Here is a 72,089-nt window from a genome sequence, read left to right on the forward strand (position 1 = left end):
TGCCATTGGCCTAGCTAGACAGTCTCCTCCCCCTCAACGGTGTGACAAAATGGCGGCTTAAGCAACAGAATCGCCATGATAATAAAATTAACTTTTGGTACAAAATAAGAACCAAGAAAACAAATGTGAAAGATAATAAAACAAATATGTAAATGGAAAAACTATTGACTAATGTATGCTTACATGTTTATGATAAAACTAAATTCGTAGTGTTGTACTGGTTGAAATGAATCTGGTCATTTAAACTATACTGGGGATTTTCCTTAATTACTCTTGTTATTTCTAAAGCCTCTAGAATATTCAAAGATCTGCCTTTGTTATTGACATGCAGAAACTCAACATTCTCCTTAACTGTGAACTTGTGATTATTTGTTATCAAATGTTCTGCAAAGTTAGATTCCCCATTTTGTTTATTCCAATCTCTGATGTGTTCTTTAATTCTACTTTTGAAACTTCTACCAGTCTGACCCACGTAACAAGCATTACAATCATCACATTTAAGTTTGTACACCCCGCTTTTATCCCAAATATCAATTTTGTCTTTACTCCAGCTAAATAGACTATTTAAAATCGGTTTGGTCTTGAAAGCAACATGAAATCCATTCCTCTTCAATTCCCTACCTATCTTATCAGATACAAGGCCTAAATATGGGATTGTTATCCAAGTCTTCTCCTCACAGTTTGAGCCTACAAAGCTAGAATTGATTGAAATTTGTCTATTAATTTTACTCAATAATCTGTCCACCATACTTCCTTCATACCCATTTGTGACAGCTATCTGTTTAATTTTAGTGATCTCAATATCAAAATCATGATTGCTCATTGGTATTGTTAGTGCTCTATAGACCATGCTATTGAAAGCAGCAACTTTGTGAGAAATAGGATGACAAGAATGAAGAGGAATGATAACATCAGTATGGGTTGGTTTTCTGAAAATAGAAAACTTGTGAAAACCAGTGCTATAATCTATTCTTAAATCTAGAAAATTCAATACACAATCCTGTTCTACCTCTACAGTGACTTTTATACTCTGATGTAATCCATTCAGATAGGAAAGAAAATTGTCTAGTTGTCTGTTACTTCCTTTCCATAAGCAAATAATATCATCAACATATCGAAACCAGTAAACAATTTTATCTTTGTAGTACAACACTACGAATTTAGTTTTATCATAAACATGTAAGCATACATTAGTCAATAGTTTTTCCATTTAAATATTTGTTTTATTATCTTTCACATTTGTTTTCTTGGTTCTTATTTTGTACCAAAAGTTAATTTTATTATCATGGCGATTCTGTTGCTTAAGACGCCATTTTGTCACACCGTTGAGGGGGAGGAGACTGTCTAGCTAGGCCAATGGCAGGCGTTCATGCCCTCGACCAATAGCAGTCCTCGCCTACTAGTATAAGTTCTGCTGCTCTTGTATTTAGTTTTAGTTTATCAGAGATTGACAATGGTGTAATAACCGAAACCGGTCTTTCTAATTATTATTAAATCAGTGGTTTTTTGACAATTTCTTAGTCTTTTTCATTCAATAACTCATATACTTGGACCTCTGCTAATATGTAGTTTGCTCGAGTCTACGATTCAACACCATACAACAGTAGTGAGTACACATAGCATTCCAGTGATCATCTTCGCGTGCAAGGTGAAGTCATAGTTTTTAATACTGACCCCATGGTTATGATAGCACTTTTGGCCTTTGCAACCTGACATCGGATCACCTAGGAATCATACCATGACTCATTAATCACAGTTCCAAGATTGTGCTACCCTCTAAATACTTGCCTGATCTATGTACAGCTCTGCTCCTCGTATATCCTCCTCACTAATGATCATAAGCTTTTTTTGGCTAAGTTTATATCAAGTCCATCGGTTTTACTCGTTTCTGCAATCTCATACATCATTTTTTGCAGGCCCTCCATGGAATCAGAGAAGACAATGTAATCATGAGCATAAAGTAAATGGTTTAGCTTCTCTCCATCTATTGAGACACCTTCATTCATATCTTCAAGTGCTTCTCTAAAAATGTGATCTGGATATAAATATCGGACTGTAGGTATGTGTATCATGAGCTGTTGAACACTTACTAAAGACTTGAGAACGCTGTCCGCTTCAGCACCGTAACATCGCCGCCACTGTACCTATTCCTACTTTAATCTGCACCGCATATCACTTAAAGTAGTTTTTAATTGACTATAGATGTACTGGCCAAAAGAACTCAATATATTAATGTGCTGCCTTTTTCATAAGTACTGTTCCTTGAAAGGGTGATTGCGGGACAGATATTGACAGAAATCTCTCAAGAACACAATAAAAATAATATGAATAGTCTATATTATAGACAGCCTATGCTTGAGAGGTTCATATTTCACGAAACCTTTTCTTCCAATCTACTGAATTCAACAGAACGGAACTGTTAAGATACGTAGGAGATAGGTGAAATAATCCAATGGTAGATGGAAAAATTTAGATCTATTTACATACTTGAAAAATCATTGGAGGAGAAGTTCTTTGCTTTTGCATTTATGATTTCTTTCATGATAGATTCTTATTTGATAAATCATTCCATATAGGATTATGAATTCAAACATAGATCTGCTTTCAAATTCACTACATTGGGGAGTATTAAACCTCCTTCAATATATTTTAAAGCATTCCTTCTCAGTTCAGAAGCTCAAGCAGTTTTTTGCATCTCCGTTTCTATAATCTAGGTGGATGTGGAACTAATGCGAAAAGTTTATTACTCAGCTTCTGGAATCTCCTATTACCATTTCATTGAATGAGAATTTGTGAAGTGAAATATCGATTTCTCTTAAAAGTTTTCCAAAAGTCTTTTTCAAGTTATCGATAATGTAGTAGCTATAGTTCAAACTAATCAGGAGAAAGTTGTACGATTCATTGTGTACTTCAAATTCTATCACGAGTAATCAATTCCTTTCGTTCACTACCAATTCAAAATTTTATCAATTTCAAATACATTTCCTATGGAAGGTATTCTTGAGAGAAGAGAAGGATGTAGAAGAAGATGGAAAATGATGAACATATGAAGAGTTTATTACCCCAATAATATGGAATATGAAATTGTCAAAACCATAGAGTTAACAAGAGATTGATAATGTTGTAACAACCGAAACCGGTAATTCTAGTTTTAATAAAATCCGTGGTTTTGACAATTTTCTAGTATTTTATTTAATATGGAAAAGGAATGTAATATTCATGATTGATGGATTATCAAAGTGCTCACGTGAAAATTATATCTTTATCTTGAAATAATTCAAATCTATAAGCCTTCGTACTTACAGTGATTGTCTTGCTCTGTATCAGATCTGAAACAATGGAAAAGTTGACATTAGATACAATCAGAATACATGAAAACATTTTTAAATTTTATCTTAATTACTATCTGCTAATATTGACAAATTTCAAAACATAAATTTTTTGCGATTCATTGAATTATTTAATTACATCCATGGATATCATTCTTATTACTTGATATAATACTTTCATATTTGTTGTATAATGTAAATGTTGCTCTAATTTGTCAGGTATCTCTGAGGCAGACACAATTAACACTCACAAAGCATTTGTAATTGAGCTTCTTTCTCTTGTATACGACACATGAATAACTTTCAGCCTCTGGGAGAGACAGACTCAATTGAGATCTGTAAAGCATCAAAAACAACAGAGCTCAGGTGGAATTACGTTTAAACGTGGGTGGATTGTAGCTCCCAAAGGTTGACGTCACTAATTGCCGGCGGTAAATAATTACAGACCTGTAAAGTGAACTACCAGACCTTAGTGATGGGCCCGAATGACTGGATAATAATAGCATTCATCATGCTCTGTGGCATGGTATTGTGTTCTTATCATTCACCCTCCGGTGATTGAGATCCACCTGATGGAAATTCGAGAAAGGATAGAGCTTCCCTGGAATAATTGTTCTGTTGGCAATGATCTTGAATACGATACAGGAAGATCTTAGCTAATTTTAATATCAATTTCAACAGAGGATTCAAGTAGTATCATCTAGTTGCTCCATCACAATCACAAAAGAGTAGATTGATACCACTAAAAGTTTCAGGTTCACATACGTAGATTTGCAGATGTTTTTCAAAAGTTAGGTCGGAGTTTTTCACATGATGGAAACAATCGGAGTAAATAGATCGATGAAAATTGATAAGAGAATGAATATTGATTAAATTGTGATAATGTTTGATCAGAGAGTGAAGATTGTGCTTCAAGTCAGAGAGTTAAAAAAGGGCTGATGAAAAGACAAGGATATAATACTTTATCCAGGTCATTTGAAATAACTAATAACATTTTCACAGGAATGTTTCTAGTGCAAAAATGTATGAAGACATCTACATCTTGTGTCATTATTCTAGCTCGAGTGAGATGAACTCCATATCATCAATGATGAATGCATAGGCAAAATAATATAGAGTGAGCTTACAAAGAAGATTCAGAAAATCTTTGAAAAACGTACATTGGGCTCTCTATAAGTCAAACTTTACAGTTGTTCCAATTATATGCTCTTGTAGGATATCATAGAATAGGCGTACATGAGGTCTAATTTTTCAATTAGAAACCAAACTGAGCTCTGAGAAAAGAAAATTGAGAATTATGTCAAGAGCTCCAAAACATGAGAAATGTTGTTAGTTATTTCTCCTTTCCTCTTAAATAGATAAAATATCCAAATAATTCACTCATTCCTGGTTCAATGTCTAAGCATCATCACCGGCTGAAAGGAATTTTAAAAAGTTGAGTCCATCTCATTTTCACTGTGAAATTCAGCCCTAATTACCGTTCCTTTGAAAGCGTCGTGGTGTTTTCATTCATGAAAAGAAAACAATGGAATTCTCCACCTCTTCTATAGAAAATACAAGGCTCAGCAACGCTCCTAAGCTCTGCTTTCATGAGTATGATGATAGAGGAGTTTTAATTTTAATCCTCTTCTATTGTTTGTGAAAATGGATTCAGTACAATTCTCAACAAGAAGCTTATTGTTTTATAATTTATCGCACTCTTTAACCTCTGCAACTTGTAATTAGGGTACTTTTGGACTCTGGTTAGTTCTGGGAACACTTTGAAAAAATCAACTCTGCAAAGAAAGTATACATTTCCATACATTTCAAAATTAAGAAATCCTCATATTGAGTCATGAAAGAAATGTTTTGATGAGGAGAATTATTGCCAATTGTTGGTAGTTGAGATGCATGTAATTTAACATCAAGTTAGAATCTCATCAACTGGAATTAATGAAGACACTTGGTTGAAAATTATTCTGTGGAATTGACAAGCATGAAAATTGTCCTCAATTCATTCCTGAATATGACGCAGTCTACCGGATAATGTAGCTGGGCTAAGATTTTGGGTCAATCTGTAAAGTTTGGAGGCATACTGAGATTTTCTACTTCGGTGTTCGCAGGTCAGTTTTCAACTACAGTTTGCTCGCAAATTGCCCAGAATCTGCAAACAAAGCACCTAACAATCTTGATTCCCGGGAATCAGCCTTTGGGTTCCGAGCTTTCCTAGAGCTTTCCAGCATAGAGCTTTCCTGGTAGCAAAACTTGAAACTATCATTGATTGCTCCCACGTGCAACGGAACCATGCCCAAACATCAGACATCATCTCATCTATGAAACACCAGGTCAGACCAAACCATCTTAGTCCATCTGAGACTTGAAGGCTCTTGTCACAGTCTTGTTAACCACCCCATACTTCATCACTTCAAATAATGTAATTGACTTAGAGGAAAGAACATAATCCAATATCATATAAATTCCGTCCTTATAAATTCTATTAGATCAAGCAAATGATGTCAAACAGACAATGTTCGTCAAGTTACTTTTAGGGCCGTTTGCACTGTATAGATTGCTAAACTCGATTAAGTTAATCTGAAAGTATAAACTTGAATCAGTTTTCTCAGTGCACTTACTAATCCAGTTTAAGTTAAACTAGTTTAGGGTTATGTTGGTAATAGAATGTCATCGTTTATAATGTCAGGAAGGCTGACTTTTACAGGAAATTTGTTATTTGTTTACAAACCATCAGTAAATTGAGGTACTATTTCCTTGTTCAAAATCCACAGAGCTATAAGCTGTACGGTAATAAAAGTGAAAAGCGATCAAGAAATTCTTCAAAAAATGATGAAATGCTATATTACTATTAGATACAAACTTATAATAATTAGTAGGCACCAAAAAATATATTTTAGAATGTTTTTAAAAAAGCGACTTTGTTACGCTTAAATCTACTACGGTCTTCCTCGTTTATTAGAAATCTCTCGAAAGCAAAATATCTCAGATATGAGTTATTAAAAATATGTTTCCTAATCAAAGACCACTGTTAAAAATTGTCTTATTTTCTGTCAAGTGGTTCATTTAATCAAATACTGGATTGACAGTTGCTTTACTCAAGCAAAACCGTTAAGAAGATTCTCTATCATCCCAGAAATTTAAATTATTCGTTTTTGCCCAATTTTTCTTAGTTTTAAAATTTCTTCGCAGTCATCTTTATCAATCGCATTAAAAACTTCTATCAATTCTATCAATAATGATTCACTATAACCTAAATAATTATTATCGTCTACAGAAGCATTAAAAACAACCGTCGACAAATAATTTACTGTTAGCAGTTTTCCCCATCAAATCTTACAGATGTCCAGTTAATCCAAATTATTTGGTTTGAACCTCCTGCTTGGAGGCTTAAACTTTCCCAGAGTTTTAAACACGATACAGAGTTTAAACTGATACTGTGCAAACGGAATTTTAGTTTAAACCAAAAAAATCCAGATTTGGTTTAAGCTTTAGCTTAAACTTACACTGTGCATACGGCCCTCAATCTGTTAGAATTCATAGATACGGAAAAAATTTATCATGAGATTATAAAGCATAGAAAAGCTGATAAGTCTCATGTCTCATTATTTTCAATTGAAGTTAAGTTAATTATTTATTGTGAATCATTTAATAATGATTGATCCTGTTTCCAAACAATCTATATCAGTCACATGTATTTTACCATTGATAAAAAAAGGAATAATTGACTTGAAAGGAGATACAGGAATGAAGCACTATCACTTCTGAACTAATGAGCTTATCAACATGAATTTCACATAGAGATTGTGAATTTACCTACGATGGACATCGGCTTATTTTCATGTTATCAATCGATTACACATGATTCAACAATTGAAAAATTCAATTTAATTCGTGATTCAAAGTTAACGCAACTATAAAAGCCCAACCAAGCAAAGTTTTCTATAAGCGAATCCGTGCGGGTTCGAGACTAATTTAGGATTTTTCTGTTGAAGATTATCAACTCCGATGAAGATTATATATGTAATCTTGACAAAATAATAATATGATAACTATTCTATTTATCATGTTTCCTGGACATAAGGAGATTGCATTCTACAACACAATATTTCGATCTGTGCAAAGCACGAGTTATCTGCTATTGAATGATGAAATAATAAAAAAGCTAATAAGTCTTAGTATTTAAAATAATTGAAGTTCAATTTGATGATTTATTCTGTATGATGAATCATGCTATCATCATTAATCCTGTTTAGCAACAAACAATTTGTGGAATGGATAAAACCAATATCAGTGGAAATATTTATAATGTATTTGAGCTTTCGCTTCCACTTAGATTTTCAAACAAGCAGCAAATTTTTGTGCGTCGGAAGTCTGATGGCAATTGAATGGTGATCGCCGGCGGGGTGGCCGGGTTACAATTTTCATTTCCAGTTTGAACTCACGTTACTCTTTCAACATGCCGTTTTCATTTGCAGCTGAGGAATTAATTGCCAAATGCTGATATGTTTGCACCCACATGTATCTTGTTTCGGTAGCGATACTACGCACAAACACATGATCACTCGGGGCGTTAATCCGGAAAATTCGATTCCAAGTGGAGGTCATGACGTCAATGTTCAACGTTAACGAAACATCAATTTGTCCAATCGAATTAACATTGCTCTGATTGAAATAAATAGTATTCATCGAGAATGGGGAAAGTATTGATCAGTAACAAATTCTCGCTCAAGTAACTAGTAAAATGAGCTGAATAATCGTGATATTTAGTCACTTCATGGGATGAATCACCTTCTAAAAGAAGCTAATTTGATGAAAAATTGGAATTAATAATATAATATATTGAAGCAATACAACTATTGATTATTATCTATTCATGATGTATGATGAATAATATGTAATGGATATGATTGAATAAAAACACAAATATGTTGTCAAATTCTACACTGTTTTATTTGGGTGGTTTCGTGTCCTCACCGGTCACATTTCCAAGTTGACTAAAGCTAAAAGGTTGAGGTAAACATTGAACATGAAAATTGGTACTTTTTAGCCAACATAACTTAATACATTTGGTAAAGAGAAATAGTGGAAGTTTAGATTGATTAAGATAAGTTTATAGATCAATTTCATAGATTATATTATATTCAATTAATTTATATATTTATACATTCTTTGTAATATATTCAGACAACAGTGAATTAGACGTTTCCAATTACTATTTCTCTTTACCAAATGTATCAAGTTAAGTTGGCTAACATGTACCAATTTTCATGTTCAATGTTTACCTCAACCTTTTAGCTTTAGTCAACTTGGAAATGTGACCGGTGTGGTCACGAAACCATGGTCGTGTACCATATAAAACAGTGTAGAATTTGACAACATATTTGTGTTTTTATTCAATTATGGAACGGTTCTACAATATTGACACTGACTCAGTCGAATAATTTCTAATAAATATGATTTCAAATTTTCAGGGCTCCTACAGAAAAATCTCTATTGAATGATATTTGAAGATAGCCAAGTTTATATCGGTTGACATGATTGTATCTCTACGTTGAAGAAATTCACAGACAGTTTCGTATGTGAGGTGGTCAAGCCTACATTATATTCGAAAATAATACTTTGGTGTAGATTATTTCAATGTAAATGCATTCTTCACTGGAATCTTGAGACCTCTGAATTCCAGACAGCATGCTTCATCAATGATAAGGTAAGCATTCTGATGGATAATTCAGTCACGTGGTCGGCTGTTATCAGATCATCATAACTGAATCAACTAAGTCATTCAATTTTACGATAGTTAATGAATAGTTAACAGCGATAGTTGATTGATAATTAATTCAAATAAGCCCAAAAAGTAGTAAAAAATAACAAGCGGATGATGATACAGTTCATCCATTTTTGACGATTTTTGACGGCAAACAAAAAAAATCGGAAATATGTTGATACAAATATCTTTCTGCTATTGTGTAAGAGAATTTTTTGGATGGATTTTAGCCATTGGTTGATGGTCAAAAAATGTGACCATGAAAGTCATCTGATTCAAGTTCTGGTCAGTCAGGATGAATACACTACAAATTTCAATTACAGTGATTTGAAGGAAGCACCGAGATACTTAGCTAAAGTGGAAAAGGAAATAACAATAATGTTGATAGGTACAGAACAGAAATCGGCAATTTGTGTTTGCCTAAATTATAACTTGCGTCGAATCATTGTTGCTCATTCTATCCAACGCGAATTCGGTCGAAAATCAACGTTCCGTTGCGAAATAGAGAAGAATGGAGAATAAATCAATGGCACTGATAATTTTCCAGTACAATGGAGCTGCAAATGAAGGACGAAGATGACATAATAATGACCAGAAATCTGAGAATTGCTAGCTGATTGCCTCTTGAATTTGACAGATGAAGATGAATAATTGTGGCATCTGGCAAGTGATTTTTTAGTAATGATTCTTCTTTTTACTTACTTTCCACAAAATTCTCCGACTCAAGAGCTGGATCAGGATTATGACTGTTCGAATACTTTTCAAACACTCATCTTTTTAACAGCTAACTATATTTCATGAGTTTGATAGAAGAGAGATAAAATTATCAAATTTCAGATTGAAAATTTTATCTTGCTTTGAACGGCAGTCCTAAATATCCGACAGATCGTTATTGAGTGTGGTGGAGAAAAAAGCTATGGAATTGAAATACTTCCTCATATATGGAAAAAATACTGAAATTTTAATATCATAATATGTATGCTCATCCTTCAAAGATAAAAATTTGTAGTTTCTTTACTCTGGGCATACAATTTGAAGCATCTTTTTGGAAGTGGAATGTAGATTACCTATATTTTTGAAAATACTGTAATTGTTTATAAAATTTGAATGAAGAGCAGTTTCGCCTCATGATAAATCTCTCCCATGTCCTTGATTAATCATTCACTTCGTAAAGTGTAATAATTACTATTTTTTATCATGTCATCATCAATCTGCCTTTATGGTAGAAAATAATAGACCTATCACAATAAATGAACTACGATCAGAATCAGAGAGATCAGACCAACTGAAAAACTCATCGGAACAAAAAAAAACAGTGGAGGTTCTATTGGTTATTTATATTGATCACATAGGCCGAAGATCCAGAAAAAACGGACAAAAAATCTCAATGAAACTCAGCCAAGATTTCAGTGTGTTAGTAAGTGACCATGCCTTTCGTCCGTAATTTGATTTGAAAATAACCACCACGTGGTTCTTTGAACAGCCGCATTCAGGTAGAAGCCAACTTGTACGCATGCGCAGTCTATAACTCTCTCCGTCAAGCAATCAGTCCTTCTCTCTCAATCATTCATCGTTCATCGCCTGAGGCCCAACTAGAGCATAATAGTGGTGAAGGCAGTGCGGCTACAAGTACATAGACTAGACCCAGTCAGTCCGGTTTCGCACAGTCTCAAGACACGTTGAGAACTTACTAGGTTAGGTTAGGTTAGTTCAGTAGGACACCGAATCAATCAATCCAAGAATCAAGCTGTTCTATCAGAAAAGTGATTTTGCGACGACAGTGCGTTCGGTCTATGCATAATAAACCATGAACGTCAATTCAACGAATAGCTTTAATAAAACTAAAAGGATTACCGTACCATAGTCAACAATAATAAGGTATAGTGATTTAGTAAAGTGATTAGCCCACCGAAATCTGAGAGCAGTGATTTAGTTCATCTTAATCTACCGTACTTGTAAAAGTGTTGTTTAATCGAGCAGAACATTTTTAGAAGTGGTTCATACTTGAAAAGTGAGTGCTGGTATTAGAATAAGGAAAAATAGTATCAAACATTATTTCTTGAAATATTCACGTTTCCATTCCTGAAACTCAGATTTTTTTACCCCGTGAAAGTTTATTTTTATATTTTAATCTCGACTATATATACAATAGTTGTTAGTGGAGGTAACTTACCTGATAGTAGGCCTACTAGTGATAGGCCTATTGGATGTGCTCCTTAAAGGTGAGTTCAGAAAAAAATATTTACACCGTAAAGCTGTTCATCTTTTTGGAACTGCTTGCATGATTGTTTATTAATATTTATTTTCTCATCATTCCCATTTATGAGTATATTTCTAGGAAGTTCATGCCTATGGCCACACACCATATAGGCTAAATGTATCTTTCATCTTATTATATGGGCTATATTGTGTACATTTTCCAAATTCAATTTATATATATTTCTGAAAATATTTGTTCTCGTTAGTACAACAATATCCTATACCGGTACTGTTTAAGCTCGTAGCTAACAAGTCACCTTGGGAAATATTTTTTATGATCAAACTTATGTAATTTAACACATAATAGTGATAATCAATTCGTATAAGATATCAACCAGATTCTAGATTATATAAGTTGATGATAAGTTGATGATTGTATAAGTTAATTATAATTAATAGGGTGCCCAGCCATCCACCATACCGAGCACGCACCACACCTAAGCCCCTCGCCCCCCACCGCAAAAAATCATCCTCGCAAAAAAGTCGTCAGTCGTTATATTAAACACTAATCACTTTTTTGACCCCCTAAAGATTTGATTTTGAGACTTCCGCCCCAAAAATATAATTTCAAGGCCTATAGTCTGTGTCCAAACAACCCCCTCCCCCACCGTACGCCTGGCTCATACTAATAGGACCTGAGAGAATTCTTCATTTGTGCTCATACTCATGCAAACATGATTGTTTTTCATTTGAGAGCGTGCTGTAATGCATGCAATCATTAAAAGGAAAGAATATCACAATACACGACGTCAAATCTTGGATAAAAATTTATTCAATAAACGTGATGTCAATGAAATGCCTAATGTCAATCAGGGAACCATGAAACAAGTTCAGAACTGAGCTTGTGATGTGATTTTTCATTTGTGAATTGACCTTCAAATCTCTTTTCTTCCTTATTGTAATCATCATGATTATGCTTTTTATAGACTCATCTTCTGCCAGAGCAGGTAGAACCATTCCAATAAATTACTATTGTAGAGGAAGAGGAATGTTTAAGGAAGTTTGATTTTTTTATATATCAGAAGTTGAATCAGAGGATGACTCTTTATGAATCATTCTACTAGTAGGTAATCAATTATAATAGCTTGAGACAATGATTATGTTGATAATATTATAATTGTTACCGAGAAAGAGTGCAGTGTTTCAGGAATGAACTGGATTGCGCACTTCGAATAGATCATAAAAACTTTCATAAAATGATGTATAAGTAATGCGGTGTCAAGTTCACCAATAAAGGTCTTCTGCAGACCTTGATCCGGTGTAGTCGTCGATAGAGTAGAGGGAGAATGAAATGAATATTACGATCTTCAAAAAACAAAATCAAGAAAATAGTCTCAAATCAATTCTTAATGCTATCTGTTTAAGAGCTTCGAACCCTTTTAAACAGTTTATCGAAGACCCACCACTCTGACACTGTATAATTATGAAATTATGAGATTAAGAAATGAGATTTGTCTACTACAAATTAGTTTGGGATTTTGTTTAGCATTATGAGATTAATATGATTTGCTATAATGTTGATATGATAATTGAATAAATTAGTTTTGTGCTCTATTTATTCTTATTTGATAGACGTTTGAATATGAATCAGTTACTTGTCGAGATTATTCATTTATTCCTTTATAATTCAAAACTTTCTCAAACAAAACAGGAATCCTTCTAGGTACAGTAGCCCTAGGCTATGTAAACTAGCACTTGAAGGTCTATACTCTCAAACATAATGAATAAAAAAGTTAAATAATGTTATTTACAAATTTTATTTTCAACTTTATTCAAAAATCATTATTTTTATAGCTGACCAAGAGGATTCACAACATTGGAAGCTTTGAAGGAAAAACCTGATTTACACACAGACTCATAATATATCCATATTCACCTGATTATCGTAAAATGGGAGGCTAGTCTGGATACCGTACAAAAACGAGTTTGTAGTTGATGTGCTGAATTTATGCCTCAAAAGGGTCGTGGAAGAGTGGAGAAATCTTTTGTTGTATACTGGCTTTGCCTGACAGAATGCAGTAGACAGTGAATTTTGAAGTGCATAGAGGAAGCATTTCCAGTTCTAATGAGAGAGAACGTGGTTCATTGTTGTTGTGTACGAATACGTTGAATGGAGGTCTGACAATAATCATTCAAAACTAATAAAAGAGAGAAGGGGCAAAGAAGTTCCGAACTCCGATTCCCAGTAGTGCAACTATGGAAGGAGCTACTGATTATTCCAAATCACTCAGATTTTCCCCTCGCCGCATTAAGTTACTTGTGAATGGAAGAGTGAATTTTTCCTATTATTAAATCTAGTTTGAATATTCACTCTGAAATTTTTCGAGAAGAATATCTCTACAAAACTAGATTCAACATAGCCTAATTTATTACTATCCAATCTAATTCACATCTAATTATCCAATAACAGTAGCCTACTTTTCTTGTGAAACTGAAATCCACTTGCAATAAAAAAATCACTTTCGTTTTTTTATTCAAACATGGAAACTGTTACATGAAAAATTTAGTTTGAAATTGGGGATTCTGGTATCTAAGATATAATCCAGTGCGGTTTTTCCGATTCTGATCATCAATTGGGCGACTAGGGTACTTCAATACAAAAACGAGGACTTTAACTAATCTCATTCAAGCATGCAGTAATATTAAGATGATAGGAATTGTGTTGTCACTAGGCAAATATGATACATACTAGATAATTTTGAAAACATCTCAATGGATAAATAATCTCAGCCTATATTTACAATGCGATGCGCTGAGAGAGTGAGAGAGAGTTGGACTGAATGTTTTTGTTGTTTCCATTTCAATTGGAATCAATCCATCCAAGGTACCTCTAGGTACATTGAATTCAACCAAATAATTTTGATTACCGATGAAATTTATTTGAATTAGAATCAATCTTGAATTGGGGTCAAATCCGAATTATTTACTAGTTATTATTTCTGTTTATAAGTTTGATTCCCTGGAATTGGATAATCGAAACAGCTTACATAAGATCCTGATTGGAAGGATAATATTGAGTAATTCAATTAACAAATTTTTAAATTATAGCATTTTGTATCTGTTCAAATCGTGAATTCAGTACAATATTCTCCAAAAACGCAGAGGATAATAGACCTACCTATTCATCAGTCTACAAGTAATTGAGATTTAGAAAATGTGGAGTAAACTCAATATTATAATAATGCGGAATAATCATTTCGACTGTTATTTTCTAACAGAGATCAAATAACTGAGTTTCGGAATGTGAATACTCACATTTTAATCTGATGTTCATCAATTATTGAAAACTCATTTATTAAACTGCATTGGGCTGAGATTATTTCATCTTGATTAGCACATTTTGAAACGACGATTAACTGCTGTAGCTGAAATATATTTTATTCAAAAAGAACTAATGGTTTTGGAATGGTTAAAGTAGTACGTTGTAACCGTACAAATTTCGGACTCCCAGAATTTGAGGATGAAATTAATGGTTCTTTGAGAATCGGTAGTGAGTAGGATCGAATTGTAAAAGCAGATCAATTATAATAATAGAATAGCATTTCGTTCTTGAAGTGAGGGTCTTGTTAAACCTGGTCCACATTAATTTTCAATTCAAAATAAAATAATTTATTTATTGAGAGAATAGATGATTTATTATCCGTTATCTAATTAAGCTACCTTTTTAATTATTTTAATTATATATTCATATTGTATTCTGAGCAAGTGTAATAAAATTCATTTTTTTATTTTTTTTTTTATAATTTTATTCTACTTTATTTGAAAAAAGTACTAAACTTACCTAGGCTAGATCATTCAATCAGAAAATTCAAAATTTTTGGAAGAAATAACTGTGATTGAATTTGTAGGTTTATATATTCCAATTCTATCTCAAATAAATTGGGAGTTAGCTCAAAATAAAATATGTTTCTATCAGAAGTATTGAGTAATAATTATTTTTGTGTCAGCTCAGTGGATTGAATAAACAATGAGGATTATGGAAATAACTCCACTACAGTAGAAATTTATTAAGCTTACGGGTTGACGGTACGAGCTTTATCACAAGCAATTTATCATGCGACGTCAATATTCTCAAATTATAAACCTTATTATTTCGAAGTGAAGACTGTCTATCCACTGAATTAATAACGTATTCTTATCAGGTGAATTTTGACAAGAAAGTAATTTATACCTTATCAGTATGGAAATAAAAAAAAACCAGGTACATTCCCTTGAGGCAATTTAACAAAATTATATTCGAATTGAAAAGTTTAGTTTTCTATAGAAATCTGGTTGATTTGTGGAAACAATGAAGCTGATCAGTTAGTGTGAATAATCAGTATGACTAATTTCAAACTAGCGGAAATAATTCGTCGATCAAGCTATTTTACTTCTAGATCTCATAAGAAACGAAACTTGTTTTCCACTTACTCTACTTCTATATCTCATGAAAAATGGAACTTGTTTTCACATTCATAAAACCGTAGAGTAAAACCTTTTTCATCTAAGTCTTATATCATGAATTTTATGGAAAATGATCTCTATAAAGGTTCACAACTGAATCTTGAACAGAGAGCTTGATGCCTCCAGGGAAGGTCAAATAAAAATCCTTCTCTTGTGGAATATTTTGGGCTTCACCTGTTGATTCTCTCCTAATCATCAATTTGATGTAATTGTGGAATAAAATAAAAAAATATGGAATTTGATGACTTGAGAATGGAAGATGACGAATCCCACAACTAATTGGATCCAAGCAAGAAAGTACAGACGGCAAGAAAGTACACTCATTACACTTATAGCATTCAGGAAGCCCTAAATTATTCCACTGAGACTATAAACTGTTTGATGGCACTTTTGATGTCATAAATAGTTTGATAATTACCAGTGTTAAAGAAGAATCAACTTAATTCAAATCAATTTCAACGATTGTAGTGCCAAATTCAAAAGTCGGCCTGGTATGTTGCCCCTGGACAGCGTTAAAGTGATAAATAGATTATTTAATTCACTGTGTCAGCAAAAGTGTGTTATTGGTAATTAAAATTGAGAATTTCATGGGCACTGTTGATTTAGACTGGAATTTCAGCTTGAAGAAAGAGCAAAGTGGATAGCTCATAACTCTCAAAAATATTTCAAACCTTGAAGTTATTATTTTTTAAACAGCGATGACTCAATGATTTAAGAATCATTGAATCATTATTATCGACCTAGGCAATAGTCAAAGCAATTTTATTTAGTGTAGCAATGACAAAGCGTCAATTCTTCAAACACTTGCACAAATAACTTTCTTTGTTCATTATGATTCGAATAATTGATATGAATAAGCAATATAATCCTGTAGCTCTTCTATCATATCATATTATTATAATAGCCTTGTACAAAAATATATCCGATGCTACCTCACATAGAAAAATCGGTGGTGAGCTGCCCAGGGACCAAACAAACCAAAACAAATAGACCTCACTAATACAGTTTTCTAGAATAAGATAAAAGACTATTATTTTTTCTTTTTCAATGCGGACTAGCAGGTAACCCGTGCTTCGCAAGGTTCTAATTGAAAACTTGACCAACTGAAAACTTAATGTAATAAAATCTTGAACAATTTAGAATAGGCCTGTAACCATCCTTGTTTAATTAAAAATCTATTTTGAAAATTTCAAGTTCAGTAGTAGTTCAGACGTGATGATGCGTGATTCGTGAATTTCCTATCGCGTACATGTACAAGCCGATTCTTTCTTATTATTATAGATGATGCCACATGAGTTTTGGTATATGAGCTTAATTTAGTTAATGAGACTTGTATGAATAATACTCATTTTCTGCTATGTTTATTCACATTACCTCATTTACAAAACTCCAATGTAATAATGATGAGACTAGAATTAATACTCATTTTCTGCTATGTTTGTTCACATCACCTCATGTACAAGACTCTAATGTAAATATGTGATCTTAAAATTTGATGTTTTTCAAAGAAATATTCCATAGCATAGAGAATCGCAGAGGTAAATGCTAGTAAATCGATCAAAATGATTGCCACCTTGACTCATGATTTATGAAACTCTGATGGACATGTGCAGACTGGAAAATTATTGCTTATTTTATATAGAAATACTCGAATGTAGTAATATCATAAATTGGAGAGATGAATGAGAGAAAACCATTAAACATCAAACATTTGATTGATCTACTAATCAGTTCTGTACCGTATACCTTCATATAAGAGACGATTATTCCAGTACTTACTCATAGATGGATGATCGCTCTGCAATGACATTGCATTGAAATCATTATTCACTACTTCGATTCATGTCAGAATTGATTTATTGTTTCGGGGAAAATATCATCAAGAATATCCTCTAGATAGGCTAATTAATGATATGGGAAGAAGAGATTTTCATTTGTAAGATGAAAATTTGAGATGTGAGTCTTCACTCACACGAAAACACTGTCAAAATAATAGAAAATATTCCAAGTAGCATTGACAATGCAGCAATAATTTACGCTGATGATTGTTGTCAATGGAAAGGACGTTATCTACTAGCTCGGCTTGAAATGTCATTCAAGTCTTACAATAATTCAACTGGCAATTGGAGATAGACATTGAGAGAGTCGTTCATGATCTGAATACTAAGTGAGAGAAAATTGAAGCACAAAGGAAAAATATGAAAATAGTAAGAATATTTCTTATACTACGAATAGTGTTGAATACTATTAGAGAGGACTTGAAAGTCCTAACTCCGCCTAATGAAGATTTTTTTTATTTTCAATACTTTTCAACATAGGCTCTGAGAAGTTTTCCTTTGGTGTTTGGTTGGGCTACTATCATGATTTACTGGATTCAAAGTTTGGACCAGGATTTTGCCACCAACTGGGAAGAAGAGGAATTATTTTGGGAAAAAGTCTGGGGTCTCTACCTGCGAGGTGATTAGTCGGCCCTTTAGACGGGTTCACACGCTCCTGTCACTGGATGAAATACCTATACTGGAATACCTTATTAGAGGAAAATGTATATATTATTCATATTCAAAAAATTATCTAAAACCATTCATAGACTCATTTGAAAAAATAGTTCTGTGTACTGAGTACATGAACAATATATTTTCATTACAGACATCTTCAGGAGGCCTCTTTTCCAACATATAAGTTTCTAGATCTAATAAAAACTAGAAATTCATATTTTCCTTATCAAGTAGCTGAAATTATAATTCAACTTCAAAATCTGGATAAATACAAATATATAAAGTATATTGAATAAATATTAAAATTCACTTCTTAACAACTAAAATACGACGTAGCAGTCATACATGACTGCTATATCCTAATTTAGTTGTTCAAAAGTGATTATTAACAAGCAGTTCGTAATGGAAACAAACATTGAAGAATATTAGAATTTAGTTGAATAGGCCTGCAACCGATTCGCTTATTTTATCAGTTCAACGCCTTTGTCTAACAACCAGTTTGAGACACCTGATTCTACCTGCGAAGATCAATCCTCTCTAATTCGGAACCCTTTAGTCCCAAAAAGTATTGGTCCCAAAGTCCCCAGCACCGGATTTACAATCATATTATGTTAAACACTCGCCACCTTTTTGAACTATTTCACTGTACTTGAAGATTATAATATGGATGATCTTAAAGATTAAATCTTGATTCTGATACTTGAAGAATAGAATAGATTGAATCTTGATAGATTCAAGATAAAAATATCGGTTATAATACTTTTAGATCAGATATGAATGATTAATGAAAGAGAAAATTTGCTAGAAACACACTCATGAATCTATGAATAATATTGGTGAACAAGTATACATGCATATCAAGGTGTGAGTTCGCCGACAAATCAATAATCAAATTGGATGAGAATAATGAATGACTAATAAATGCTTATAGCGGTCGAATTTTGTTGAGAGAAAATGCGTGATTAAAAATCTGGTGTGGCGCACTCACACAACTTTCCTTGCCGTTACGAAAATTGATTACCTGACGCTAGTGTTCCCGCGCATCTAAAGTCTACTAATTCAAAGATCTGAGCCAGCTGCTGTCAGGACAATAACGCTGGAGACAAACGATGTCTGCTATCTCTTCATAGTGAATGATTTCATAAAATCAACTGTTGCCAACACTTTGCAATTGAAATAATCACATTTTATCGAATTTCGAGCTTATTTTCAATTTTAGGTGAAAATGTTACTGAACATTAATTGTAGAGATCTTCATGCTCAATCGTTTCCACTTTAAATTTTCTGTTTAAATTGTATCTGAAGCCTGATAATTGGGAATCTAAAATCAAACTTTGCATAGATGAAGCGGAGCTCCTGAAATTTTTACAGTTATGGGACTTGTGGAAGTTGATAGAGCTTATCAAAGACTATTTTAGGTATAATTTTTATCAAAATCGAGAAAATCGCGAGAACCCCTGTTTTTGACGACATTTCCGCCATTTTAGCCGCCATCTTGATTTGCATTTGATCGAAATTGTTCGTGTCGGATCCTTATAGTGTAAGGACCTTAAGTTCCAAATTTCAAGTCGTTCCGTTAATTGGGAGATGAGATATCGTGTACACAGACGCACATACACTCATACACACACACACACACACACACACACACACACACACACACACACACACACCACACACACACACACAACACACACACACCACACACACACACCACACACACACACACACACACCACACACACACACACACACACCACACACACACACACACACATACACACACACACACACATACAGACCAATACCAAAAACCACTTTTTTGGACTCAGAGGACCTTGAAACATATAGAAATTTAGAAATTGGGTACCTTAATTTTTTTCGGAAAGCAATACTTTCCTTACCTATGGTAAGGAATAGGGCCTTCCTACCTTCCTACCTTCGATGAATAGGGCAAGGAAAGTGAAAAGGAAAAACAACATTAAGTTTGCGCTGGTGTGCTATTATGCTATTGATTCTTATCAGCTGCTCATATTGCTGGACTCATAAAATAATACAAGTACACAATCACGTATCCATTCACGTACTGTGATTATTCAGTTCAATATTCATTTTCTAATTTCATCAATTATTGAAGCGTAATACAATACTGATTTAATGATAATTATAATTATTGTAATATTCAAATTAAATATACAATAATCAATTAATGCGATGCATTAATAATTATCCTAGATAAGTGAAATCCAATTATATATTTTTCTTCACTCACTTGGAATTCTATGTATTCTTCGATGACTATACTAAAAATGTTTGTTTATTTTCCACCAGTAATACTTTGTTCCAACTAAGTAATCAAATCATGAGTTTGCCAACTTTCCAACAGTGATTGATTCGTGACCTGCTATCGTATCATTTAAAAAGTACCTTATTTTTTCAGAAACAAATATGATCAAATCATGATCTAACCAACTTTCTCCTCTGAGATTGATTCCGGATTTATGGTAAGCCGCCAAAGTCATAAACTATAATCATGAGTGCAACAAGGATAACAGATGCAGTCTTCTGTTGGTGCTCCCTTCTGGTCGCCAGCTGTATATTTGTCGTTTCTGTCAGCGCAGGAGTGACATCTGACGCCAATCAAATTGATTCCAACAGAAACGATTCTGCGGTTTTCCGGCTGACTGTAATTCACATCAACGACATGCATTCCAGATTTGAGCAGGTAATCATTTTTCCTTTTAAACTCTCGAACTAAATATTTCAATAATCCAGCTAATCAATCAAACAGCCATCCAGCTGGATGGTAGAGACTTTCCGTTATAATATAATACACTATACTTAACAATATTGATATAATTATCTCAAAATACTCATTAGTGATCACAACTATGTAGGTCCTATAGATACCTCTGTAGACACCTAAATGATTTCAAAGTCAGTTATCAGTTGCTGCCTCTTGATGCTTTCTAATCTCGTCTAGGAAATCCAATAATATTTTTTCTCTTGACCATTAAATGATGAACTTCATGTTCATTCTATGACCTGATTAATAACTATACTAACGATCAAATTATTCACATTCACGTTCACCAGATGGTCTCAAACTTTTGTCTTCTAATTTCCATGGGAATTTGCGTTTTTTTATACAAATCTGCAACTCTTGCTTCTTGAAATAATTATCGTGAAAACTGGTCTCAGAAAAGAGCAGAAACAAATCTCTGGAATTGAGCATTATGTTAGCGGAAAGTTCATAACAGTGCTGCATCCCTCATAATTTAATTTACTCCAGTCACATAGCTCTTGACTTTTCCTATGATCCAGTTAACAATCGTCAATTCTGTGGACATGTACAGTGTGAAAGTGTACTTACAGCTTGAAGTTGGATCCTCCCAAGTTCTGCAAATTATTATTTTCGAAGGAGTTTTCATCTACATCTACATTAAAACTACATTTGAACATTAAGATTAGGTACTTATTCTCATATAGCATCCAAAGATACTGCACAATAAATGAAACAGATAATTAATTTTCAACTATTGCTTCACTCTGAATAGTTACAGAGAAACTATAACGAGAACGTACATCACAGAACCAAGTTTCATATTGTAATCAGTGATCATACAATGTACATTCTATACCCATTGAAATACGTTTCTTTAGTCAAATTATTCGACATAAGACAATTATGAGATAATTAGACGTCGAAGGTAGAGACGGAATAGCATATAAATTTCCACCACATTCAACTAACATCCTAAATGGAAATTGATGTTTGATGAAGTGATGAAAACACTGGCCGCCACCAATTTCCGTCTCCATTTTCCCTGTCTATAAGCATTTTCAGCCGAGACGACCAAGGCCTACAGTCTGCTAGCACTACGTGGTCGTGGGTTCAAATCCCGTCGGTTGTCATGGTAGTCCCGTTGGTAGTTTGATCATCTCATCAAATAATCTTCACTCTTCCTGTTACCCAAACAAAAAAAAATGTTCATGTGAGTATCATCAGCAATAAAAAAGTGAACCATAGAGCCTGGTACTTGAAGTATAGAATAGATTGAATCTTGATAGATTCAAGATAAAAATATCGGTTATAATACTTTTAGATCAGATATGAATGATTAATGAAAGAGAAAATTTTATAGAAACACACTCATGAATCTATGAATAATATTGGTGAACAATTATACATGCATATCAAGGTGTGAGTTCGCCGACAAATCAATAATCAAATTGGATGAGAATAATGAATGACTAATAAATGCTTAAAGCGGTCGAATTTTGTTAAGAGAAAATGCGTGATTAAAAATCTGGTGTGGCGCACTTACACAACTCTCCTTGCCAATACGAAAATTGATTACCTGACGCTAGTGTTCCCGCGCATCTAAAGTCTACTAATTCAAAGATCTGAGCCAGCTGCTGTCAGGACAATAACGCTGGAGACAAACGATGTCTGCTATCTCTTCATAGTGAATGATTTCATAAAATCAACTGTTGCCAACACTTTGCAATTGAAATAATCACATTTTATCGAATTTCGAGCTTATTTTCAATTTTAGGTGAAAATGTTACTGAACATTAATTGTAGAGATCTTCATGCTCAATCGTTTCCACTTTGAATTTTCTGTTCAAATTGTATCTGAAGCCTGATAATTGGGAATCTAAAATCAAACTTTGCATAGATGAAGCGGAGCTCCTGAAATTTTTACAGTTATGGGACTTGTGGAAGTTGATAGAGCTTATCAAAGACTATTTTAGGTATAATTTTTATCAAAATCGAGAAAATCGCGAGAACCCCTGTTTTTGACGACATTTCCGCCATTTTAGCCGCCATCTTGAATTGCATTTGATCGAAATTGTTCGTGTCGGATCCTTATAGTGTAAGGACCTTAAGTTCCAAATTTCAAGTCGTTCCGTTAATTGGGAGATGAGATATCGTGTACACAGACGCACATACACTCATACACACACACACACACACACACACACACACACACACACACACACACACACACACACACATACATACAGACCAATACCCAAAAACCACTTTTTTGGACTCAGAGGACCTTGAAACATATAGAAATTTAGAAATTGGGGTACCTTAATTTTTTTCGGAAAGCAATACTTTCCTTACCTATGGTAATAGGGCAAGGAAAGTGAAAAGGAAAAACAACATTAAGTTTGCGCTGGTGTGCTATTATGCTATTGATTCTTATCAGCTGCTCATATTGCTGGACTCATAAAATAATACAAGTACACAATCACGTATCCATTCACGTACTGTGATTATTCAGTTCAATATCCATTTTCTAATTTCATCAATTATTGAAGGGTAATACAATACTGATTTAATGATAATTATAATTATTGTAATATTCAAATTAAAGATACAATAATCAATTAATGCCATGCATTGATAATACCTAGATAAGTGAAATCCAATTATATATTTTTCTTCACTCACTTGGAATTCTATGTATTCTTCGATGACTATACTAAAAATGTTTGTTTATTTTCCACCAGTAATACTTTGTTCCAACTAAGTAATCAAATCATGAGTTTGCCAACTTTCCAACAGTGATTGATTCGTGACCTGCTATCGTATCATTTAAAAAGTACCTTATTTTTTCAGAAACAAATATGATCAAATCATGATCTAACCAACTTTCTCCTCTGAGATTGATTCCGGATTTATGGTAAGCCGCCAAAGTCATCAACTATAATCATGAGTGCAACAAGGATAACAGATGCAGTCTTCTGTTGGTGCTCCCTTCTGGTCGCCAGCTGTATATTTGTCGTTTCTGTCAGCGCAGGAGTGACATCTGACGCCAATCAAATTGATTCCAACAGAAACGATTCTGCGGTTTTCCGGCTGACTGTAATTCACATCAACGACATGCATTCCAGATTTGAGCAGGTAATCATTTTTCCTTTTAAACTCTCGAACTAAATATTTCAATAATCCAGCTAATCAATCAAACAGCCATCCAGCTGGATGGTAGAGACTTTCCGTTATAATATAATACACTATACTTAACAATATTGATATAATTATCTCAAAATACTCATTAGTGATCACAACTATGTAGGTCCTATAGATACCTCTGTAGACACCTAAATGATTTCAAAGTCAGTTATCAGTTGCTGCCTCTTGATGCTTTCTAATCTCGTCTAGGAAATCCAATAATATTTTTTCTCTTGACCATTAAATGATGAACTTCATGTTCATTCTATGACCTGATTAATAACTATACTAACGATCAAATTATTCACATTCACGTTCACCAGATGGTCTCAAACTTTTGTCTTCTAATTTCCATGGGAATTTGCGTTTTTTTATACAAATCTGCAACTCTTGCTTCTTGAAATAATTATCGTGAAAACTGGTCTCAGAAAAGAGCAGAAACAAATCTCTGGAATTGAGCATTATGTTAGCGGAAAGTTCATAACAGTGCTGCATCCCTCATAATTTAATTTACTCCAGTCACATAGCTCTTGACTTTTCCTATGATCCAGTTAACAATCGTCAATTCTGTGGACATGTACAGTGTGAAAGTGTACTTACAGCTTGAAGTTGGATCCTCCCAAGTTCTGCAAATTATTATTTTCGAAGGAGTTTTCATCTACATCTACATTAAAACTACATTTGAACATTAAGATTAGGTACTTATTCTCATATAGCATCCAAAGATACTGCACAATAAATGAAACAGATAATTAATTTTCAACTATTGCTTCACTCTGAATAGTTACAGAGAAACTATAACGAGAACGTACATCACAGAACCAAGTTTCATATTGTAATCAGTGATCATACAATGTACATTCTATACCCATTGAAATACGTTTCTTTAGTCAAATTATTCGACATAAGACAATTATGAGATAATTAGACGTCGAAGGTAGAGACGGAATAGCATATAAATTTCCACCACATTCAACTAACATCCTAAATGGAAATTGATGTTTGATGAAGTGATGAAAACACTGGCCGCCACCAATTTCCGTCTCCATTTTCCCTGTCTATAAGCATTTTCAGCCGAGACGACCAAGGCCTACAGTCTGCTAGCACTACGTGGTCGTGGGTTCAAATCCCGTCGGTTGTCATGGTAGTCCCGTTGGTAGTTTGATCATCTCATCAAATAATCTTCACTCTTCCTGTTACCCAAACAAAAAAAAATGTTCATGTGAGTATCATCAGCAATAAAAAAGTGAACCATAGAGCCTGGTACTGTGAAATAAATCAATTCTGAATCAAACAGTGGTTAAAATTACTTATTTGTTTCATCCATCATAGAAGAGTATTTCATCAGTCATCATTATTGTCAGCAATACAATTCTGTGGACAACACACAATCAAAAGACAGAATTCTCTCTCCGGTTTTCCGATATGAGGATTTACGATACCGAATTCTCGAACATTAGGAGGTAGATAGATGGATAATTTCCTCCATTCATTACTTTTTAAAATATTATAAGTATTGTGGGCGAAGTTGAGGCATAAGAGTCCCCGTTCTACTCAGTCCAATGAATATAAGGTAACGATAATGAATAAGTAGAAATTAGACTTGAATGAACAAATATGGTTTTTTCTATGATTACTTTTCCATGTGATACTCTCCTGTAATTGTGAAGCATAATATTGAAAAAATCAATGAGTAGAATTTCATGTGAATGGTATTGCTTGTGCGGCAGGTGAATTCGGTGAGCAACAAGTGTTCGACGCAAGACGCGGAGTCACGCAACTGTTTTGGCGGTTTCGCCCGCGTCAAGTCGGCCGCGCGAACCGCCAAATTCGAAGCGGAACGTGATGGACGCCACGTGCTCTACCTGAACGCCGGAGACACCTACCAGGGAACGCCCTACTACAACCTGTTCAAGTGGAAAGTGGTCGCTCCGCTTGTCGAGAGCTTGGGCTTCGATGCCATGGTAAGTAGATAGAGACAACTATATTATACTACAAGTATCAACTAATTAAATATACAACTAATTAAACAGTATCTTCACTATGCTATTGATTTGTGAAACATTAATGCATGCTTATACAGTGAGTAGTTTCTCAGATCCTACCAATTTATTCTTAAAACATCACACTTGCAAATCATGGCAGTGATTGGAATAGAAGCCAGTACATCACAGACCCCAAATTCCCTCTTCAGTGTTTGATATGGGCTTGACGATACTAAACTACTTCCCCGTTGGTAGGAAGTAATAATGAATAAGTACAAAATCACATGCACACGTTTAACCTAAAACTGTTCCTATCCATAAACCCTGTTCAATCATATTGAAATATGACCAGTCTTAACTTTAAGAATTCAAATTCCAAGAATGAAAATATTGAAATTTGAGTGTTTCGTTAAATTTCTTTGATTATATAAAGGTTGGTTTTGGAAATTATATTGTTGTACAGACACATTTTGATTAGGTAGTAAATTTATTATTCAGCATATGCACTGTTTCATCAAGATCTACAGGAGTTTCCCGCGATTCTACGATTTTATAATATTCCAATAATTTTGGTTGATCACGCTGAATACATATGTAAGTGGTGTTTCTTTTCATAGTATTCTCATTCTCTCCGATGGAATCGATTCAAATAACATTCATTTCCCATTTTCACACAATATGAACTGTGACATACACAGCATAGTAGTGTCATTGTACACAGTATAATCACATGATATACCAGTAATTAATATTAAGTATTCAATGAAAATGAATATCACACCAGCAAACGTGAAAGGAGTGGTGCCGAATGCTATTTTGGAATGAATCACGTGATGCGAATGACATTTCTATCCGGTACTGAAATAATTATTTGTAATAATTTATCAACAGACAAACTACAATAGTCAACAGAAAAGCAACAGTATTAGACATCCAATGCAATAGATGTCTGGATATTTTATAAGATTCAACTGAAACTCAACCAATAATCAGATGAATCACTGATAATCTCCTCGAGATGAAAACCATTCCGGAATCTACATTGAATCAATGTTGAGGTTTTGACCACGTTCACTCACTGAGATTGTTCACATGCAACCACCCAACCAGGGATAGGCCAGCAAATGTCCTACAAGGGATATTTGGGATGCGGTGTTGGCGAGAAACACACGTGTGTGTGTGCGTGTCTACAAGACAGCGGCAAATGCGAGAACAAGTGGTGAGAAATGGGTTCGAGTGGAAAAGGCGCGTCTTGTGAGTTGTGAGACGCGAGTAGGTGTTTCCACAAACCATTTCACTCGACTAGCGGCTGGGGAATGGGTTTTCCAGCAAAATTCTTTTACTTTTCTCACGTCAGGGAACACAATGGAGATCAACCGAACAGATGCTGGGAAGGTGGAAATGATAGAAAGTTGTAATTTCATGCCAATAGAGTTTATATTATAATTGACGTGAAATGAACATTGCCTGTAGATTTTACTGAATTCAATATTATATATTGAGTCTGATATTGTGAGTTTGTGGTTGAAATGAATAGATTGAATGCTTTTAAAAACCAGTGCTGAATTTGTAAATTGTGTTTTTTTTTTAATTCTGATTGTTTATATCACTTATACGAAGGATGATATTGCAATGTAGATTTCATAATCAATCAAAGATATATCCTATATACACTGTTCAACTTCACATGAATTAGTTTTGTATTGAAAGAAATAACTAGAGACCCCCTTGGTTGAAGAACTCGTTCATGAACTGTTGTATAGATCTCTGAGATCCGCAACTTGTAATAATTATACAGAGTTGGTGAGAATAATAAATTATGGAAATAGCTAATATTTTTACAAATATGATATTACAGTACTAATCATGCTGTTCATGGGAATTTTATTCCGATTGAAAAAAAACCAAAGACCTTAAAGAGATATAGACCCACAATGCCTATGCCTTCCCAATGATAGCTCTTACTTGAAATTGAAGGCCGCCATTGGGGTATTTTAGCACGAGATATTATATATATATTTGTAATACTGTGGATCACAAAGGCATTGGTGGCATTGGTATGTAATAATCTTATGGGTTGCCTCCTCAATGGCGGATTTCAATTCCAAGTACGACACTAGCGCTGCATTTGAGTCTATGCATCTTTAAGGTCTTTGAAAAAAACTATCTGTCGCTTCAAAACTTTTGTTAGCCATCTTGAATCCGTCATATTTATCCAACTTCATTTTGAATCCAGCTTTATTTTGAATCCAACTTCTTTTTTCAAATGGGAAGGTGGTCATATGATACGTGATTCCGATACAGAATTTCGAAAGAAAATAAATGGCGAAACCAGCAAATCGATATATCTAACCGTTCCAATGATGGTACAACATTTGAAGGTACTAATGATACAAAAATTAAATGAATGAGTACGTTACCTATACATTGAATAATCAAGTGTTAGTGAGCACTATTAGTAGCTTCTACTCACATTGTAACACTTTGAACAAAAAAAATTGTCATAGCAACTGCTATTTACAACTAGTATTATTACGTGTATGTTACAGACAGGCAGGTAGACGTTAACGGAAGTGAGTTAATATTATAGTACTTAAAGAAAATGTTTTGTATTATTTAGCTGAAATAATGTGTCGGCACATAAAGTCTGTCTGTCTGGAAGTCTGTGTGACAACTGCCAAATAATAGCACCCAGCTTCTCTAAATAAATGTAAAAATTACAGAATAGTCCGGGCGCCAATGTCATTCCGTGGTCATTTTTGAGTAACAGCCGTGGAAGATGTCTCAATTTCTTCGTTAGGTCTAGCATAATAAAAATCATGATGACGATAAGTCGAAATCACAGGCTAACACTTCGGAAACAAGATGGCCGCCAAAATTTTCAGAGTTTTGCTATATTGCTTGTATTTCAATAACCGTTCAAGATTTTCAACCATTTTTTTAAACGAAAATATTTTTAAAATCTCCCTATACAATTTTTGTCCAATAAAATTTTCCTATAAAAAGCATATTTTTTTAGTTATAACCTTCAAAAGCCCAAAAAACGTTTTTTTCCAAATTTCATACCATTATAACTTTTTTTGTGCAAGAGATACAGATAAATTTTGAATCTATGAAATTCGGAGTGTTTTTTAAACTTTGGAACGATATATCTTTATGCACTTTACGTCGAAAAATTAGTACTCCAGCGCCCTTCAAAGAAAAGCCTGCATGATTTCTGGTGCGTTTTTCCATAAGCATGAGGTAACAAGCTAGAACCTAAAAATCGATTTTTTCATGACTACTTTGAGATAGAGACTTTCAAATGGTCTCAATCTCTTCGTTACAACAAGACGAATAAGAATATTGATGATGGAAACAACGAAAATATTCAACATCATTGAAAAATACAAGATGGCGGTCATTATTGACAGAAATTGTTATTCAGTTATTGTGAGAGATTGGTTTCACCAAGAAAGTGTTAAGAATTAACCAAACCATGATGTTCGAGAGAATCATCTCATTTCGACTACTCTTTCAATTATTTATTCAACTTCAAAAACTTGAAACATACATTTTTCGGGGACAATATTTCACTTTCCACCCTGTAAATGTATTCGCAGTAGACAAAAACTAGTATTATTGACACAGTGTTGTAGAATATTTCCAAAGCTTCAAAATGACATCTGGTTGGAAGCTGTAAGTCCATATTTTACGACTGGAGCGTCATCGGATAAAGAGTAAAAAGTATTTTGGTGGCATTTGGTGGAAAAAGAATGTTTTCCGCTGCAAACAGTATTTTTTGTAATAAACAGATATTGTCTTGTAATAGACAAATATTGTCTTGTAATAAACAAATATTGTCTTGTAATAAACAAATATTGTCTTGTAATATACAAGCGACATAGCAAAACCCTCAAAATTTCGGCGGCCATCTTGTTTCCGAGGTGTTTGCCTGTGATTTCGACTTATCATCATCACGATCCTCATTATGCTAGACCTAATGAAGAAATTGAGACATCTTCCATAGCTGTTACTCAAAAATGACCACGGAGTGCCTTAATTCATGACATTTTCGCCCGGACTAGAAATAGCATGCAAATAATTCCAGCTGACTGATATATGATAAATTAAAACACATTTTTTCTTATGCACATCCAATGTTATTCTTATACCATGAAAAACGACGAAGGAGTGAGCCAATTTTGTAGTCCGACGAACTTGACCTGTGAAAAGGTTCGATGAAATTCGTGTTTAAAATTTGAAGCTGGTTGATCAATTCTCTCTAAAGTTCATAAAACACAATAATAGTATCAATCATCAAATGCTATTATAAACATAAATGATACCTAAATGTTAATTTTTATGGCAAGTGGCAAAAAATGTAGAACAATTAACACTCATGAAGTCTTTACAAAAAATTAATTAACCGAATACAGGAATTCTTTCACAAGAATTTCTTTCATGTATGATTTGAAACGTTTGATGTCCATGAGTCTCACCTCTAGAGAAAGTTCATTAAACAATTTTATAGACATAGAATGCCAATCTCTCTGAATAGTTGCATGTTGGTGAAAAACCAAGTCTTACGTTAAGCATTTACATTATATTCACTGGAGTTTCTCTTCATGTACATTAAACAAATATAGGCTATACATATAGAGATGGGAGAGTCAGAACCCTCAATTTTTGGAATAGTGGTTTGCAAGTGGCAAGTGGTAGTGCATGACAAATACTTCGTATAGCTTTTTTTCTTGTAGTCTGAAAGGTGTTATGGCCATTGAGCAATTTCCCCATAGTTGGATACCATAGGCTGAGTGACTATAAACATGAGCGTAGTAGACACTCATTAGAACCTTGTGACTCACAATATGACCCAGCCTGCGCAAAACAAAAATCCCTTCACGTAGCTTTCCAGATAAGTATGCTATGTGGCTTTTCCAAGTCAAGTTCGTGTCTAGCATAATACCCAGGAATTCCAAAGTGCCTATGTCAGTGAACCTAGATTTGAAATAGAACTGTAGATCATCAGGTTTTAATAAGTTGAGACTCAAATTATTTTTTCCTACAGTTACCTTGAAAAGTGACGATTCCTGCACTGATTACAGAACGCAAAGATTCACTTTTCCGCTCTAGTGCGGGAATAGTATATTTCGCACCTAGGGCCGAAAATGAGACTTTTCCGGCTCGAAATCGGTTTTCAAGTCCGAGGCTGTAGGCCGAGGACTAGAAAAGATTGAGAGCCGGAAAAACATTTTTGCCCGTGGTGCGAACGCTATTTTTCGCCACACAGAAAAATAAACAATATATATATGAAAATAATTGTTTATTAAGCACTTCCAAAAGCAAAAGTGGAAAGTCAAAGCTCTAGCAAATCTGAGGTAATCTTAATATCAGGAAATTGTCAAAATATTTTTATTTTTTATTCTGATTTGTTTAAACCTAAAAGATTATAAGATTATGTTCAATTAAGTAGGAGGCTGAGTTTATACTTTTTTATTTTTTCAAATGACAATAAGATGATATTATTATAAATGTTCTAATTATTGAATAATAAACACAAATGATGAAAAGTTTTCTGATCAGCTGTTTAAGCACACTTGAAATTTGGCCAATCTGAATGTCAACGTCAACAATGCTTGTTATCTATCGTCAACTTCGGAAGTTTAGGTTAGAAGTTCTATCCTACTATGAAAATCGAATTTGAATAGTTTCTAATATATATCTTATCTGTATTTCATTCATCCAAATAGAATGATAGTATCTTATTGCAAAATACTTTATTCAATTCTAGAAGCATACACTGATTCCGTTTCATAAACTATTTTGTAAACACGTTCACATCAAATCAGAATCAGCTGACTTCAAGGTTATTTTACAGCCCTAGGGCCGTAAAACTTTTACCGGTCTGGTCAGAAAACAATCATTTTCGGCCTCCATATGACGCATGAAAACCCTACGGCCTACCTTACGGCCCTAGGCCGTAAAAATTTTTTCGCCCCACTTGGATGTAATGAGCTGGTTTTCGTGCATCATATGGAGGCCGAAAATGATTGGCCAAATTTAAGTGTGCTAAAACAGCTGATCAAAAAACTTTTCATTATTTGTGTTTATTATTCAAGAATCAGAACATTTATAATAATATCATCTTATTGTCATTTGGAAGAATAAAAAGTATAAACTCAACCTCTTACATAATTAAACATAATATTTTAGGTTATTTAGACAAAAAATCAGAATAAAAATTAAAATACTTGGACAATTTCCTGATATTCAGATTACCTCAGGTTTGCTAGAGCTATGACCTTCCTGTTTTGCTTTCGGAAGTGCCTAATAAACAATTATTCTCATATTTATATTGTTTATTTTTCTTTGTGGCGAAAAATAACGTTCTCACCATGGGCAAAAATGTTTTTCCGGCTCTCAATCTTTTCTAGTCCTCGGCCTATGGCCTCGTACTTGAAAACCGATTTCGAGCCGGAAAAGTCTCATTTTCGGCCCTAGGTGCGAAATATACTATACCGGCTTGGTCGGAAAACAATCATTTTCGGCCTCCATATGACGCACAAAAACCAGCTTATTACATCCAAGTGGGGCGAAAAAATCTTTTCTGCACTCCAAATTTGCAACATGGCAACACAAAATAGTTGGTGGGTTAAATGGAGGATTAGTGCACGAAAACAAAAATTAAGTTGGTAACAATGACTGTGGTTAGATTTAGATGAGAATCATTTCAATGGCTACCCTACATTCATGATAAAATCCCAATCTAGAAATCCAAAACAAGAGTAATGTTCATCTGAATCATAATTAAATAATAATCATTTATGAATTCTCATCATTTAATAATAAATAATAGTTCTTTTCTATTGATAATAATTATCAATAATAATTATTATTATTTCAACTGCAAGAAATGAGAAAAGTAGCAAATATACATTATAAAATTCGAATTTTGAGGTTAAATGATTACCGTTCGATATTAATATAAATAGAAATAATAAAAAACATAACAATACTACAATAAATTAATATTCTCTGTTGTCTATGTTATTTTTATAAATATTTCTCAGTTTACATTGAGCATTTTTCTCGGTAATTTGAGCAAAAGTCTAAATTTCTGAATCGTGTTTCAGTAATTTTTAGCTGGATGAAACAAGCTTAGGAACGATTCTTCCCGCTAGGTCGCGCGCTTGTCGGTTCAGACATCTTGTTGTGTTCAGCCATTTTGCAGCTCGGTTCAGCCAACAAGCTGCTGGCGTGTATGTTGGCTGTGAATTTTTTGTTCTATCTGTATTTTTCTGATTCTTGAATGAATAAAAATGAGAATTATGGCTGAGAATTTTCAACTTCAATTGGATTATTAATTTTTAAATGAATTAATGTTGTTATTAATAACAGCATCACACACTCAAACATTTGATGGATTTCAGCCATCATTTTAACCATAATAATTTAATCAACCACTTCTCATATTCAATGGTAACTGTAGGAGAAGTTTAATGTGAAATACGTGAGCAAAGTATGTCTGCTGCACTCAAGAAGCCATTCCGTCCTCGCCTACGGCTCGGGCGTAAACGTTTCTTTCGGTGCAGCAAACTGTCACTTTGCGCACTAGTTGCACAAATAACTATATGCACACCAGGTATTTATAGTAGATGTGCTCCTTTCAACAACGATATCTACACTTTGTCATTTCCACTGACTAGTAAGCCTAGGTCATCAGCAAAGAGGTAGGGACGGCTTTCATTTTCACTTATTACATTGGGCGAATCGTTAATGTAGATTATGAACAAAAGTGGACCAAGTATTGAACCTTGTGGGACACCATACTTGACCACTCTGCCACTAGAAAATCTACCATTCTATTCATATCGATTGTACATTAATGCCACATGGATTCGTTGGTCTTTGATACTAAAAGTATCTATACAATTTATATAGATTTGATCAAAATATAATTCACTTGGTGAGAATTGATTGAATGAAACAAAACAAGGCAAAGATCTGTCTTTCTATTGGGAATAATGACTCTACTCTTACAGCTTCTTGCTGTAAGTACAGTGTTGGAAACGCACTTTTCAAATTCTTTTCGAGTTTGAAAATTGCAAAACGATGAACGAGCAGCTCACAAAATTCGATTTTCTCAAGTATCCATCGTTTCGAAGTTATGACAGTCCGGCTCATGCAGAAAATACGGAAATTCTGTCGCTCTCCATACAACAGCACCCGGTCACTGTTTCTATAGGAGAGCGGTGAAGTGTCGATAATTTGAGCCTCTCAGCTCGAGTACACATAATTGAGAACATCTGGATTATCCCACCAGCCTTCCTATTGGATCAACCCTCCCCCCCCCTCAGCAACAACCACGATAGCCTTTTACGTAATACATTAATTGGCCGACCTCTAATAACAGCTATAATCGGGGATCAGTCCAATCTCCAATTTAAACTTTGTTAATAACCGACCACAATTTGGAACAGCCTACCGACCTCGGCAGAAGGGTTCGAATTTGGCAGAGATCGATTGGTTGTAGGTCACGGTGCGATTATTTTGAAATATGGTTCTGACTATAATGATTGTCACCTGACTCATTTTAGAGAATGATTGATGATTGTCACTCGACTCATCTTAGAAATCGATTTCTCATATTAATTTTCATCATGAAACTCATTTTAGTTATTCATTCATGATGCTGAATTCCCTATAGTTATTAAACAAAAATGTGGGAGAATAAACTTCTTCAAATTGTAATATTCTATATAACTGATATTGATAGTTGATTAATAGCAGAATGAATTCAGAATAGTACCTATTGACTGATCAGGAAGCAATTGGAATAATTTGTAGAATAACGATGAGTGGAAATGTGTGAGTGAGTGGAGAATAAATAATGTGGAGAATGAATTTATTGAATCTTTCAATTTCAATTCCCATTTCTACTGGAGAATTGAATAATCGAAGATAAATAAGTAGCATAACCGTATAGCCGTAGTATGGAATCCGATAATAACTGCGAATCTAATCATTAATTAATCCATATACATAATCTATGTTTAACTAGATTAATTATGGTAATAATTGAACGATTATGATGATACTGTATTCATTTTGGAGCACACACCTCAACGATTTGAAACTTCTCAAAGTTTTGAATCCGAGATGTTGTGGATTTATGATAATGAACAAAGCTGGTATGTCAATCAAGAAATGAAATTGAGTGAATAATTTTTATTTATTTTCCTTTTACTGTGTAGCCTATAATCATCATCGCACTTCTTAGAATTTCATTACAATGGAAATTCCACTATCGATATTATCGAGTATGTTTATAGCTCATCAAAGTCGAAGCTGACTGTTTGGAGCTTTATGATCTATGCTCATCAATGAGGGAGACGAGCCAGTGAGATACATTGAAATCGAATGTAGTGTCAGGTATATAAGCTGTCGCAACATATCAACATGATACTCCCTCGTAAAAGAGTTGTTACTACCATCCATCGGTGATAAACAGTGTAACTAAACTCCAGTGCCACTGGATGCAAGATTTATTCCGGTTCGGGAAATTGTTGACACTTTATTGAGGTAGTTTAATATTCATGATACAGTTACATCGATCATTCAAGCGATAAAACCACACATGGCCGAGCTAGAAAAATGTTAATTGCGGACTGATCCTCCATAATCAATACCGTAAAGGTGTAAAGTATCACGATGATCAATGAATATTTAGAATGATCAACATTCTGAGAAATATCAAATAGGCTAGATAACTTTAATTTCTCAAAGCCTTTTGGCCTAGATTGCAATCAGCCGCATAGACTACTTAATCGAAATATGATAATATGAATATAGAAATGAAAGTCCGCTGGCCCGGCGAACTTCGTACCGCTGAAAAGTCAATGTATTTTATGTCATACTTAACTTTATTTTGTGAATGATTAAATGTATCTATGAGCTTAGTCATGCAGCATAATAATATATTATTCCGAAAACATAATCTTCTCAATCAATTGGTAGTAATATCCATCAGTAAAGTGTTGAATTGGAAAAAAATAAATAAGTTAGGTTGAATCAGTGTTTCAAATATGAATTTAATGCGTTCATAGTTATTGATTTGTCAATAGATGGTTCAGGAAATATGCGATATACAATGAATTATACCGAATTCCATATTCTTTCCATCAAAATAAGGATCCATCAGAATTACATATTTTTTCCATCAATATTTAAGGATCAAAATCAGCTGTGCTGAATCCAAAAAAATAGTAAATTATTCTGCCATTCTTCAGTATTTAATGAATACAATATGAACAACCTTCTTTCATGAGGTGAATCATTTCTTTCAACATTCTCCAGTTTCTGGAAGAAATTAAAAAAAATCGAGAAAATGTGATTATTCAAATGCAAACTTAATGAGAGAGGCAACTGTAGATTCTATTGAATCATTCACTGGATGAATTGAAGAGAATTAATCTAATAATAAAATGAACAATAAACTAATATAATAGAATAAACAATCTACTCGTTTATATAGTTATTCTTCGTATTTATGCAGAGTTCTCCAAATAAATTTGGTTTTGAAAATATAGTTTGAATCAATCAATTGAAATTCCAACATGGAGAAGAAATGAATTCTCATTCTGAATGCAGAGCGTCCAAACGTCAAAAGGTGGGGGTCTTTAAAAAGGTCAGCAGTACCTATTTAGAATTACTACTGGAAGAGATTTTTTGTATGGTGGTGAAAGGTGAAAGGGGGGGGGGGGGAAGCTGATTCATGAGCTTGAGAGGTGGGTATCTCTGCTGAATGTACTTGCTTGATAAATTCTTCAAGCAATTAGTAATAAAGTACGGTATCCTACAAGATCAAATTTTACTGACCACTCCCATTTCTCTATAAACAATTGATAGTGTATTATACAACTTTATTGGAGACGGTTGAAATGAGGTTCATATCATTGGAAACTTCATGTATTTCTGTGTTTATCATATCATTCAATCTATCTTTTCACTATCAGTAAAAGTGGAAGTACATATTCAAACAATGCGGAGTGAATCAGATCAGTTCATTTGAAGTAAATAAAAATAAAATTCCCTTTTCTATCCTCATCGGTTCAATTCAATTGAATATTGATTCTCAAAATAAATTGATCACCAGTTTCTTCTGTATGGATCACCATTGAACACAATTGCTTCACAATTTCCAGCAAATCGAACTCGTGAAAGAAGATCATTTGGAACGTGTGCACATGAGTGACTAAAAAAACTCTCCAAAAACGTACGTGTATAGTACCAGAATTGAGGATATCCTCTCATCTTTTTATGGTTTTTCAACAGAATTTCAATCGCTCTGTCTTTCTTATTGTGTGCCTTGCTTGCATATCTACGGAATAAATCTTCTTCATGCAATTGATTATTGTATGTTTGTATTGTAGCGATTACGAGGCACGGTATCTTTCTTTAGTGATTGTGTCGATTGAATGCGGCTTCAACTGCATCTCCGACGTCGGGAGCCTTTTTTGTCATCGGTGTTGTTAGACGGTTGCCATGGAAGCGAGCAGAGTATTGTTGAAGGCTACAGCTACAGGTGTTACATAAATTCTGGATCAACTCTTCACTATATAGATAGTACTCAATGTGCTCCCAATACTCACTGTTCTCACTAAACTCACTGTTCACATTTTATTTGTAGTCTTTAATTATATTCTTGGAATGCATAGAGTTTGGCTGTTTGGTATATGAATCTGTTATGATGGAACGATATTATTCTATGACAATTCCAAGAAGAATAATTCTCGGTCCAGTCTGTGAAGGAATTAAATCAAATTGCTCGAAAAGCTCCAGATGATCCTATTAAGGTGGAGAAGATTTTACTCTAATCAGTGGAATTGTCTGCATTATTTGGTTTGGTTGAAAACCAAGTATAGATTGCAAGAGTAGAATTTATTCATTCAGAAATGTGAATCTCATAATATCATATGATTTCATAATATCGGCTTCCCTATCATAAAAATAATACATTGATTCCAGTTGATTCAGTTTTTTAGTGGAATTTATCCAATGGTAGTTGTATCATCTCTGTTTATAAAAATTAATTTCTGTTTGTGTGTTTGTTAGTTTGTTCCCTATAGACTCGAAAACTACTCGACAGAACGGGATGAAACTTTGGGAATATTTTGTGTGAATATTGGGGATGGTTTCTGACCAGACATTTTAAAAGGGGACTAATAATAATGATTCATTAATCCATTTTACAGACCTATTTTTTTGAAATTTTAGGCCGAGTGGCTACTTATAATTTTAGCATCTAAAGTTACCAGCTGTATAATAAAAACGTCACCCTGTGATCAATTGTGTACTGTTATTAAAACGGTGGTTTGGAGTTGAAGTTAGTGTACCGTAGTTGATTGGTACCAGCTGTAGATAATATTTATTTATTTCATTCACAATCACAATCGTAATCGTTCCTTAGAAGACCTATACAAATAATATTATCACTCCCCTATTATTGAGAAACTGGAAAATAATTATTCATCTCATGAAAGAGAGTTGTTCATATTGCAATCATTAATGACTGAAGAATGACAGACTAAATTGATTTTTTTTAATTCAGCTTAGCTTATATTCATCCTAAAAATGAAGATGGAAAGAATATGGAATTCTGTGTAATTCATCGTACATCGCATATGTCCTGGACCATCTATTGACAATCAACAACACTAAGAGAACATGAAATTCATCTTTGAAACACTGATTTACCGTAATCTACCGGTATCTATTTTTTTAATTCAACACTTTACTGTTAGATATTACTAACAATTGATCGAGAATATGTAGCAATGTCGGAATAATAAATGCTGCATGACTAAGCAAATAGGAAGTCCGTATTGAGATGTAAATGAAAATATTGATTGTCGGATAAATTTCATGATTCACCGAATAATGTCAAGAGATAATAATGTGACATGAGATACATTGACTCTTTGGCGGTACGGAGTTCGCCGGGTAAGCTATAGTTTTGATTATAATAGTAGCATTCATTTCATAACAACTAAATAGCATAATGGTAAATCTATGAAATAATTTCAAATTGTTGATTATGGTAACCTCCAAAAAAAATTCACGAGTCGATAAAAATAATGTTTCATATTACAAAATTAAAATGAGCTCCTTATACAAGCTTCCATGTCAGCATTAAAGTTGTCGAGGTAAAACTATTGAACATGAAACGGACATCACGTTCAGATAATGCGAAGGTCGGTGACGCCATGTTGAGTTAATGCTAATTACATTACATACATTTCCAGGAATAGACAACTATTTCAGAGCAGTGAGGTTGACAATTATCAGATCACAGTGAGGTCAGTAAATTAGCACCACTGACCTATTCGAGCAACTAGCTTAGGTCAGGTATTATGGATATAATACAATGAGCTATATGATTTTACTCTTTTCATTATAATCGTTTTAGAAGTGAAAGGTGTATTTATCAATATTTGTTCTTAGAAATAGATTCACTTCAAATCAACTTATGAATAAGCCTATTTCCAGCTCCAAGCAAACGAAAAAACATTTTCAATTCTGCCTGTATGGACAAGTGGATGAAATCTGATTCTAGTTTCAATGCAAAAATGAATTCAATTTACTGGAATCTATGTAGATAGAATAATATCTCTATTAGAATAATATTTTTTTTCTGAAAAAATGTCAGCAGATTATGCTCACAGCTCTTGGTTATGAGTTTCATAAATTAGAACTTTCCCATTGGAGAATATTTGGAAAGCACATACATGAAGGGAGTTACCAAATACAAGAAACAAGAAATTGTTCGTATGGGGAAAAATCATTTTGTGCTGTAAAATGAATGCTCTAAAATTTGTAGTGACGCTGTAGTGGAGAATTCATTATCATATAAAGTGAATTAAAACTTACAGCATCAGATGGTTGGGGTGTAGTCCATTCACACCTAGAAAAAAAAAAGAATAATCCATTAGAATTGACAAAAAATTATAACTAATAATTAACTAAGTCGTTCAAACAATCTTTCAGTTTATGTTATATTCAAAAACATGATCATTCATTTGACAATACAAGAAACATTCTTCACAAATCTGGATTTTTCAAGATACATTGAAAAAATTAACTGTGTTGTGTTTAGAATAGTAAAGTAGGAAAATATTGGAGAAAATATTGACCCATGCTTTCTAATATTGTGAATAACAGTTACATAACTGGTACATTAGTTGCACAGTATTCAATCCCGATAAATTGTAATTTTCCAATGCTTAATGAACGAGACGTTGTGTGAATATCCCCTTCTCACTCCACTTCCTCATCCACCATTATTCTCCTTTTCTACCCCTACTCACACACTACTGCTATCCTTATCTCTACACCACATTCTCATCCCATTAACCCAGGGAACTGCTACATCGTAAAGACTGGCACATAATGACTAGTGGATGATGAAGGCCCCTGCCAAGGTATCCTATTGCCTGCCTTAATAATAGGCCGTATAATTTAATAAAGCTCTCCATATCCTATTATAGCATGCGGTATTAATTAACTTTGTCTGGCGCGAGGCAGGGCCTGGTTCTATAGGATATGATGGAGCTAGCAACCAATGCCTCATGAGCATTATTAAATTCAAATAGGACACCAAAAACTGTATTCATAGGTTGAAATTGGAAACTAGGGAATTTTGCTGACTACCTCGACTCGAACTATTCAATTACTCCATGATGAGTTATCTGCAGAATGTTGAGAATTACATGAATTTCATTTAAACCCTCTACAATATGATCTTATACCTCTTATATCAAACTCTAGTAATTTCCAGAGCACTGGAGAAATGGAAGTAATCAGCAAAACCCATTTTGAGTAATTTACAAATTGTCGAGAGAAAAACAATAATTTTTTCTCAATAAAATACAAAATAGCGATCATTATGATGTATATGTCAATGAATTGTTGTATAAACATGAAACAGGTGAGGTTTGCCTGGCTTAATAGGGATGGTGTAAGTAATTTGAATGAACGCATTTGACACTGATCAATCCTTTTTTGAAATACTCAGGATAATGGATTTAGTGAATTTCAGGTTTGAAATATCGTATTTGCTCGTATACCACGCGCGCCTTCCTTCTAAAAATTTGTTAGTGCCTGTCATACGTGGGGTTTTCCAAATAGAGATACAATACCGGTATCAACAGTTTGTCAACGATGTTTACTACTCATCATGGTTCTGTCCAATGCTCATACCGTCCATGTTGTTGATTTCAGTGGTGCATTTTACTCCTGAATATGGTAATTCACGTTTGATAAATCATTGATAATTGAATATTTTGATCCATGATAATTAAACGGAGTTTCCAATTAAAGATTTAATGATACCTATATATTATATATATTTTTTCAATAAAAACTCACTCTCATTTTTTGGCTGCGCGTATAAGACAGTACGCAAAGGAATACGATAATAATGATAGAGATTTTAAGAAACTCCGTTACAATAATGAGAACTTTCTTATATTTCTAAAAATTCTCAGATTCTGATGACGCTAGTAGCCTACTATTTGAAAAAAAATTGATTAGGATTTTCACATTTCATAATATTAGCATTTCAAATTTCCTATTGGCTGCGAAATTAACGAGTGCTAATTTCTGCTGATGCACGCAGTATTGTTTATTAATCGCAAATCTCATTTGAAAAATCCACGCAAAAATATTCGTACTCTATTAAATTGACGTCATTAGCAGATTTTTCAAGGAAAGGAAAGTATAGTTTTTTGAACAGAAAAGTTCCATTCCATGTGACTAAATTTGGTCTTCAAAATACAGAGTTTGAGTTGAGATTTTTATTCTAAAATTCAATGGCATGATGCAAATTTGAAGGATGTATCATTTCTGATGAAAATTCCACTCATTTTGTGAAATGATCACCCATTCATATCAACAGAATCTTGCACTTGTGTATGAGCGATTAGAGGAGATTATTAAAATCATACAACAATACACTCACACCCATATATTATTTATTTGTAGACTATTTCAACGTGTAGTAGGCCTATTATTAAATCATTTGTCTTCTCTATATTATGTTTGGTTAGCGTTAGAAATGAGTTTATTATGTATGATAACTCCGTTATTATTTTGTCACTCACAGAACACTTAATAATTTCACCTTCGTGCTTCCACTCGATTCCTCTCTTTCATACCATCTTCAATCAATGTAGTATCAAACATCGTATTTCAACATACCAATAATTCTCTTCAACCCATGCACAACACATTAATTTGTATATTTGAGTGGATAAGTTATTTGGTTCAACATAATAAAAATTTTCCATTCAATTTTTTTGTTGATTTTAACGATTTATTTATGAATTTACAAAAATTATGATAAAAATCCCTGATTGAATCATAATGGTAATAGGCCTAGTCCAGGCAATGAATGCTCAAAAAAGGGTATAGCGGGAAACGTTTTGGAAGACAATTTTTGATCCCGCAGCTCTGTTTAGGGTAGTGAGGAGGTAAACATATCGAAAGTCCCCACCCCTACCCCTTGTGCTAAGGGGGTGGGGGTGGTTTAAAGGTACCATTTTTGGTTTCTCGCATATAACTCGAAAACTATGCATTTAACAGACATGACTATTCTATAAGAAATAAAAGCTTACATAATTTCCTATAATATTGATCCAACAACTTTTTATATATCTCTTTCACTTTCCGAGATATCCACTCTAAAAGATGTGAGATTTTTGAAAATACACATATCCCCTGAATTTTTTCCTATTTTTGATCTTTTTGAAAGAGCAAAAATTTTCAACTCTGCAACAAGTGTCAACTTTGCAGATCCACGCCTTCAATAGACGGGCTAGAGATGCGTATTTTGGCTACGTTTATCTCTCAACTAGTCTTCATTAAGCTACAAAGTCGAAAATTGTGTACCAAATGATCCAGACTCATATTAATTGTCAAGTGATCAATTGTTACAAAATAAAAATTTCACTCCCCACATTGAATCTGCTATAACAATAGACGGGAAGCATTAAGTAGTGGAATAATACATCAAATTGGAGAGAAAACAAAGCTCTACCAATCTACGGTGAGCATTTATTTTTATGATGCATTGTTGGAGAGTTGTAGGCCCTGAAACATAAAAAAAGGATTAAAAGCTGTTATTTTAACAATTTTACACTTTTAAGAGCTCATATCTCGAAAACTGTTTGAGATATCACAAATCACCACAGAACAAATATTGTGAAGAATTTATCAAGCTTCATTTCTGGATAGTTGTTCATGTCGGTTCAACGGATTTTTCTCAAGATATGAGCGTGTAGGCAAAACATTGAAAAATGCAACTTTTAAACCACCCTCATTTAAAACAAGGGATAGGGTTGGGGACTTTCGATATGTTCACCCCCTAACTGGTCTCAACAAAGCTGTGGAGTCAAAAATTGTGTTGAAAACATTCTCTCCAAATTCCTTTGTCAATTGGTCTATTCTTGCTTAACTGAAGATCTCACACTCAACACTGAAGCTGCTGCAACAGTCCTGGGGATGTGCGTAAACTAGTGAAATTATACATCAAATTGGAGATAATTTGATGCTCTATAAGCTGATGATCAGCATGGATTTTTCCCATCGATATTCATAAAGTTATAAGAGCAAAAATAGCAAAGAATTTAGGGAAAATGTGTTTTTTCGAAAATCTCACATCTTTTAGAGTAGATATATCGAAAAGTGAAAGAGATATAGAAAAAGTTGTTGAATCAATATTATAGGAAATTATGTAAGCGTTTATTTCTTATAAAATAGTCATGTCTGTAAAATGCATAGATTTCGAGTTATATGCGAGAAACCAAAAAATGGTACCTTTGAACGACCCCCATCCCCTTAGCACAAGGGGTAGGGGTGGGGACTTTCAATATGTTCACCTCCTCACTACCCCAAACAGAACTGCGGGGTCAAAAATCGTCTTCCAAACTTTTCTTCCTATAACACTTCGTTGACTGGGCTATAAAGGCTAAACCCAAAACTGTCTCCGCCGAATTTGGGTAATCTTGAGAAGATGCACCTTCACTGTTCCAAAGTAATAAAATGAGTATTCGAATTCGTTATAATCAATTAAATTTGAATATTGCAGGCACTTGGTAACCATGAGTTTGATGATGGACCCAACGGACTAGTTCCTTATCTGCAGAATATCTCGGCTCCAACTCTTGCCTGCAACTTGGACCTTTCAGGCGAACCATCTCTCAAAGTCCAAAATCTGAAGAATTCAATAATGTTCAACTTCACTAATTTCAAGATTGGCGTTGTTGGTTACCTCACACCGGAAACTGCGGTATGTTATCAATGTACAATAATTATGATGAGACTATATTGAAATATAATAGAGTTTACTCCACGCATGACAACGATTTAGTAGCCTGAATGAATGAAATAATGCATTTTTCTTATAGGAATGCACTCCATTGAGTATTGAATAGTTTATCCTACTTCCCAACAAACTGCATCTTCAAGCATTCTATTTATCTCATTATTTTCTTTTATTTTAAAATAACTGCTCTTTCACCACTACCAGTCTCATCCCATGCAATTTTTCCCTCAAGTTGATTATTCTTGTTTATTTCCTCCCTTTCCAAATCATTCCTATCACTCATTATCAATCTGTTAGTACTTTCCAGGAATGTCAGTTCTGTCTGAAGTATAAAAGTCGTGATGGCCATCAGAAGATATATAGGAGTGGATATTACCGTGGGGCTATCCACCAACAGAATTCCTACGAATTCACAATACTTAATTTTCAAGAATATATTTTCAATTAATTTTCTTATTCAAATAATTTCCTCTCCCTTTCCTTAGATTATTCTCTTCTACTCCATTCTTGATATTACATACTCTTACTATTCTCTTGCAATTTTAGATAAATTGAATTTCGAACTCCTATATTGCTAAAATGTTTCAAATAGTAATTGTAAGTCTTGAAAATGCATGATATTGAATTTCTCAACTGAAGAAAAATTGAAATTCACCGAAATTCGTCAAGGAATTTTTTTATAGAATGAAACAAGGTTTTTCCCTGGATCTAGCATTAAATCTACAAGTGATAAAATAACACAAATCCTGATTCATCTTCGAGTAGCATACAAATATGTACTCTCTTAAAACGTATTATATTCTTGTGAAAACTATCAATGATCATTATTCCATTAATATTTCGTATTTTTATCATCAATTCCATTAATATTTCGTATTTTTATCATCAATTAAATTGTGTGTACTTTTGATGTGATTCCACAGCTAATACATTTCAATTTGAGATTTGAGTCCAAAAATTCATATTCATTTGATCTCAGATTGTAGCTAAACCCGAAGGAGTCAAGTTCCTGCCCGAGATTCCGGAAATCCAGAGGGAGACCCACATGTTGAGGAAAGATGGAGCCAATATTGTGATAGCCTTGGGCCATTCAGGGTACGAGAAGGACAAGCAGATAGCTGAACAAGTTGAGGGAATCGATTTGGTTATTGGAGGACACAGTCATTCTCTTCTGCACAATGGTAGGCCTACGTCAAATTCCTCATAACAAACTACTTAGCAACAAATGATCGTCACATGAATAAATAGATGAATATAGAGTTGTTTCATCATCACATTAAATGAAGTGTTATTAAAATCATATCCAAAATTATCAAACACACTCCTAACTATTATTATGTAATCAATTCATCGATGTGAAACAATTAATTTTGAGTTCAAAATCCAGTATTCCAAAATGGAATGCAGAGGATTATTAATTAATTCAGCTGTCTGCGGCAATAGTAAATAAAATTTCTCTAGTTACTGTGATTCATTTATTTACTTTTGAAGCAGATACCGAGAGTTCCAATCATTTTTACTCAGGATCAGGAATCACCGGATCATGATAGAGAATGGAGGGTAGGGTATGAATCAGAGTATAGCATCCTGTCTGTAAAAGTCCGCGAAGCTAATTTTTATTTATCATGTAAATAATGATTCTCTGTTCGTATCACATAAAATTTTATTCAATATTATTCCATGGAACAGATTAAATTTAATTAATTTGTATTCAATATCTGGAAAAATACCAGACTGCTCGAACAATAAATAGCCTTATCGTCTGGATTTACGACGGATCATGTTTCGCGATTCGCTAATCATATTGAATTCTGTAACTACGGTCCTGTATTCAAAAGCAAACAATACACTGACCAAATACCAATGCGTCTGCTAAGAGGAATTTCAATTCGGGAATATTATATTGGTATTTGTACTGAAGGTAGAAGCTGAAAATCACTACTAATAATGGTAAGCAAATTGGAAAATCAAGGGAACAGCGCAGTCAGTGAAAATGATTTTACTCGTTTCCCATGTTTCATGGAAATATTTACATGTCCAAAAAATAATCTTGTTTTTTTCAATTCACTTGAACTTGCATAGAATTGATATGTTATAAAATGAATACAAGTATTGACAAGTGAGTCTCTGGAAGTCCATTGTAATATTTTCTATTGACATGTTCTGAACAGAGAATCGAGTGTGATTTTACGACATTCTATACTCTCTGGTTCTGAATGAGAAAATTCTTTCTGTCAGAACTTTTAATTCATATTAAGTCAATTTTTTAAGGGTTTTTCATTCATGGAGGACATTGTTTACAGACTCTCATCAGAAAATGTGTTGAAGCCATCCTTTTTTTATTTTTTCATCTTCTTCATTGTTTGTGTTCGACTTCATTTCCATTGGAAATTTTCCAAAGTCAAATGACTTTCAAGTTTTTCCGGGGATTATGATAGGCTAATATTACAAGTTGAAGATTTTTTTCAAATCCGTTCTGATTCAATAACGTTGTCATAACATTCAAAATAATAAATACTCTTATAAATCACTATAATTCACCAATATCTGATGTTGGTAGCACCGTAGCATAAGAGATTTCCGTCGGTATTTTGCGTGGAAGCTATCACAGGGGGAAGAAAGATTATTATTTTTAAATTGTAATTTGTATAAGTTCATACAACGCTAATACCATTGTTGAACAAGGGAATACTATTTATGAAATTTCACAGGATCTCAGCCTTCAACAGAGCCAATAATAGGAAATTATCCAACAGTGATTGAGCAAAAATCAGGAAAGAAAGTCTTGGTCCTTCAAGCGTCTGCTTTCACAAAATATCTGGGAATAATCAATTTGAACTACGCAAGTGACGGTCAATTGCTATCGTATGAGGGAAATACGAAACTGCTGGACAGCTCTGTAGAAGAGGGTGAGTCAAGTCGATATTTTATAAGCAATGCATAAATTATTATACTATTAATCAATTTTGTTGTTGAGTTATTGTACCATAAAAAATAATAATTTAAGATTTTATATTCTAACCAAGTTACAATTTGTTTCTTATATTCAAATGTATTGTTTTCTGCTCATCACGATAGAAACTTTTCTTGATTTCGTGATTACTATGGAGACATGAGTCTGCCAATATTTCAAAATCTGGATACAATCAGCGTGAATGATATGAGTTCGATTCCAATTATCAGTGAATATAGCGACATTGCTACCGTTACAACGTTTTTCATCCACCAATGTTATCCAACATAGATAACATTCTTCATGATATAGCATTCTATTCATCAGTTAGGAAGTTTCCTTAACTTATTATTCCATGACTTCTACTTGTAGTGTACATCTCTATTGGAATAGTTCGCCTTGTTTATTGTCGATTTGTCATTGAGGGTTCCAATTCATTGTATTATCTTGATTCTCTTTCAGCTGTCTCCCTCAAACTCAGTCTCTCAGCTTACTCATTAAGCTGAACTTAGTGTTCTTACAGTTCTTCAACAACATGAAAGCACAGAATAGTCAAATTTTTTATGTTATTATGTGAGAATTAAAAAAACATAGTACTCTTTTTTGAACTTTATTTTATTACTTAATACATGTTTCGTAATATAGATGCCATTTTCAAGTGAGTGAATGAATTTTCTTATACCTTATAAAATAGATGAAGTTTCAAAAAAGGATACTCTGATTTTCCACATAAATACGAGTAGCCCTCACAAAAATAGTTAATATTATAGAATAATATCATAGTATATGTAATAATATTTGTAATAATTATAGTTATCACATATAATAATTCAGAATCTAATTACCAGCTAACATCAATGTTAGTACAACGGGCTATTTCAAGCTCGAATATTCATGGGAAATCAGTACCTGCTATCATTTCATAATGGATCGGAATCTTATTCCCAGTTAACATATACATTCCATTGTTGTTAGTATAGTAGGCTGTTCAATCTTTGTGTTGATTTTGATGGATATAAAGAAGCAGCCTTACAACAGTCCAAATCATCTCTAAACGGTGACTGACAGGCTATATGTAACATTTATTAATAAAAGGTATTCTAATAAAGGTACAGTGGTGGTGGATGTCACATTGTTTAGCATATAACTCCCAGTACGCAAACATACAAAACATGAGCTGCATTTTACTAAATTCATACAGGACATAGTCACAGGAAACAAGCTATGAAAGGCGATTCCCAGTTAATTTCAAAGCAGTGCAGGAATAATTGTGTGGCACGACATGGAAAAGCTATTTGCAAAATATCAAGCGAAAGATCGCAACGAGTTTTCAAATTTTCATTTATGTTTATTATTCGAAGCCGAAGGCATAATAACCAGCGCATTCAATTCACGTGCAGCCACCATAATATAAATTCAACAATAATAATTTATAAATCCGAGTCCGACGTATTTCGCTAAATATATCGTATACCACTTCCGTTGGTATATAATTCTCTTGTCAGGAATGCATTCAATTGTTGAAATTTACTCTCTCTTGGGAAAGGCTGGGACATTATTATCATAACTCACTCCACTACACATCTCGAATATAACATAAGAGAGGAATAACCACTCCGGACAATATTTTGTAGGAGAGGGTGGGTATAAGAGAGGCCTCCAAGAGTGAAATAGTAAAACAGTTTTCAATAGAACGGGTTGAAACGTGAGGACATTGAGGAGGGGAGGGTTTGTGATAGAGAGAGAATGAGAATGGAAAAGTAGGGAAAATGAGTGGTGAAACGCGAGAGGCGAAACGTGAAATGAGAGAGAGACCTAAAACATCACTCTATATTATCGTGAACGTGAAATGTTTGACGAGAGAGAAAGAGGAACGATATTGTGCGTGTTCTGTCTGCTTTTCAATTTCTACCTCACTTGTAAAATCTCTACCAGTATTCATTTCCCAGGTTATTGTACATCTTCAAAAATAAACGTGCAATTATTTCATTTCAGCTCAAGAGGCCGTAAAAATATCGTATTTCCATTAACAAACAATTACAGTACGAAACGTTGAGTACACTATTCCTCCTTCTCCTCCTCCTCCTCCTCCTCCTCCTCTTCCACTTTTACATTGAAGTACTCGTGAAGCAGTTAACAGTTTGACAATAGCCTATTAATCATTATTGTAAGGATACTAAAATCTGTTCAAGTTTAGACATTGTTTTGACATTGCTCTGAAACAGATATATTATTCCATTTATTAGAATTTGCATATCACCTTGAAACAAATTCTCAAGACGGCATTTTTATTCCTGCACAAAATGCTCATGTTGATCCGATATTAGCCGATTGGAGATGAGCTTTTTTTGTTCTACATCACGAAACCTGATAGAAAAGCTCATCATTATTTCATTTTCTTTCAAGTGATTGACCAGTTCGATCGATGAAATTCAAAATTCCCCTGAATTTCCCTCGAGTAGAACATTTACTGCCGGTTTCCAAGCTCGGTATCTAGCTAAGTTCTAGACTTTTAATAGCTGGAGTCGGAAAATTGGCTTTCTAAAACGGGGCGTAGTCGCAGTGTTTATTTTCTCATTCTATAATTGGAAACGTTTATCCTTGGCGTAATCAAACGTTCCTAAATAATTAAAAATAGCTGGAACTTTACACTATTTTCTCTTTATTTTTTTTTGTTCAATTTTCTAGTTTTTGTTATTTATTCAAACGTGACTATGACAATAACTACGACTCCGCCCCGTTTCGAAAAGACAATTTTCTGACTCCAGCTGTTCAAAGTCTAGAACTTAGCTAAATCCCGAGCTCGGAAACCGGCCCTTAAAACTTCTCAAACACGTCACATTATTGGGTGATCTGCGCGTAGTGTCTTTTACTCTAGAGGTTTCAAGTATAAAGGTAGTCTTATTGAAATACCATAGATTAGATACTGTAAAAAGATTGCATCATTCGCCTATGCTAAAACTGATTTAATGCAACTAAAGACATTAGATCTGAATCCATAATGAACCATTACAAACATGAGCAATTTCGAAATTGGATACTTGAAGAAACTTCATGTTCAAGCACTTCTATTGTAATCTCAAAGACTGATATTTTCTTTATTCTCTCAATAGCAAGATTTTTTAAAAAGTCGAAATTTTTCTCATGATATTCATATGAAATGAAATGAAAATGATTTTATTCATCCAAAGAACATTACAATAACAGGAAAATCCGTATGTTATCATCGAGACTTAGAAATTTACAAAAATATAATGATTTAACATAATTATAAGGTTCTTTTATATGAATGAATAAGACAATTATGTTTCGCTGGTACATAGAATAATGTTCTCTAGAATAATAATGTGACTGTTGTGAATTTTTGCTGATTCCTATGATACTTTTCATAATTTTAGATGTCGATATTCTCAAAGAACTCGAGCCCTGGAAGAAAGTGATAGATAAGAAGAGTCACACTAAACTTGGAAAAACTAAAGTATTATTGGACGCTGGCTTCGAAGCAAGAAAAGGCGAAAGCAATCTTGCTAATTTCATATGTGATGCTTTCATTGACCATGTAAGTTTCTAAAATCAACACTATAGAATTTATACACAAATAATTCCCGATAGTACAAAGAAGGGTAATTGAGGATTTTCATTCCTATTTAATACCTCAAAGGCATGAATCATATGTCCTTCGAAGATTATTTATCATCCATCACGGATATTAATAGACCCACTATTGTGGGTAACACTTTCATCCACATGATGGCGACGGGAGCAAGATCATTTTCGACCTTCGCATGAGACAATCCAAATCAATCCATGAAACAAGAGAAACTTTTGAATGTTGTTTATATTATGTTATTTCACAACATCTCTGTGGATATTATATAAAAGATGTATAATGTCTTTTCGATGTTTCAATTACTATTATCAACCGAGTTATATAATTTCAAAGTTCAGTATGATTTTCCAACCTAGGTTTCTCATTCAAAGTTTAAATAAGAATACAAATTCTAATAATATAAATTTGTCTAGTATCTACGCAAGTCTGAGACTCCTGATAGCGGATGGACTGATACAGCGATCGCGCTCATTCAGGCGGGAGGATTGAGGAATAGCATTGATGTGGCGTCATCTGGTGGTAAGTCACTCATCAACATAACAACATGATTGTGTCTTATTGATTCAATATATTACCTAAATTTTGATCTTAGAAATATGGGAACGTCTTTTCGCTCAATCGTCACAAGATCAATTGATGATATAATTGAATACCTAATAATTATGAAATATTGAACCGTGGAGAAAACATCTTTGTTTTCGTAATCTATGGCTCATTTGATACGATATACAATGGAATTATACAAGTTAGAAAATCAGAAAAATATGGTAGCCTATACTTCAAACTTTTGTAATAATTCATCAACAATGGGCTACCAATGAAGAATACAACAAATAGTTGAGAGAACGTTTTTGTTATAAATTTCTAAACTTTGAATGTATAATATTGATTGCCATTGTCATCCAGAATAATCAGTAACATGATATTATTTTGGGATATGATGGCAAACTTCCAGTTTTTATAATAATTACTAAGATGGCATGAAATATTATGCCAATGATGGAGGTGTGACACGTATATCGATTAATCATATCTATAAATTCATTAGTTATTCAAACTGCGGTTGAGAACTGATAATTTTTTATAGGTACCGGATAGAAATATATTTCAAGTATGAAGATCAACAATATTATCATGATACTCGGCCAAAGAAATCAATCAGTGGATATTATGATTTTTTCTCGTCAATAATTATAAAAAATGTTTCATCATCAAATTCACAATGTATTCAAAGATTGATAATTCTATCACCACAAATTAGTCGAATTGACTCAATGTTTGCAGGCGATGTGACATTCGTGGATCTGATAACCACAATGCCTTTCGAGGACTCAATTGTCCGCATCACATTGAAGGGCAAATATCTGAAAGAAGCACTGGAATGGGGTGTTCGTAACATTAAAGAAAATAACTATGATCTGGATGGAGCCTTTCTGCATTCATCAGGTAATTAGATAAATTATCGTGAATGCAAGTATTCACCAATATACCCTTTCAAAATTCCTTAGAACTTACAACGCCAGTTCTTGAAGCTCTCTGGATCCTTATATGATATAACTGGAACCTTATTAATATAATTTCTTAATATACTTGTTCTGATATATGAGATGAATATCATCAAAGGATGATAAATATTGAGTGCTCTGAATAAGATTAATATCACTCGATTCAATAATTTTAAGTGCTGCTAAATACTTGTTGGTATTAAAACAGCTCAAACTGTATATCACGAGATGAACTAGGATAAAATAAATTTCTAAGATTTGTATGCTGACAAAAAACACAAGATATATTCCCATAAAAAAGATGTGCATAAAAATATTCGATATATCTATAATTCACTTAAATAATCTATTTCAAAAATCTGAATAATTATCACAGGCTTCGCTAATATTCACAATAGTGAGTTTCAAATTCATAAATATATTATATTTAATACTGGTACTTAGACTTCTAATCAATACAAAATTCTGCAAATAAAAACCTGTTCGGTCTATAGGTTTGATATAGTATACTTGGTTCAATTAACAAATTTATAATTAATAAATTAATATTCAAACATGAGATCTCAGGGATTTGTATGAATTCGGGTCGTGCATGGAAGTAAGCTTCCTACATATATTAAATAAATTTATAAATGTTCTTATGGACTATGTGATATTATTCAACACGTGGTGACCTTTTATTTTTAATCAAATTAATTGGAATAGCGCTTTTTTTATTAATTACCCCACTGAACGTAGAAAAACGAGCTCGTTTGAAATATCACTCACTGAATTGAAGTTCTAGGTGGTCTCGTGGATTGAATTAATTATTTCCAATAATTAATTAGGTAGGCTCCTTTTCGTCACTGCTGGGCTAACGCGTGATCCAGATTTTTATAAGTTTCTTTTGTATTAAAGCTATTTTTATGGGAATCTTTACAAATTATGAACTCTTTGACAGCACTGAGTTCACAGATAATTGACATTTAATACAAATATTTTACATTTAAAAAAGGGTTTGGCTTAATAGTTTTAAAAATTTTTTAAAAAGGAAGAAGAAAGAACCCTAAACTCCATGTGCATCCTCTCAGGTCGGGATCTTAAGCCAGAAGAAGGAGGTTTTTAGAAAAATTTGTCTCTTCCACGAATAATTCTGTAAGCTACTCTCTGATTGGCCTTCAATTTAATAGACTCAATACAATTGGTTGCCTTGGGAATCAGGGCTTCCTCGGCTTTATAATAGAAAAATTAAATAAAAAAGAATTTTTATACAAATGTATGGAGTGTTTATCTTAAATTGACTTCATAAATAAATCCTAACATGCGATGTTAATACATCCAGTCTTTATATGAGTTTTGTATACTCTTGATTTATCATGCTTTCTTAGATTATAATAAATATTTATACAAAAATAATGGGTGTTCGTATTTCTACACATCGACTTCCTATAGTATACATAATATATCCTTTATGAGTAAATTTTATATAATTCAACCTGTCATATGGGTTGATCGAATAATCAGCTGGTTTGCTCAGTATTGATTTTAATAATTATCGATTTATCCAAGATCGACTAATTCTTTTCAATTGTAAACAAATAACTCTAACCTCAATGTTCATGCATTTTATTTTTTTTTATAATCCGCCAATAATAAGTAAGCCGCTTTATAATTTTTTGATCTTACCAATGGGTTCTCATAATTATTAAATCACAATTATACATGTTTTCTTATCATTGTTGATAATGCTATTACTCCTAATCGCTAATAATACTTGATTTGAGTTGATTTATCCTTTGACTAGGTCTAACCTTCTTTCCAATTTTATAGTTCTATTACATTTCATTGGTTCATTTTAAAATATTTGGTGGTATTAATTTACCACGTGACACTTTGTATGTTAATTTGAAAATAATGCCTATTCAAAATTTATTCGTTTTTGAATTTTTAAAATTGTTTTATTTGAAAAGCGGAAACTGTGGTACGGGAAATCTTTATTACAATATGAGAAGCGTATTGTGTAGGACACCAAAGGTGAGCAGGGAAATTTTCAGGCACTCGTTTATGTACTTAGGACCTTATATTTACAATCAATTGCCAATTGAATTGAAAAGGTGTGATTCCTATATTATCTTTTGTGAGAGAGCAAAGAGCTGGTTATTTACAGTGAACGACGTATGGATGGTTAGAAATGTTGTTAGATAATGTTGCAGGTTGAGCTAGCATTGTTCAACGGCACCATTCTCATAAAAACATTATTATTCAATTGAATCACTATTCCACCAAGGCATGTACGGTATTATATTAATTATTACATTTAAATGCATTTCATTTATTCCAGTATTTGGTTTTCTGGGCTGTTTCAATTCATTTGTTTTTATGACACGCGCTACAGGCAGTAGTTTCAGTATTGTTTTAGCAATATTAATCACCTAGACTAGACTCACAGCTTTTATTTTTATTTTTTTCATACAATTTTATTTTTATGGGCCTTGTGCTTGTGTTTGGATTATGAGTTAATAAGTTAACGCCACTTACAGAGTTAAAAGTGATTTCGAGATCATAACTGTCTATTAGATGGAGTAGCTTCAAGTAGCCTAGACACTGCTCGACAGGAATTCAATTTCATATTTAATTAACAGATGTTCACCAGTGATATCCTATACAGTATGATTCATTTGTTCTGTTACAAAACGTGAAAACTTTTGTTACAAAACAAAACGAGACTATAATAGATAACAATAGGTGTTGTATGAATAATCTTACTTATTTTTCTGTGAACCTTTATGTATGTAATAATAATGAAAATAGAATCATGATGAGCAAATCTTATTCATTTTTCAGAGGAAAAAGACACAGACGTGGTGACTGACTACCTGAAACGGTTGTCTCCTATCTACCCTGCAAAAGAGGGTAGAATTACTGTGAAGAACTTCGATACCAAAGATGAATATTTAAGCAACGAGATATCTGGAGCTAAAAAGCATCGATCATTCCCAATGGTAATAGCTGTCAGTCTCAGTACAATCTACGTTCTACAGGTCTTTTTATAGATCATCGTAATGTGAATGAGCTTGGAAAAAACATTAAGTGAGAAACAGTGACTCTCAAGAAGACTATTATTGAATGGGACCTTCAGATCAACATAATTCACGAGTAAACGACACAATCTTCATATACATTACACTTAGTTCTAGAGTGGAACTTTAGAATAAGATTCAGTATCATATTCCATGAATATGATAGAGTATAATGATGAATGATGAGGTGGTAGTACAGTAACTATATTATGGGTAATATAGCTGTTACTGTAGGTGGTAGTAGAAGTGGTTGTGATTATTTGATAATAAATGTATGGAGGTACAGCATTGTAAGATACACGAAATACTAACAATTTTTTTCGGTTTGGGAAATCTGAAAGGAAATTTAAATCAATTTAATTCTAATAATCTTGGGCCATATGCACCATCTACGTTTAACGCTAAATCACGTTTACTTGTAGATATGGTTGCATTCATCATAATGTGTTCATACGAGGTTTAAACGAACAGCTGAAATTTCTCCATTCAAACCGAGCATCTGCATACAGACCTTGAGAGTTTTTAAGCTCTCATATCTTTATTATGAACACCATGGATGAAAAAATAGATCAATATTATTTTTTAAAATATGATAATCAGTACTTGGCTTGTAGAATGATTGGAAGAAATACAATTAGGCCTATAAAATATGGTTTAATATGCACTATTCATGTAATGATACAGATATAGTATATCGAAAAATTATTTTGCCTACAGATACCTTGAAAATTGACCATTTCTGCACTGATTGCAGGCCGCAAAGAATCACTTTTCCGCTCTAGTGCGCAAAGTATTACTTTGCGTACTCCAGATTTGCAGCATGACAATGCAAATAGTTAGTAGGTTATATGGAGCACCAGTGCAGGAAAATCAAAATTGAGTTGGTAACACTGACTGGTATAATGAGGTCCACGTTATAATGGCAGTGGAGAACAGAGTTGCCTATTTATTATGTGCCTTGATTAATTATAATTCTACATTGTCAAAAACAGATTTGGCTTCGTTGTGGAGCTAGAAAAAGATTGTACTACCTACTTTGTCGAACGATAGACAAGGATAGCAACATCAAAGTTTATCAAATACTATAATGTCATTAAAACGTGGACCTCATTATAGTAATTTCAATGCTTACATAAGATAAACCCCCTTCAACCAGTCAGATAAATTTCCAACTGAATTACTAATCATTATAATTTAATTATTATTATTATTCAATTATAAATGAATAAGGATTTTTATTAATAATAAAATTACACAGAAAAACATTTGATGGAATCCAGGGAATTTCAACAATAATTACCCACTTTTTATATTCAATGGTAACTGTAGGAAAAATTTAATGTGAAATACCTGCGCAAAGTTCGTATGCTGCACTCAAGAAACCAATATTCCGCACTCACCTACGGCTCGTGCGTAAACGTTTCTTTTGGTGCAGCAAACTGTCACTTTGCACACTAGTTGCACAAATAACTATAACCATTCTCCATGAAGCCTTCTCTGTGGAAAAAGTTTTATAATTTAAAATTTCCTTTCACATGAAGAAAATATACTAACAAATAAACGTTTTTTTACAGACATGAGCGGGAGATATGGAATTCATATCATGCATGTTTGAAACTATCGTATGTAATCTATACACTGTATATATTACTGTACACATTGTAATGGTTCAATACCTTGAAATTTTCATAAGTTTTTTTTTCTATTTAAATTTAGATTTAAATTTTAAATCATAAGAAATTTTTCATAACAATTCAATATTGAATTTTTGGAATATAGACATATTTATTCAAACACCGAACATTTGCTGTGAACAGGTAAACTTCTCACGAGAACTTTATATAAACTACATTTGTTATCCTTTCAATTTTTCATTTTCCAAATAAACATCAAAATAAACTGAATTAATACAATTTCAGCTTGTAAACTTTTGCTTGAAAAGTATACTTGTTGAATGTGAAATATTTTGAGTTTAATAAGTTTGGGAACAATTATTTTAATTATTATTGGGTCTACGAATTACGAATCGATGATAATTATTTTAGTTATTAGCAGAATAGAATAATACTAAAGTGAAGTTATTTGTATTAAAGCAATTGATTATTTAAGAAGAGCTTTGGCTAATAATGAGACTCGCTGCAGGACGCGGAAGTTGCAGTTATAATCTCATTAATACTATATTTATGATATTATATAATGAATAATCCCATATTTATTATACCACTACCTCATCTCATACAATGTGAGAGTTGCAAAGTTCATTTTCTACAATAATGTGATCCTAACAATGTTCCTGATACAAGAAGATGGAACTGTTGTTAGCTTTCAATTCAGTACACGATGCATTCCAGGACACTGTCTATAGGAATTATTTTCAAAAAATTCATATTATCAAGGGATAAACGTATTCACAATTTGTGCAAGTTGTATGTAATAATATGGTATGGAATTAAATAATGTTTTCGAGAGAACTGGAGTTTTCTATTTCCATATAGAAATATTTTTAACTGTTGGAGCAAATGTTTTAGTGTTTGTGTTTCAGTGTTTTTTCAATTTTCAAAATTAAGATTCATTCATGAATTTTGAAGTGAAACTGTTCAGTAATGATATTTGTAACCCATTGTGGGAAGCAATACTTATTTGAACAATAATTCATCGAATTCAGCTAACTTGGATGTTTTCTTTTTGTACAATATTTTAATGATTGATCAATGGGAGAATAATGAAAAGAAACAAATATCATCTATAATTCGGATCAAAAAGATCATCTATATATTTCTACTTTATTTATGTCGATAATTTCATTCTAATTGAATGGAATAAATAATTTATTACTATAATAAAGCTCGAATTATAGTGAACTGTTTATAACGACAACAGAGTTGTTGAATCTACTATCAAATTATGGATTTCCAATGTTTCATGTAGCCCATTGATTACAAGTTCAAATCAGACTTTATTTGATCATATTTTGATTTGGAGTAAAGAAAAAAAAGTGTCAATAAAATGTGATAACATTATTGGTGAATGTGAAGGAAATTTGAACAGGAAATTTTAGTATCCTGGAGGAGGTGTTGTATCCGTTTGGAATAATTCTGCAAGATTTAGGAGGAAAGTGAATGACAATGGGCACTCTAGTTCGGAATACATTTTTCTTATGAGAATCAGATTGATCAGATTCATAATTTTGCGTTTAGGACCTTCCATAAACCAGTGGCGTAGAGAAGGGGGGGTTTCCAGGTTACAACCTCCTTGAGCCCGAAAAAGGGACCCAAAAATCCAAGATAATATCCCCCCTAATCAAATTCTTCTAGTTAAAGTCTATGTTTGTCAACTACCATCCCCCCTAAACCATTTAAAATTCCAGGCTACGCTACTGCCATAAACTTTTCAATGACGATGCTGTATTGAAACGGCGTTGCCGTCTGTAATAACTTCAATATGAAACTGATTTGTAGATAATTAATGTTTTCTTGTGTTCCATTGCTGATTCAATAATTTACACAGCTCAAATTCAAACAAAAAATAATAACTTAATCAATAGATTTTATTAATTTTTCTCATGAAATCACATTACATTACAGCATACAGATAACAGCAATGCCATGTATATCCTGGCTTTGACTATATAGTATTGGATGATTTCAAAATTGCGTCATCTATTCTAATTAGTTTCTCGCTATAACAGGTAATCAACAACAGCAACTAATTACAAAGCTAATAAATTGTGATTATCCGTTCTCTATAATAACGTTACCCACCATGCTATTCGAACACATAATGAGGCCGAAACGTGACTAATCCATATTAAATTCTGTATCTACCTACTGGTACATCCGTTCGAACTAGAATGGAGAATGGGGTACCAACTACTACTACTGTGTTTCACTTCAATTATTATTAATCACACTCTTGTATGATGAATCAACCGAAATATGATTTGGAATCTACATTGATGAACATCGCTATCTGATTAATACAGCTAGACAACATCCAAAATTCTATTATCCTGTGTGAAATTTGTGTAGAAACGACCAAGATGAGTAGGGCAATAGATATCATCTTATTGGTTTCTTCTGTATCATATTATTTACTTCACTCCACTCTTGCTGGATCTACAGTCCGGTGTGGACTTTGGCCTCCCTTACGATTTGCCTCCATGCTTCACTGTCTTCTACCTTTCTCCTCCACGGCAGCACTCCTAAGATGTGCAAGTCCTCCTCCACATCCCTTAACCACCTCTTCCACGCTTTCTAATCCCCATCATTTGTGCATTCATCAAGTTGTTGGGTAACCTGTCTATTCCCATTCTTGTCACGGGACCAAGCCACCTTATTCTTTGCGCTTTGATGAAACGCACAATATATTTTTCATTCAGGGACACGTTCACCTGTGCGTTACTCCTTACTCGCCAACCTTCCGCCGTTCTCACTGGTCCCAACACTCTTCTTATAATCTTCCTTTAAAGATGCGCAACGCATTTATTTCTTTTACATTTAATGTCCATGCCTCTGCGCCGTAGGTCACTAATGGTCTCATAAGGGTTTTGTAAATTTTCAATTTCGTTCCTCGAGAAAGGATCTTGGTCTTCATTAGTCTCAAGTTGGTGATATACGCTTTATTTCCAACCAAGATTCTTCTATGAATATCCTCTTGTATCCTATTCTCATTATCGATTATAGTGCCCAGATATTTGAATTCCCTCACACCCTGTAGATCCCAAATCCAAAAAATCTCCCAAAATCCAAAAAAGCTCCCAAATCCAACAAATCAGCTCATGCAGTCTTCTATGTAAGCTTTGTCCTCCGCATTTAAATACCTCTTCATGTAAACAATCACTTCCAGGAGCTTTCAGGTTCTTCATCTTATTTATTGCCTCTTGTATTTCTAGGAAACTAGGTTGTTCTATCAATGGTTGAACTGTTGAAATGATTTCAATTTCATCATTGCTTTCTTCGTCTCCCTTGTTCATGTTTCCATGGACGTATTCAGCCCATCTCTCAACAATTTTATCTTGTTCTCTCCTGATGTTTTGAGTTTTGGCCTCCCCTACCTTTGCATAGGTTTGATTCCGGTTTAAAGCATTTCCTTATTTCAGACACCCTACCAAAGAATTTTCGCACCTCATTTTGTCTGCTCAATTCCTCAATTTCTCCAATGCATTATTTTTGATATTCCCTTTTCTTTTCCCTGCATGTCTTACTTGCACACATTCTCAGTTCACTATACATTTTTCTCCTCTAAAGCGTGTCTCTGTTCCTCCTACACTCTCTGGCTTCATTTTTCATTCTAATAGCTTTGCTAGATGAATCCATTCACTATTTCTTTCTCGCTTCATTTTTCTTATTTTTCCTCTGTGACTCTTATCACTACGTTCTTTATTCTATGCAAGGTCTCATTATTATTCTTATTTTGCACAATATCATCAAGTCCCTCAGATAATCCCGCTTGCACAGCTTCTTTGAAGTCTGCTAAAACTTCTTCATTCTTAAGTTTTTCAACATGCCACATAATTCTTTTTCCACTTCTCGCATTTTGTACTGCAGCTAATGTTTCTCTAATTATCGCTCTGACTACGAAGTGATCTGAGTCACAATTTGGTCCTCTTAATCCTTTACATCCATGACAGGGGGAGCATGTCTCCTCGATATTATTATGTGCTCAATCTGATTTGCATTTCGTGTGCCAGGTATTGTCCAAGTCCCTTTGTGTATGTCCTGATGCGGAAAGGCAGTACTTCTGATTACCATATTATTCTCCATGGCGTGTGGAGCTAATCTGTTGCCGTAGTCGTTTGATTCTCTATGTAGACTATATTTCCCAGCTACCTCTTTTAGGTAGCTTTCTCTCCCATTCTTCGCGTTAAAGTCTCCAAGCAGTATGTGAATGTCATATCTGGGTAGTTTATTACATTCCTCTTCCAATGCCTTATAAAACTGTCTTTTTGCTCTTCGGAGCTGTCTTCAATCGGTGCATAAGCTGATATGAGCGAGATATTCATAAGCTTCCCTTTTATTCACAACATGCAAAGTCTTTCGTTGATTGGTGCCCAATTTAAAATATATCTTATCATTTTCTTAATAACCATAAAGCCAACCCCTCCTTATCCAGCCCTTAACATTGGTCCACTGTAATATGCAGAAAAGTTTTTCTTATCCTATCCACCTTGACCCTGCCATCTCATTTCCTGTATCGCGACCACGTCCTATTTGAATTTAATAATTTCTTCCGCAATTTCGTGCATTTTCCCCGGCTGTAGCACATTCCATGTTGCTATTTTCTGTATCAAATTGCTGAACCAAAATTACAGTTCAACTCCTCTCTTTCAAGACCATCAAACTCAGAAGATTATATCGTACGATAATAGTCGATAGTCTCTACTATAATCTCTATTCTTCAATCACGGATAATTATTTCAAGTTCCCAGCTATATGAGAGACGACATTGTCAATGAGTCTAGAATGAATCTATCTTGTTAATTCATTATTTCTTCCAGGACAATATTGTCGGTAGTGATTGTCAATGAGTTTAGAATGGATCTCTTTTTAATTCATCATTTCTTCCGGGACAATATTGTCGGTAGGGATTGTCAATGAGTCTAGAATGGATCTCTTGTTAATTCATTATTTCTTCCGGGACATTATTGTCGGTAGGGATTCGTGACAGATATTGCACTCCCAATCCTTCAATTATTCCCATTTCCAATCAGATCTAGATCAATGTTAATTAATGTAATTACGATGTAATTATTTGCTCTAGAGCGATGTTTTCATAAAGTAATAATATTTATACACTATACAGTATTCGAATAACTATGTATGCTTGAAAAATAGTCAAGAATTTCAAATTTGATTCACTTACATAAATCATTCCATCTAGAATACTTGACTTTCTCACCTGAAAGGAAAATTTGATTAGAATTAGTTAACAATAAACGGGAGAATGAAGATTATCACAACTTCCAAACAATAAATTCGTGATGAGTACCAAAAATGCAGTAAATTCATGTAAAGCAGATGCAGTAAATATATAAGAATAGAATAAAAGGTATGTGAATGGAAAACCACTCATGCAATGTCAAATAAGTAACTGAATTTGGGAGTTCACTGTGTAATACCAGAAGCAAATAATCTAGGTATCTTTTAATCAAATTAAAGAATATCTTCACTCTATGGTAATACATATTTTCGCAGTCTGTAAATTATTTATGATTGTATCGATGTCAGAGTGGTGTAGTTCCAGGAACGGTTCAGAGTTGAGGATGAATAAATAGAACAATAGACTTTCAAATTTTAATTCAATTTCATTATCCTTTAGGTTTAGACTGTTAGACTGGAACCATTAAACATTAGTAAACCCAAATCAATAAGTGCTATATCACACGATAGCCAAATTGGAAATGTCAATCGAATGTTCAATGAAAGAATTTCTGACCAAAAACAAACAATTGAACCTGGGTTAAACTTGGGTTACACTAATAGAAAGAGCACACAAAAACTGGAATTAGCATTCAAATTAAGGTATCGCATCCAACTCATTCCATCAGATCGAATTCAATTCAACGTTCAGAATTTCATTTTTCCAGGAAGATCGTCCTTCTGTGAAACAACCAATCACTAGAGAAAAAATCAACTGTATTTGGACAGACGGCTGATATTGCACGTAGGCCTACACCGAGAGGCAAGTTTTGCTTGGACAAAATTGTAATTCGTTGTTATTCATGAACATTCTAGTAAGTTTGACAGGATTCGGCCCACGAAATATTTATTCTGGCTCGTTTGAATTTGTTCAGTTTGTGTTTTTGAGCATTCAACAAGCTGCCTCAATTGTTTATCGATCTTCCTACAACATTTATCAAGCTCTTCAAACCGACTTTTTCCGGCCATCTATATCATTGCACTCCGCGTCAACACTGAATCGCACCCCACTGACGCGACGCACCAATCCAATTACAAAATCAATTATCTGTATTACTCACCCCCCCCCCCCAGCACGTTGCTGCATTTCATATGAAGCTTGTTGCTGCATACCTATTCAGGCCTACCTGAGGCTCGCATTTTATTCATTCATTAGTATCAATTGAAAAGATTGGAAACATAATTTTGAAAGCTTGGAGATATTCCATTGGGGTTTCTTCTTCATGAGAGGTATGAAGATAATAGAAATGAGTTGATGATTTGTGTAACTTACAGTACTCATGGGACTTTCATCAGATTATATAACTTCCATATTGTGATAGAATACTAAGTTTATTCTAGTGATTCCTTTCAATGACTGACATACAGAATAGAGAATAAGTCTTGATTCTTTTATTAGTAACTAGCAGGTAACCCGTGCTCCGCAAGGGTTTATTTTAAAATTTGACAAACTGAAAACTTGACGTAATGAAATCTAGAAGAATTGAAAATAGGCCTATAATAATCTTCGGTTGATTGAAAGGATTTATATGCAACATTTCAAGTAAATCAGTCCAGTAGTTCAGACGTTCAGCTTCAGAAGTGATGATGCGTAAAACATAATTTTCCTATCTTCCACACGTGTTTACATGTAAAAGCCAGTTCTTTCCTTTCATTCATTTCTTCCCTATTTATTATAGTGAAGAAGATGATAGATATATCGATGATATATTAGCATCTTTGAATGAGAATAACTTTTGAAAGGTTTGAGATATCGATGTGCAGTTTTCACCATACCTTTTCTCTTGAAATCCTGTATCGAAATAATGTATCTCAAGACCACCTTTCAAATAAAAAAATGAAGTTGGATTCAAACTGCGGACAAATTTGGGTGCGACGGAAAACCTGTTTCTATTATTCGAATAAGATCCCCAATCATACCTATCTTCTAATTTACCTTTTGAAAGAAATGTTCAGCTGCTTCCATACAACAACTGGAAGCATGACAAATTGAAAACTTGACAAACTGAAAACTTGATGTAATCAAATCTTTAATAATCGAAAATAGGTCTATAACTATCCTCGGTCGATTAAGAATCTATATGCAAAACTTCTAGTTAATCAGTCCAGTAGTTAAGACGTGATTATGTGTCAAATATAATTGTGTCAAACACATTTTCCTATTCCGAACGTGTATAAGCCAGCTCTTTCCTTTATTATAGTATAGTTTATTATGTTGCTTCAACCTGTGATCTGTATAAATGTCTTGTAATATCTAAAGGTGCTTCCACACATGCCGAACCGAACCTCGAACCACGCAGCAAACCGTACATTCCGCCGAAAATCGCGCCTTTCAGCGAAAATGAGCATAAAATGTCTCATGATGTTAAAAATCAGCTGTTAAGGCTGTGCAAAGGCTAAGAATAAACTTTCTACTCGTGATATTTTCCAAAGTTTTTCGATTTGTATATCATCAAGCTATCAAAATGAAAAAGTTTTCTCAGGAAAACATTTTTTTTCCGATCCTTACTTTTTGAGATATGAGCGCCTGAAGTTTGAATTTTTGGGACAGAAAATTTCAAATCCGGTAAGATATAAATCCATGAGATTCAGGTGATGGATTCTTAATAATATTGTTGATCTAGTAGAACAAAAAATTTCTGATAATATCAATTTTTGAAAAAGTTATTCAATTCACCAAAAATAACTCAACTAAAATTTATTTTTGGTTATTTTTAGTAAATTGAATAACTATCTTGAAAATAGATATTTTCAGAAAATTTCTGTTTTACTAGATCAACAATATCATGAAGAATCTATCCTTGCAATCTCATGGACTCATCTCTTACCGAATTTGAAATGCTCTGTCCCAAAATTTTAAACTTTGGGCGCTTGTATTTTCAATCTATTTATGTCTTGTGTTTCCTGTTTATATATATATATATATATGGTTATGTGGTTATATGGTTGTATGGGTATATATTTATGTTCAACGGATCTCGAAAACGGCACTAACGATTTCCACGGAATTTGGAACAAAATAGTTTTATGATATGAAGATTCGATTGCACTAGGTCTTCACCCTCGGATAACTCGATGAAGGACATTAAAATGATAATTACGTCCTTGGAAAAACAGCTGGAAATTTTGTTGTCTGTCGATACCGTAATGGGACATGGGAGAGAGTGAACGAGTGCATGTGTGTGGGATCATCCAGCTTATCTCACGAGAAGAAAACATCAGCAAGAGAAATTTATTTTCGTTTTATTCTCTTTTTTTTAGAAAAAAATTAACTTCAGAAAGTCCATAATAGTAACTAGATGCTGTTAGTGTAGAATATTACATAGTATATTAACTTATATTGTAAATCATAGTAAATCGAATTCATAAATACAGGGTGATTCTTAATTATAGTAAAATAATTTAATACGTGATAGTAGAGGTGAAAATAAGAAAAAAGTTCTTTTAAACATTATATCCGTAAACGCGTCATTAGCGAGCTATACAGAGTGAAAGATTTCGCCCGGAATTCAGTTCCTCTGGTGAAATACACCGATGCTGAATTTTTTGGGGACAAGTTTTTGAGAAACTTATGCTGGAATCATATGGAAAAATTTTGAAAAGTTGTATAAAACTAGTCTGGAAGCTGTAGTGTGAGTAGTTTTTGAGAAAAAAGTTGAAATATGCAAAATATTTAAGTAGATAAACACAGACTTCTACGTTTGATGCCCAATAACTTTCTTTAATAACCAGTAAACAAATAATTTTTCTCAACAAAAATTGTAGAGAATTTAATTTTGAAAAGAATCATGTAAGCTGTGTAAACTAAACTTGAATAAAATGTATTCTTATGTAGTACATTACACCGCAAAAATTTGCTGTTTAATGAGGAGAAAACTAATAACTCATAGGTTGTAGCTGATTGCAAATAGAACATGGATTCAAATAACAGCTGTTCCAAAACAGCTGATTTATTTTGTTTCAAATAAGAAAATATTTACAAGAAATTATCAGCTGAAAATTATTTTCAGGAATATTTTAGCTCATTGTTGAACAAAACAACAAACTAAGTTAGGCCTACTGTAACCGCGTTGTGTTTTTTGTTTAATCTATTAACCAGTTATTTGTAACCATTTCACTTTGCTGTTGTGTTGAGTGTTGACTTTTGAAAAATGGCAGGTAATTATAGACATTATTCATACTCCGAATTAGCTAACATGCATGTATGGAATGGGACACTGTAATAGTACTGAAGCAAGACGTTTGTATAAAGAGAACTTTCCTAACCAAGTATGTCCAAGTTCAAGGTTTGCCACTATTCATCACTATTTTTGCCACTATTCATCAACATCTGCCTGAAACAGGTTCTTTGATATCTAAAGAGCACATTTATGCAAGCAGACGCCGATCCACTATGACTGTTGAGTTAGAAGAACAAGTTCTTAATGAAATTTACGAACATCCAGAGAAGAGAACGAGAGAATTGTCAGTGCAGTTTAATGTCCATCAATCTATTATTCGGAGGATACTAAAAGAGCATCAATTACATCCATATCATCTCCAGAAAGTTCATACTCTATTGCCACGAGACTGTATTCCCCATGCTAGTATTTGCCGATGGTTTTTAGAAAAACTTGTTAACCCAAACTTTTTAACAACCGTTTTATTTACTGACGAGGCACACTTTACAAGAACATCTATCGTTAACGTCCACAACCAACATATTTGGGCAGATGAGAATCCTCATGCCATCAATCCTAATCGTCCACAATATCAGTTTTCAGTAAACATTTGGGCAGGAATCGTAGGAGATCATCTACTTCTGTTCGAGCTTCCTCCCAGGCTTAATGGCATAATCTACTTGAACTTTTTGAGAGAGGAGCCATTTATCTTACTTGAAGATGTACCTCTTCAGTTGCGCCAGAACATTTGGTTTATGCATGATGGAGCTCCAGCACACTTCAGTGTTGCTGTTTGTGAACACCTGAATCACAACTTTCCAAATCAATGGATAGGCCGAGGTGGGCCAGTACCATGGCCAGCTAGGTCACCAGACTTAAATCCTTTGGATTTTTATCTTTGGGGACACTTGAAAACCTTAGTATACAATACTCCGATTGATACCATTGAAGGACTCCGATTAAGATTTTTGAATGGAATAGAAATGATAAAGCAGACTCCTTGAATATTTGAACGGGTCCGACAATCAATGAGAAGACATCTGAACATATGCATTTAGAACAACGGAGGTCACTTTGAAAATCATCTTTAGTCTTTCGATATAAGTTTAATGTCATTTAGATATATGTTACTTTCATAAAAAAATGAAACCGAATATTTTATTTGCAATCAGCTACAACCTAAGAGTTATTAGTTCTCTCCTCATAAAACAGCAAATTTTTGTGGTGTGATGTACTACATAAGAATACATTTTATTCAACTATTATTCAAATTTAGTTCACACAGCTTACATTTCTTTTCAGAATTAAATTCTCTACCATTTTTATTGCGAAAAATTATTTGTTTACTGGTCATTAAAGAAAGTTATTGGGCATCAAACGTAGAAGTCTGTGTTTTTCTACTTAAATATTTTACATATTTCTTTTTTTTTATCAAAAACTACTCACACTACAGCTTCCAGACTAGTTTTATTCAATTTTTCAGATATTTTTCCATATGAATCCAGCATAATTTTCTCGAAAATTAGTCCCCTAAAAATTTAGCATCTGTGTATTTCACCAGAGGAACTGAATTCCGGGCGAAATCTTTCACTCTGTATAGCTCGCTAATGACGCGTTTATGGATATACGTTTATGATAACTTTTTTTCTTATTCTCACCTCTACTATCACGTATTGAATTATTTCACCATAATTAAGGATCATCCTGTATATATTTGTAATTGATGATGTATTTGTTTTTTGAAGTGTAAATAAATTGTTATTTTGATGAGTGATAGTAGCTTAACCTAGATTTTGATTCGGACTGTAGTATAAATTTGAAAATGGACAGTTTCGGGCATAAGCCTGTTGTGCCTCCTCATTTATTCATTTATTTATTTATTTACACTCATATGAGTGTAAAAATAATTGTACGTCTGAGAAAATGAATGAATGGATATAAACTATAAATTCAATCTTTTGTTACAAATTTTCTATGCTTTTACTCTCCAGAGCAAAGCTCGGTCCCCCGATATCACCTTTCTTCCATAGTTTTCTTTCTTCCATGGATAGAAAGCAATAATAAAACAGATGTTCTTTTTTGAATTTCTATCATATGATTTGGTGAATTTGCCGTATAATATTTATATGTCTCATGAATGAAATTTCAACATTCTGAAAAATCTATAAAGAAAATGGAAATTTGGGCTTTGAGGTGCACAATATTGATATTTTTAGAAACTATGTGCAAAATTTGGTGATCTAAATCATTCCCGTTTTTCCGGTATACAATCCACAAGTTGACATGTTTTGATGCGAAAAAACTAACAAACGCAACCCTCCTCTCTCTTATTATATAGATGTGGTGTTTGGAGTTTCCAGTATTACATACTGATACCAATTCATCAAATAGATTGTTTCCATCTCTGAATCGATAATTTCTAAGAATGGATATTGATGAAGTATTGGCCTTCTTTTAATAATTGATCATTGACCGTTGATATTAGAATCATCTTAATATGGGCGTAGATTATAGCCTAGTGATCTTTGGAAAATTCAATCAATTGACAATTTCATTTATCATAATTCTGTTCAATTCCAATTTATTCAGACTAAGGACATGTTGATTACATGAAGCATATACGCTACGATTATTATTATTCAGTATTGATGAAATAGATTGATTATTTGCTGATTTAAGAAAATATGATTCCCACTATTATGACTATTATGCCTCTATTTTTGCTTTAGTTCAAGTTTTTTTCATTAAGAGTAGGTACATGTTAGTTCAGTTCGATATGTTATCGAATAGACTATGTTATGTATGTTTTGAATCTGTTTAGATTTTGTTTCAATTTTGACAAAGTCTATAGAACTAATGAAATTAACATGTTAAACGTGATGAGAATATATTCTTTCATCTATGTCGTTGATGTGTCTCTTCTGCATCCTGATAATCAGGCTACTACATCATGTAACATATCAAAATCTGATGGGTAAACAAAATCCCTATTTGAGAGAATTTTATAGGTCTGAAGTGAAATAGCTAGTCTAGTATTGCCAAATGCGATAACGATTATTAAAAGATTAGATAATAACAGGTATCACGGCTGAAATTAGAACAGCCGAATAGAAAAAGAAAGTTATTTGCTATTTATATTATATTATATAAAGTATTGGAAAATTTGAGGTTAGGCTTAAAATACCTACTGATCGGCGACCTAATGATCGATCAAGTCGCATAACGTAAAATCTAGCCAGACACCTTGGCAAAAATTTATTGTAAACAAATGGTATGCAACTAGAGGACTTTAAAGAAGCACAAAATCATGGCTAATTGTTGTAGAGGGAGAAACAACTTATAAACCTTATAAAAATATACTATATGTAATAAAAAAAATGTACTTAAACCACCAAATAAAAATAAATTAGAGTATTAAGGAAGTAGGAGGTTCCTAGGCGCATGTATACCGTAGTGGATTTGCATGAACCAATCAAATTGTAGTAATCGATGGGTGGCAATAGAGAGCCGATTCAAATGTATTTATAAATATTTCTATAAATGATAAGATTTTGTAAATTCTTACTATTCAGTTTATGTATTAGATATGGCCTGAGGACACATAAAATATCATATATATGATATAGGTAATAATTTAGTAGATTGGCATGGACTATTTGAAACTTTAAATGGCGTAGTAACGAATTATTTAAATTTATGTAGATTTGCAAGTCGGAAATGAAAATTGTAGAAATAAAAGTAGAACTTGCCCTCTTGCCTGCGAGACACCACTATGGAAGGACACTAAAATTTGTAGAGCACAAGACCCTTCTTTACATTGTACTTTTTGAAGACTTCAAGTTTAAATTCATTTATCAATTTTCTATAAGACTTAGTGATGCTGCATTAAAGCGAAAGTCATTTAAATATTTATTTAATCCCTTGGAGAAGACGACTTCGGCCACCAGAAATCCAGGACTACCAGGAAATTCGGATCGCCGCCAACAGCTTATAAAAATTCAGCACGTGAGTGATAAATAGTCGAATATATAAAGTAGAGCACCCTCAGTGCTTCGAGTGAAATAAATATAAAAGCTAGCTCGTCGGAAAGGTTATAAATATTAAAAAATAATATAAAAAACTTGCGCAAGTCTTAAGAAGGTATAAGAAATATTTTATTAAATAAGAATAGGTCAATTTACATATCCAAGGTACACAAATTAAAGGAATATTAAATTTTAATCTTCTAATACAAATGCTCACTCAATCATTGATTCTATTTAATAATTTGTAATGGTATAATGTAGCTGTTGTTCACTGGATAAATTGATTTATCTACTTCCATCAGAGGCCGAACCTTATGCCCTAAGAGATATATATATATATATTATTGAGAAATATACTGAAGCCTACAGAAAATAATATATTTATAATCTTTGATTTAACGATCTATTATTCTATGATTTTTGGAATAAGATATAAAGTGAGATTGCCTAAATCGACAAGCAACAGCAAGTCGATACCTGAGCTGCATACAATGAATGCATATTATCAATGAATTAAAAAAGCACATGGTAATGTTTCGTGCTAAAGAGCTAAAGAATTGTGTACTAGTCTGTGATATTTTATCTTGATATATTTATTCTTATTTTGTTGTATATATGTTTTGTTGCTCCATCTATTTTCCATATTTATCTGACTTTTAATATTATTCGTACAATATATGTATCAAATTTTTTATGGTGTACCATTCATTTTATTCCCTAATACCACGCAGGACAAATCTCATATCTATTTATTAATTATCAGTATCAAATTATTAAGGGAGTTACCATCCAATTTTATCAGTAATGGAATAAGCTGGTTTACACAACAGTATGTTGCATTGTTAATTAAATTCTTTGGAAACAATACATTCCAAAGATTATCTATAAATTGTTCAAAAGCAATAAACTCCTGAGCGAGCCTATAAAGATTTACCGAAATTGTATTCTAGAAAACCACGACCAGACTTATATATTTTTACACTCATGCTTTACCGATTGCAGCCAAGCCGAGGCAAATCGTTATCCATTTAAAAATAACGTCAGAATCATTACATTCTTCCATTGATACATCTGACATGTGACGCATGACACTGGTTAATCTGTCTTACCAGGAGTCAAGAACTCATTCACCCAATTGCAACCAAAGGATGCAGTCCTGCAATGGATATCATCAAATATTGAATATCAGATGCGAATGACAAATGACATTTTGAACTTAACATAATTAGATACCAGATAACTTTCTCTTGATCAACAGTG

General features: G+C 33.4%; 1 protein-coding gene across 3 annotated transcripts; it reads left to right on the forward strand.

The window, feature by feature from the left end:
- Positions 1–10,654: 10,654 nt before the first annotated feature.
- LOC111058258 (protein 5NUC-like) lies at positions 10,655–52,801 on the forward strand. 3 transcript variants are annotated; one of them, XM_039437838.1, is made up of 9 exons: positions 10,655–11,309; positions 23,919–24,203; positions 25,982–26,215; positions 44,364–44,564; positions 45,580–45,781; positions 47,312–47,509; positions 50,952–51,112; positions 51,577–51,682; positions 52,448–52,801. In XM_039437838.1, the coding sequence occupies exons 2-9, from the start codon at positions 24,012–24,014 to the stop codon at positions 52,615–52,617; spliced, it is 1,464 nt and encodes a 487-aa protein (XP_039293772.1). In that variant the 5' UTR covers positions 10,655–11,309; positions 23,919–24,011; the 3' UTR covers positions 52,618–52,801. The 3 variants fall into 3 exon arrangements, with proteins under 3 accessions (XP_039293772.1, XP_039293774.1, XP_039293773.1); XM_039437840.1 differs by lacking the exon at positions 23,919–24,203 and adding an exon at positions 20,724–21,008 and having other exon boundaries at positions 10,660–11,309; XM_039437839.1 differs by lacking the exon at positions 10,655–11,309 and having other exon boundaries at positions 23,903–24,203.
- The last annotated feature ends 19,288 nt before the right edge of the window (positions 52,802–72,089 follow it).

Source organism: Nilaparvata lugens, chromosome 11, assembly GCF_014356525.2.
Source record: "Nilaparvata lugens isolate BPH chromosome 11, ASM1435652v1, whole genome shotgun sequence".
Lineage (NCBI taxonomy): Eukaryota > Metazoa > Arthropoda > Insecta > Hemiptera > Delphacidae > Nilaparvata > Nilaparvata lugens.

Excerpts from the sequence above, each read along its gene's own strand:
- LOC111058258 (XM_039437838.1), top strand. The coding sequence starts at position 24,012 with ATGAGTGCAACAAGGATAACAGATGCAGTCTTCTGTTGGTGCTCCCTT. Across the intron at positions 45,782-47,311 it reads TCATTCTCTTCTGCACAATG|GATCTCAGCCTTCAACAGAG; the intron begins GTAGGCCTACGT and ends GAAATTTCACAG. Across the intron at positions 47,510-50,951 it reads GGACAGCTCTGTAGAAGAGG|ATGTCGATATTCTCAAAGAA; the intron begins GTGAGTCAAGTC and ends TCATAATTTTAG.